General features: G+C 39.1%; 4 protein-coding genes across 4 annotated transcripts in view; 1 reads left to right on the top strand and 3 right to left on the bottom strand.

The window, feature by feature from the left end:
- Positions 1-19,627: 19,627 nt before the first annotated feature.
- On the bottom strand, positions 19,628-30,115 carry LOC149303347 (MAL-like protein). The gene is made up of 4 exons (XM_089481534.1): positions 30,008-30,115; positions 20,939-21,109; positions 20,378-20,518; positions 19,628-19,690 (listed from the first exon to the last, which is right to left on the bottom strand). The coding sequence occupies exons 1-4, from the start codon at positions 30,113-30,115 to the stop codon at positions 19,628-19,630; spliced, it is 483 nt and encodes a 160-aa protein (XP_089337660.1).
- Positions 30,116-35,787: 5,672 nt separating this feature from the next.
- Positions 35,788-61,463, bottom strand: LOC149303346 (nephrocystin-1-like). Its single transcript, XM_089481538.1, has 20 exons — positions 61,395-61,463; positions 57,762-57,835; positions 56,882-56,942; positions 55,827-55,954; positions 55,371-55,578; positions 54,624-54,725; positions 54,299-54,387; positions 53,145-53,196; positions 52,775-52,859; positions 52,283-52,377; positions 51,363-51,491; positions 50,744-50,818; positions 49,657-49,767; positions 48,604-48,686; positions 43,494-43,570; positions 42,896-42,995; positions 42,589-42,701; positions 39,611-39,684; positions 38,615-38,659; positions 35,788-36,066 (listed from the first exon to the last, which is right to left on the bottom strand). The coding sequence occupies exons 1-20, from the start codon at positions 61,461-61,463 to the stop codon at positions 35,788-35,790; spliced, it is 2,049 nt and encodes a 682-aa protein (XP_089337664.1).
- A 3,405-nt stretch (positions 61,464-64,868) lies between these two features.
- MTLN (mitoregulin) lies at positions 64,869-65,039 on the bottom strand. Its single transcript, XM_089481462.1, has one exon. The coding sequence runs from the start codon at positions 65,037-65,039 to the stop codon at positions 64,869-64,871; it is 171 nt and encodes a 56-aa protein (XP_089337588.1).
- Positions 65,040-71,413: 6,374 nt separating this feature from the next.
- Positions 71,414-72,089, top strand: part of LOC149303344 (two pore channel protein 1-like) — an 18,866-nt gene continuing 18,190 nt past the window's right edge. The window contains exon 1 of the mRNA XM_089481533.1: positions 71,414-71,509. Coding sequence (XP_089337659.1) covers positions 71,414-71,509 — 96 coding nt within the window. The remainder of the gene's footprint in view (positions 71,510-72,089) is intronic.

The raw sequence follows: 72,089 nt of genomic DNA, 5'->3' as shown, positions 1-72,089 counted from the left end.
GTGGCTGTAAGTGATGTGCAGACCCCATACTGCTGGCAGCATCAATACACAAGGGGGGCAGCTAGCTAGGTTTCAGCATGTACTGGCTGACTTGGCATGGTAGGAGTGTGATTGCTAACAGCAATCAAAGTCCCATCATGCCTAGGTTCCAGCACTTACACATCCAACCAGTAAATGCTGGAACCTAGGCATGATGGGACTGTGATTGCTGTTAGCAATCACACTCCTATCATGCCAAGTCATCCAGTACATGCTGGTACAGGGTGGCTGTAAGTGATGTGCAGACCCCATACTGCTGGCAGCATCAATACACAAGGGGGGCAGCTAGCTAGGTTTCAGCATGTACTGGCTGACTCGGTTACATGGGCTGTACCTCGAGGTCTCATGTTGGACGCTCCTGCCTTATTACTTTCTAACCCCCTCTCCCTCCCTTATCACTTTCTAACACCCTCTCCCTCCCTTATCACTTTCTAACCCCTCTCCCTACTCACTATCTACCCTCCCCCTTTGTAGTTCTCTCACCTTTAGGTCCAGCGACGGGAGCACGAGGCTTCTGTCTTCGTTCTCTGCTGCGGTGGCCGCTGCTTCACTGCTGAGCGCCGAACTATGACGTCATATTTCGGCGCTCAGGATGAAATGCCGGCACCGCGACGGAGGTAGAGGCCTCGTGGAGGAGATTGGGGGTGCCGAGCGGTTGCTAGGCACCCCTCTCTCTCCTCCGCATTAAAAAAAAAAAAAAAGACGGGATTTAAAGTCGCATTGCGACTTTTTTCCGAATTCGGCAGGGGGGCAAGGATTAACCTAGGGGGGGCAATTGCCCCCCCTTGCCCCCCTGTAGCGACGCCACTGATCTGATGTATCTGAGTGGAGGTGAAATGCTCATCTGCCTAGGTTTCTATATTTTCTTTTGGGTAACCCATTGATTTTACATTAAGATTCAATTAATTTTCCATTAGTACTGCATGGTGTGTCAATTACTCTTTTTTTTAGCCTTGGATGACAGGGGAGGGAAAGGTCATTCAGCAGGAGTTTAATTTGAGTTTCAATAATGGAAGGATTTAGGTACACAGCTCTTCCCACCCAACTGCCCATTCCAATATGGTAGATGTGGCACGTCACAGCTTTCAGGTCGGTGTTTGTTAAGCTGTGGTGATCTCTGGTTGGGGTTGATTGTGTGAGTTGTGGGGAGAGGTTTGTAGTGGAATTCATTAAATGAGCCCGCAGCTACTGGCTCAGGAAAGTTTCGTGGTTACAGAGACTTCCATCAGGTGATTATGTGCTATATGGCCGTACATGCAGATGATACACTTTATATCTTTGTAAATACGGCTAAACCAACGGTTTGATGTGTCTACTTTAGGTGGTGGTGTTCTACATGGCCAATTAGATTGAAGTACAGCGCTACGGAATTTGATGGCACTATATAAAACAATAAATAATAATAATAAGTAGATGTATTTCTGTGCCCTTCAAGTAACTTTCACATTTTGTCAAGCAAGCAATAAATCATGCTTATAACTACAACCAGATTCCAAAGAAATCCCTCGTACCGTCAGTTTTAACTAGTAAACTAGTGGTAGATGTATTTTATTGCTTTATTGCTTAATTTATATGCTTCTAGGTAAGCCATAGGTTCAAACAGAGGCATGTCATTTTCCTGGTTTGAGCAGTTAGAGAGAAATTGACTATGGCTTTTGTCCCCAAATAACTTTCAAGATGGAAATCTGTGCCCACATGTCTGTGCTAAATGTCACATAGCTTAAAACACATTTTTTTAAGATTTTTGTTTTTCTAACTTTATACGTGTCACATAGAACTGTCACTAAAACTATGCTACTGACTGTGGCGTTATGGAATCTGAATTCTTGTGCTAAAATAACATTACAACAAACAACGAATTGTTACCCAGTCCTCCATGAAAGTACAGAGAAGAAAACCTGGTACTATAACATAACCTCCATTCCAAATACAAACACGCGGGAATGCCCACACACAAAAGACTCCAAAATTCTTTATGGCAGAAGAACGTAAGGGTTTAAATATATTCTACTCCATGAACAATAGTCCTAACCACTTAATTACATAAATGATCATAATTCATTGCGACAATACCATTCTACTCACATCTGTAGTGGGGAAATTAATGGAAACTATGTTAAAGGATTGGATTGTTAAACATCTAAAGTCACATGGGTTTCCAGATCAAAAACATGTTGTTTCATATCCAGAAGGATACAGATACTTTGGGGAAAGTTCAAAGAAAGGCTACTAAAAACGGTTCATGGGTTAAAGGATCTTAACATATACAGCCTTAAAGAAAGACGGATACGGTAAAAACATTTAAATACTTAAAGGGAGTCAACATGATAAAGGAAGAATAACGTTTATTTAAAAGAAGAAATACTATCACAAGTAAAGGAGTCTTTAGCCAGAGGGGGCAAAGGTTTAAAAGTAAAATTACTTTACTGAAAGGGTAGTTGATGCATGGAATAGCCTTCCAGTAGAAGTGGTAGATGTTTATGCAGTGAAGGCACTTAACCATACATGTGATAGGCATAAGGCTAAGCCAGATACAGCACTACGGAATTTGATGGCACTATATAAAATGATAAATAATAATAATAATATAAGATAAGTCCAAGGACTAAGGAAAATATTCTGAGGTTGGGCAGACCAGATGGGTTGAATCTGCCCTCACCTTCTATGTTTCTTTGTGTCTATGATTAGTCTCCTCAGGAGACGAGAACCTATGTTACTTAGTCTGGTACAAATAATATTTGTTGTAATGATTATAATGATTCTTTGCGTGTATTGACAAGCAAAGCTGTGTTCTTGGCTGCAATTTATTTTAATGATTGCTGGTTCAACAGTTTAAATCCATGGCACTAGGAGCATTGAAAGCGGATATCTAGTACATGGGCCGGCTCCCATAGGTATTTAGTATGGGTTCTGACATTTATATTTATTCCAGCAAATGTACAGTAAATTTGCCACAAGCAATATGGCGGCCATATTGACAAGATAATGCTGTGTGTAAGTCAACTTTTAAAATCATACAATCCTTACTGTATGCTACATGTAAGATGTAATGGCATAGAGCACCTCAGCGCTTTAGGGAATCTAATATTGTGAATTATTTTTTACACATTTTATGACGCTATAGTATTTTGTAAGATAGTGTAAGTATGAATGAATAAGATACTTTGTATAGTTTTTATAATTAATATGGATTGTTATAAAAGGGAAACAGGCAGATTATGCTTTGTTTTGATTTATTAGATAAAATAATTAGGGCTGAGTCTAGGCTACGTTATGCCAAAATTATTTCTTAATCATTCAATTTGAGTTGAAGGTGGAGATAAGGGTGGGAGTACTATTAGGTAGTTTAACCTTTTTAGTATGTTTTAGATACACAACATTTCTCAACCAGCTGCCATTTCTGATATGGTAGATGTGACATGCCACAACTTTTTGGGGGGTGGGATATTTTTTGAACGTAGTAATCTGTGGACTTCTGTTGGGGTTGATTTAACAGAATTAAATTAACGATCCCGCAGCTTCTGCCTTGGGGAAGGTTGATGATGATGCTATATAATGACACACGTGTTTTTGTTACTGTTGTTGAATGTTACTTTAAGTACAAATACAGTTTAAACAATTTTTTCCATTGGGAATAAAGTTGTGGTTGCTTTCATCTAAACCAATGCTGTGGTGTATCTAGCTTGGATGGTGGGTTTGGAGTAAACGTGGCAAATAAACAAAATAAGTAGTTATTTAGGAAGAGGGGAGCATTTACTGTATAATTTCATTTCCAGAGCATGTTAATTACATTTTTGCATAGTCAATGCAAAACAGGGAGCATACATGGAGCAATTAATCAATGCAACATTTACCTTTATCTTCAGACTGTTCCTCTTAACGGTTGTGCTCTTCCTAATTATACAGAGCCATATCTGCCCAGTACACACTGGAAGTAGGTAGACGCTAGCATATACCCATACAGGACACTGAATTTCCCCCCAAATTAGAAATTGAACTCTAGAAGCAAAAGGCATTGCAGGGCACAGGGGAGACACTGGCAGACAGATTGACCCCCCCCCATATTAGAAACAAGAGCAATAACTGATCTACCAAAGTAAGGAAGGGGATTGAGGCACAGTTCATGGCACAGAGCAGGACAGGCCAAGCACTGACATCCAGCCATAAGACTGATCCACCCATACTAAAAAAATAAGAATTGACTCCCCAGTGTAAGGAAGGCCATTGAGGTGCAGTGGCAGGGAAAATGACAGGATAGTTAGATATATACATGCAGGCACACGACTGGCCCTCCCCCATATTAGAAAATATAAGAATTAATTTCACAAAGTAAGAAAGAGTATTGAGGCACAGGGCCAGGCCAGGCACTCACATCCAGCTGCAAGACTGACCCATCCCCAATTCGTATGAATCCGAATCAGGGCCGGCCTAAGACAAAATGCTGCCTGGGGCGAAGTTTAAAATGCCGCCCTCCCATTATCTACCCTTCCTCTCCCTCCGTCCCTGCCGCGGCGAGTCTCCCTGTTCGGTCTCGGTGCCGGCTTGTAATGCTGAGCACCGGAAATCTTCCTGCACTCAGCATTACAGGCCGGCACCGAGACCGAACAGGGAGACTCGCCGCAGAGGAGAGAGAGAGGGGCGCCGAGCGGGTACTGACAACTTGGTAAGCGAAAACTCGGCGCCCCTCTCTCTCTTCCGCTTTAAAAAAAAAAAAGGGAGCAGTTGCCCCACTCGGCTCCATTGTCGGGCCGGCCCTTATCCGAATGCTCGAGTCTAGTAGGTATGATGTGGTATAAGCTTTGAGATATTGGGAAGTCACGTATGAACAGCCGTACTGATACAATATGTGAAATGATGTCTGTGATAGAAGACCCAGGTGGAGATCCATGCAATTCTGACTATAACACAAAAAATCCAGGTAATTACAACATCAGTGTCCCACTGATTTTGTTTGTGGATTAATTACAACTGCAAAATCCACAGCTTTAAGCATACATGCAGCCATGTGCCATTTAATGAATTCAGACACACCTGAATTTGAAGTAAAACAAGTTTCTTTTGAAAACGGGAAGATAACTGTGAACTTGATATTCTGGTTTAGTTAACAGATGAGTTCAACAGAGTTATTTGTTTTCTTCAGTGCCCATCCCTGTCCCTCGTAAGAATAAGAGGCAGAAAATCAAACAAATCAAGTTCTTAATATTTATTTGTTTTTATTATTTTAGTATTTATATAATAGGATGGGATGACAAACCATATTGGAAATGCACACTCGATGAATCTTTTGACATTGCTGAGGCAAGTTGATTGAGTACAATGTTCTCCAAAAGAAATGTCAGATAATCAAATTCTGTCGTTCATATTTCATTATTTCATTTCCTGAGCAGTAAATTGGATTGGCATATTAATGGTAGTTGTTAAGCTACAATCTTTATTTTTTTTGTTGTAGAAGATGTGCTGTTTTGGCCAAACTGCAGAAAAAAGGGCCCTCACTTAATTGAAAGTTTTGCAAATCTGTAAAATAATCTAGAACCATTTGGTAAGTAAAAAAAAGTAACTTGTAAAGTAACTTAATGAACTGAGAAGGGTACTGGTAGAATACTTTTACTATGCACATTGAGCCACAAGGTGAGCCCTCCAGCGAATTTAAGCATCCCCAGCAACAATGGCCCTTTCTACCTCCAAGAGTGAATGTGACATCAGTGTAGGACAAGGCATCCAATCCTCTCCCAATCACCAAGAGCCATAGCTATGGGTCTGTTACAGCGAATACTAATGTAAGTTTTATATTAAGAAAACACACACACATACAATTCTCTGACACTTATTTTCCTAATGCTGATAGATTTTGTTTCCGTGAATCCCCTGCAAAACTTTCACAGAAGGGTTGTGCATGTCTGTGGTTGTGTTTGAAATTTGATACAGAGATTTATAGATTTACACATTTTGTGATTTGAATTCAACATGTCACAACTCAGAATATCTTATGAAGTGAAATGTTATAGTGGGTGGGGAGAGGATTTGGCTAAAAACCGTTTGCCCTGCCTTGAGAAAGAAAAAGGTTACCTGAAATGTTCCCAAATAGTTGGTTAGGTTATCTAAATATCATTGGGTGTGTGTTTCTGAAACCAAGACCAACACTTAAACCCTTTTGTTCTAGAATAGAATATACTGTAGGTATACAACATATATTTATAACCTGGCATATACAATGTAATTATTTCAAATATTGGTTATATGTTTTAAATTTCACAATAGATAACATTCATTTTATCTCGAGTTTACCTTGGCCCATTTGTACTTCTTGATAATATTGTTTTGCCAATACCAAGCACTTCACAGAAATCTATAGTTTTTCTTGTGTTATATTCTTTTTTATTGGGTTTTTACAAGAATACATTCAGGAATAGAATTCATCCCGATACATAATTCCATATGAATGACTGTATTTGCTCGATTATAAGACGACCCCCCCCAAAAAAAATTGAATATTAATTTAGGAAAAAAAGAAAAAGCCTGAATATAAGACTACCCTATAAGAAAATAGTTTTACTAGTAAATATTAATTCACATGTAAACTATTTTTTCAATTTTGGTTTTTATTTCCTTTTATTTGCCAACCTGCCCCCAGTTATGCCTTATACCCCCTATATGCCACTCTGCCCCCAGAAATGCCTTATACCCCCTATATGCCACCCCTCCTCCCAGATATGCCTCTTGACTCCCTATTTGCCACTCTGCCCCCCTGATATTTCTTTTAACCTGCTATATGGCACTCTGCCTCCCTGATATTCCTTTTAACCCACTCTATGCCACGCTGCCTCCCTGATATTCCTTTTAACCCCCTAAATGCCACTCCACCTCCCTGATATTCTTTTTAACCCCTATATGACACTCTACCTCCAGAAAGTCCTTATACTCCCCATATGCCACTCTTACCCTCCCCTGACTTACCCGTGCTTCCCTAAACTTCTCCTGGTACTTCAGATTCCTTGGTGTGTAGTGGTGGCAGTCGCTGGAGGTCTGCACGATGCAAGGAAACAACCTCTGCTGCTACTGCCGGCTTCCATAAATAAGCACCGGAAGGTCATGTGACGCCGGCGCTCCGTCATACAAGGATCCAGGTCCCCTGCAGCGCTGCGAGGGAACTGGATCTTAGTCTTCTATTCTATTCTACTCTATTTGAGGTCTGATTAGAAGACAAACTCGAGCATTTGCTCGGAAAAAAACTTGTCTTATAATCGAGCAAATGCAGTAATTTTGCTGATTATGTGGCGTTGAAAAAAACATGCGTATTTCACCAGCTCTTAGCAATGTAACTCACATTTGTACTAGATCATTTGCTTATTCCCAAATGTAAAGAAGATATATACAGCAAGAATGATAAAGAGGAAGTATGAAGAAGAAGGGAGAGGAGAAGAAGGGAAGAGAAAAAAAAGGGGTTGGATAAAAATAAATAAAAACTATTAATAGATACCTTTAAGGTCTTGTCTTATGCGACTACCAACATTCTTACACATTCAAGCGCACAAGTCTATGTGTCTCCGTATTAAAGGCAAGCAAGTTGAGGTTCCCCTACAAAAGGGACAGGCCTACCTGGGAGAGTAGGGACTCCTCTCAACATTCATTTTCAGACGGGGATAGCATTCGAAATTCAGTCCCCTGCACTAGTAAAGCCAGTAAAACCACATTCTATGTTTCTCCATTTGGTCCACAGCACTGGGGAAAAAATCCCTTAAAGCAGCGAATCTCCTCCACCTTAGTCACCCAGTCTCGATAGGTCGGGGGGGACTTTGACTTCCAGCAAGAAGGTATGACCAGTAACTTGTATATGGTGGAGTTACCCCTAACTGGAATAGCCTCTTTTTGGCAAAAGGAGTAGGGTTCCTTGCCAAGTTATGTTTCTGGGTAATGGAGTGAAAATAGTGCCTAAGCTTTACATACAGAAAGGGCATGAAAATGTCAGCCTTTGGGGCAGTGGTCAGCGTGCACAGCCAACTATATATGTATATTTTTATTAAGCAGTAACTGATATTCTTCGAGTATACAGTATTATAAAGGCTAAGTACATTTAGTGTACTTGTAGAGAGTATTGGAGTCCATAAAAGCCTTCTTAACACTTGAGTACTATAACAATTCCAGGTAGGATGACCACGTTTCATTTCTGCCATTCAGGGACACACTATCAAGCAGATAAGATTTTACACACATACACACTAATATATATATATATATATATATTGTCCCGGATTGAGGTTTAAAGTCACATTGCTGGTCACCCTACTTCCAGGACTAGCCAAATACTCTTTGAGCTGTAGACTTCCTAATACTCTCCATTCTGTATTGTATTTGGAATGACAGAACTTGAAAACATTTCTGTTCAGCAGATGCTTCCCTTAGGCACCTGCATTATGGACTGGTCTCCTCCAGATTTTAAAATATACATTCTTAAACAACTATGTAAAGATTATTATCATACCATGTTACATCACTCATCTTACCTCAACTAGGAGTGTAAAGTCATAATCATTTAGAAACATCTTAAGAATGTCACTAATTAACTTACATGCAACTTCCTACTAGAAACACCCAAAATAAATATTAAGCGAGGAAAATAACATATTAAATCTACAAGCCATAGATTTTTTATCATAAAAGCATTATGATGTTAATAAAATGACATATTATGTAGTACATTCTAAAAGCGCAAACAGTAGAATACACAGGGGGATTTAAGAATAGAAAGCCTCTGTCGATTAAAGCTAAAATGATTTCCATTGAAACCACACTGGCAGATGGAAGGCATTATAACCTATTATTGAAAATATAATAAAATAATGCGAGTATAATACATAGACAGAAGTACTAAACATTTCATGCCATATTTAGATAAGCAATATGGTCTTCAGATCATCTACTGTTAAAATCAATCTAGAATTAATGCACTAGGGTTATGGAAAATAATGTATAATGCTGCACTGTCATCTAGTGGAGATTAGGAAACATGCAAGAAGAACCTGGCAACATTATATTCTTCATAGAAAGAAATTCCACTTCCCCTGTTTCGGGATAAGGCTAAGGCTCTCCTTCAATTAAAGCAACCTCTTCAATATAACATTTGATTGAGTAATGATACATGAGTTATAATACTCTGCAGTGGCAAATTCTGCAGCATTGCTGATCCTTTGACAGTTTTTTGCTTTGGACAATATTCTACAGCTGTTTGGTTCCACATTAAAACAAATATTAAACCAGACTTGTGCATTTAAATTCATACTAATTGCCATTTTAGAAAATGAAGCAAAGAACTCTTTCTTTTGAATTCTGGCTTTTTTCACTCATGCTCTCTCAAACTCTGTCTTACTCTCTCACACTATCATTTACATTCTCTCACACTTTCATTCATTCTCTCACAATCTCTTTAAATTTCTCCCTACCTTCATTGCTGACCTTTTCCGTGTCCCTGTTTCTACCACGCAGCTCTGCTTCTTCTCTTGCATCTTCTTGTTCTTCTTTCTTCGTCCTCTCCTCCGTGGACAACAGGAAATTGCCTTCTGACCAACTTCCACAAAAAGGAGAAGCCTGGTTGGACTGGCTCCCCGTGGTTTTGAAAAGGCCACAGAAAAATAATGTCTGGTTGGCCTGGCTCCGTGTTTGTTTTTGCAAAATTCCACAGAATAATAATGTCTGTTGGATTGCCTTAATTACCCATTGTTATGCTGAGAAAGGCTGGTTCTGGTTTAGACCACCAATGGAGAAGTCGCTGTACTAAAAGCACGGAACCTATGTAGCGTAATTAATTTTGAAAAGGCTTGACAGTCGCACATTTAACAGTTTATTAGCACAAATTCAAACAGAAAACCAGCCCACTGGAATTTAACAAGCGACATCTTCTGGTGAAGGTATGGAGTGGTGAATGGCTACATTGAATCACTCTGACATTATTCTGCATCTTGTAATGTTGGCATGTAACAAAACGTCTGAGGCTTATATGTCTCTATATATGTCTATATGGTTGTAATGAACCTTTCTCCAGGAAGGTAATTGGTTATAGCACCAGTCCCATTAGGGACTGTAAGCTCATCCTCACTGGTGCATGAGCAGAGATAATTATGTTCTCTATATGTGTGTGCTGCCGACCCAGTGCAGAAGATGGTTTTAGGTAAGAACCTGGAGCAGGAGCATTGTGGGAAATTTCTAGTCTCTAGGTAGCGCACATGCCACATAAGCATGTGTTTGCCCCTGACCTGCTGGTTGGCAGACTGGGCCCAAGGTGTATGACTATTTTTATATACCCACCTAAAATCTAATTAGTGAAAGGGTACCCAGGCAAAACTTAATAAAAAATGAGGAGCTTGGGTAGCATAAATGTAAGACCCTACATCTTTGAAGGGTAACATCCAAAATTATACCATATCCCCCATCTAGGTCTAAAACCAATAGTTTACTGATGATAGGTGTGGCCTACGACTGGATGTGCGTGGCCGCACATTATGTTTTTATGCTCATGTATCGTGTGGCGGGGCATATTTAGTCTGTGGCCACATACTGGATATGAGGCGTTGTCTGCCAGATGGCCAGTCCGGGCCTGTTGCCTTTTGTCCCTTTTTTGGTTTGTGGTATAAGCATTTGTGTCCTTTTTTATTCTGTTTTTGCTTACTGGTAGGGAAAGACTTCTGATTTTCTGTTGTCTAGTGAAGTTTTTACTAAATAAAGTTTCTTCAGTTTTCTTCGGTAACAGATTCTTTTTTGGGACTGCTGTTTTGCTTTAACTGTCAGACTAGACAGATATATCTAATAGCATCCACTATAGTGGCCTTGTGTGCTAGGGGTAATCGTTTTGATTTAATGATTTATTAATTGCCAACAATTGATTGAGCCACTTGTGCACAAATTAGATATCCAGGTATGTGTGCAACCTGGAGGTTTATGGCCCCTGGAATAATGATTATATAGTCCTCTGCAAACATTGACTCTATTTAGAAAAATACCAATACGTCTATGAACTGTAATTTCAGTTATCTACCATGGGAGGGCAGCACTGAACAGCTATTGCCAAGGTCACCACCTTGTGTAAACTATTATGATTGAGACCAAAAAAGAACTGTATATCTGCCATATGATGTAATACAGAAATCTATAGGTGATTCTGGTCATATTTCTGTATTTACAGGGACAGTAACAAAATGTTGTTGGGTTCCGAAGAATTCTGGGACTAAAATCCACTAGTTAACATGACACTGATCAATGCTACATGATACCCTTCCAATTGTGTAACCTCCTAGATCTCCTCTAGTACATACGAGTTGCAAGCAGTCGCCAACAAATCAAGAAAAAAGAGACTTCGGTGAGGACATATGCTGCCCAAGAGGAGCATGCGAGTAGGAGAAAGATATGAAAATATTTATTACTGTGCTTTGGCAACACTATATCAGAATCAGGATATGAACAAAACGAGAAAAGTTAAGCCTAGATGAATCTATTGCATCTATATACCATATTCCAATTGGAGGGATGCTATGTTAATGCACTTAGACCATGTGTCATGTGAGTTGGATGTGCACTCCTTACCAAACTAAATGATGAGTATAGCTGAATTTATTGATTAATTTGAAACAAACCAAAGCCATGCAACTTAACTTCATAATAATCAAAATGTTATTTCATGATGCACTTGTTTCTCATCAGGGTCTCCATAAGATACAGTGATACAGTTTAGCACATGTTGATAATCTGGTACTAAACACCTTTTTTTTACATAAATGTTGTACCCTTCATAATTACGGCTGATTTAACATTTCTGCATTGTTTGCGTTTATTCCATACAAAAAAGAGTAAGAGATGCTCACTAAGAACTGACAGCCACTTCATAGCCTGTCCTACGGTGCACCCTTGCTTGGGAGCATCTCAAATTGTATCTCTCGTGTGCCATTACAGAGGAAAAATCCCTCCAGAGGCCAGACCAGAAACAAAAATGTCCACTGCACAAGGGAACCAACAACCTCAGATGTATGTTTTGGACTTGTCAGTGGGATAAGGTTGTTATCCCTCTAGGAACAAGAGAGCAAGGAATTCCACATCTGGACTCAGCTTTACACTTAGGGTTAACCCTAAGAGATCCCTGAAGGGTGAAATGCTATACAAAAAGAGTATGAGATGCTTACCAAGCACAGACAGCCGCCTCATGGCCTGTCGTACAATGCATCCTCCCTTGAGAGCAATTCATATTTTAGCTCTTGTGCTATTACAAATGAAAAATCTACATATAAGTCTGATCTAACACATTTGTTTTGTACAACTTTGACTCCTTATCTGACCGGCTCATGGATTTACTCTTCTTGACACTGATTGGACAAACACTTAATGCTAATTCCCACAAAACTGCCTTCTCTACTGCATTAATGTCTCATTTGTTTAAACGTCCACACTCCTCAGCTTTCCATAAGCTTGAAAGTTTATGCAACTCACAGACTTCCTTGGACAGATGCTAAAATACAACAAGCTTTAAACTGCATTCAGGGGTAAAATAATGGGTACTAAAAGTCTGGGATTAGGCAGTTGGAGAAAATATGGTCTATATTACCATGATATTTATTGTCTGTGATGATGGAGGTTTTTGTCTATAAAGTCTGCAGTAGCAGAAAGTTACAATTTATCATTAGTCAATAAATAGGTTTCATAATTCAACCCACTTAATTTTAAAACAAACAAACATGAGTTTCACAAATGAATACTAAGCATGTTGGTCTTCTTGGCTCTACTTGTGGTTCTATTACTCACTTCCTGTAATAATTATGGGATGCATCTCTATGAGCCACTCCTTCAGAGAGTTCAATAAAAATGTGTACAAGTACATAAGATGCATCTTAACACACTATTGTGTAAGATAGCTTTGTCACATGGGCTAGGTGCTGAATTCTATGTATATTCAAACTAGAGGATTACTTGCAAAACAGAACAGTCACATCTTTCCTCCATTACCTTTAGCTAAGACTTTACATTTTATTGAGCTGATTGTAAATATGTAATACCCTGGAAATTTTGCAATGATACCCATATCTACATTTAAACCCCTGTTTTTAACCATTTCCAATAACTGGAATTTTCTGTAAACATTTATTGAGGATCTCACGCTTTCCCAAACTTTAATTTTTGATATTACAAATGCAAAACATGTGGTTTATACTAGTGGGAGCAGCGTTCTTAACATTCTGTTTTCTGTATCTCAGTAATTATTCCCTGCCATCCATTTTAGCCCCCTGGTGATCAATGACATGCCAGGGACATGATGAAAATATGTCCCAGGAGGACCAATGACGTACCAATCACTTTAAAAAAAACTGATCCTGGTGTCACCTCTTTAGCTGACTGCTCCATGGGATCACTGCTTCAGCCAATCACATGCATGGATGCAGTGCTTATAAAGTCCTAAAAAGAAATAGGAGTATAGTCCGTTTTTTTAAATCAGGACAAGTTAATAAATTAATTTTTAGTAGTTTTGTAACATTTGTTCTTGCTGTGAAGAATTTATATACCTGTAAAATTGTGTTCTTATTTTTATAAAAATAATGTCTTACATGCATACCTACCTGGGAACTCCTTACGGGACGCGGCAGGACTGCCCACTGATGTCGGTGAGCAAAAACAAGGAAGCTGCTCTGGTCCTTAAGTGGTTAAGTTAATCCTTTTATTACTGGGCCTGTTGATGAAATCTTTGAAAAATGAATCGAGGCGAAGAAAGCTTAGTAAAAAAAGTAATTAGCTAGGTCTGTCACTAGCTTCCTCTAAAAAGGTAAAATACCTCTTGCGTTATATATTACACCATTATAATTATTATTATTTATATAGCGCCATCATACTTCACAACGTCGTATAAACTTCATATCAACAAACTAATTAAATAATGCTAAAAGGTGTGAGATGCAGATTCGCCTTAATTTCTGTAAATGATGCCAATACATTTTCCCTTTCGTAAGTACTCCTCTCAAGAACAGAATGTTGGACTATAATTTCAGCAGTTCCTTCCTAAATAAGATATTACGTGCGTGCACTCCATGGTTCCTACCCTGGGCTGGGTGTGTGAAATGTACTGAATGTCATTAGAAACATTGGGAGGGGAGTGAAGTTTCTCACTGAGCATACTATGCATGTGGCCTCACCCAAAACACAGCTAGTGCAGCAAAAAATGTCAAGTGCTTTATTTTCTAATTATGTGTGACACCTAATGGAACCTTTTTGATGTGAAGTGTGAATCACTTTGTAATAGATTGGCGGGATTGGCACAGTGTTTATTTTTTTTATTTGCATACCTCTTATACGGAATTGCAACAAGTTTTTGTGATTTACAACCAACCTGTTAAGCTGTTACATAAAATACATGAATAGTCATTGTGTGAACAATGAAATGAATGAAGCAGATTTGGAGGTTGACTGGTGGTGTTAAACAAGTACTGGATGTAAAGGGATACGTCCCAGGCAAGACCACGCTCCCATGACCCGGTGAACCGGATAAGCAGTGCGTCACCCAGCAATCTCCGGGTCAAACCCGGAGAGTTCCCAGGTATGGTGATACCCCACTTACCAAGATGAACATGTGTTAATCAAATTGGAAACATGTTACATCCCTAGGCCTGAAACTGTGTAGTAGTAGTCACTACCTGATTCCTATAGCTTTGCAACCCCAAAAAATGAAATAAAAGAAAATATTTGATGAGACACACTGTAGCATACCTAAGGGGGGGTGGTCCACCCTTGGTGCCACTCACCAGGGGATCGACCAAGCAGATGTCTTTGTGACCCAAACCGGGCCTACAGCGATGTGGCGTTCGCACACTGTGCAAGGAAACTCTCTTTTCCTGCCCAGTTTCCTGCAGGACTGCATTAGGCGGCCTTTAGGCTGCATAGACATCTGCACTACCCCAGTGTTCTCTGCCAGTCCCCAGACAAGTGAAATGTGCATGTGAGGTAAGGGTGTGTGTGAGCCTGAATAGATTAATTAATGAATGAGTGTTTGGGGGGCAGCCTGTCTGTGTTTTGGCACAGGCAGGCTTTTTGGGGGGGGCAGAGGTGGCACAGACAGGTTGCTAAGGTGGCACAGGCAGGCTGTTTAGGGGCAGAGGTGGTACAGGCAGGCTGTTAAGGGGGTCAGAGGAGGCACATGCAGGCTGTTTAGAGGGGGAGAGGTGGCACAGGCAGGCTGTTTAGAGGGGGAGAGGTGGCACAGGCAGGCTGTTTAGAGGGGGAGAGGTGGCACAGGCAGGCTTTGTAGGGGCAGAGGTGGTACAGGCAGGCTGTTAAGGGGCAGAGGTGGCACAGGCAGGCTGTTTAGGGGCAGAGGTGGTACAGGCAGGCTGTGTAAAGGCAGAGGTCTACCACGTCACTGTCTTGGTTAGTATATAGAGACAGGGGTTATGCTGCACTACGATGTCTGGCTCAGTGTATAGTAAGGGGAGTTATGCTGTACCACCATCAATGTCTGGCTCAGTACAATATAAATGTTATATAATGAGACTTAAATTATTAACTTAGAAATAAATGAAATATTTTTTCAGATTTCTTTTTTTTTCCAGTTGAAATGCAGTTTACAAATTTGTGAAATAGAAATAGGATTAGCCAATTTGTTAATTGATTATGACTTCAATAGTGAGTACTACTAGACAAGGGTTGTCCAAGTTTTTTCTGCAGTGGGCCACTTCATCAGAATTGTATACGTGCGAGGGCCACACTCTTTTCTCACTGTGAGAAAATATGGCCTTTAATAAAATATGCAGATTAAAATAAAGTAAATGACACAAAACCTTTACTTTTCCTCTCACTGATTTCTGGGCCTAGAAAGTTTTGTGACTAAAAATGCAGGATTCTGTATAAGTTAAAATGAAATAGTTCATTTATTTTAGGGATACACCGAAATGAAAATTCTGGACCAAAACTGAAAATTCAGGGTTCACTTAGCCAAAACTGAAAATTACCCCCCAACACACACACTTTTAATAAAAGTAAGTCACACACCAAAATTGTACCAAAAAATTATATATTATGATTGTTAACAGCAATCTCAGGCATACCCAGATTCCAGCATGTACTGGTTGGCTGTACCAGTTAACCACACTTTTATTAAAAGTAACACACAACAATTGGATAAAAAAATCAACAATATGACTTGGCATGATAGGAGTGTGATTGCTAACAGCAAACACACTCGTTTTATACCCAGGCAACCAGTAAATGCTGGAACCTAGACATGATGGGACTGTGATTGCTGCTAGCAGATTGCTGTTAGCAATCACACTCCTTTCATCCCAAGTCAGCCAGTACATGCTGGTACAGGGTGGCTGTAAGTGCAGACCCCATACTGCTGGCAGCATCAATACACAAGGAGGGCAGCTAGCCAGGTTTCAGCATATACTGGCTGACTTGGCATGATAGGAGTGTGATTGCTAACAGCAAACACACTCTTTTTATACCCAGACAACCAGTAAATGCTGGAACCTAGACATGATGGGACTGTGATTGCTGTTAGCAATCACAGTCGTATCATGCCAAGTCAGCCAGTACAGGGTGGCTGTAAGTGCAGACCCCATACTGCTGGCAGCATCAATACACAAGGGGACAGCTAGCCCGGTTTCAGCATGTACTGGCTGACTTGGCATGATAGGAGTGTGATTGCTAACAGCAATCACAGTCCCATCATGCCTAGGTTCCAGCACTTACACATCCATGCTATCACACACACAAATTCATTCATTCACAGAAACATTCCCTCACAGGTGTACTCATTCAAACAACCTCCCCCACTCCCTTACCTTCACTACAGCTCTCGATGCCGCTCACAGACTTCAGCGGCCTCCCTCGTTCTCCCCACAGAGGAAGCAGAACTGGAGCAGAGAATAGACCCTCCCACAAGTAAGCAGCAGGGCTTGTGATCTTGGGCCGCATGTTGGACGCCCCTGTACTAGACTATGCCAATTTCGTCAATTCGTATGAATGTCTAAAAATAATATGGGATCCCCAACAAAACAAAAGAAACTGAAGCAGAGATCTCAGAATGTTTGTTTGCATTTTGTTGTTTTCTTTTACTTCCACATTCTCTCACAGGCTCATGCTCTTATTTACTCTCTTACGCTCACACTCTCTCATGCTCTAATGTCTCCCTACCTTCTCTACCGCTTCCTTATCAATGTCTCCTTGCCCTACGGTTCTGCTTCTTCTCTTGCCTCTACTTGTTCTTCTGTCTTTGCACACAAGGCCTCCCAGGGCACTTCTTCAAAAGCTCAAAGCCCCTGGGCACACCCTCTCCCCTGATTGGAGGAATGGGTAGAGGTTGCCCCCGTGGCTTTGCACTTTTGCTCCGAGAGGCCAGAATAATAAAGATGGATTTATGGAGAAAGAGTGGTGCAGAAACACTTCGTTTTCTCTGCAAATCCGTCTTCATTTTCTGGCCTCTAAGAGCCCCATGGCTAATTAACCTGAAATTGGTGAGTCTACACAGCTTTGCAGATTAAAGATGCACTTATGCAAACGTAATAACTTACACTATCTCTACTTCCTCTACAGACTTTTTTTGAGAAACCCACCTTATGTATTTACCATGGAAGCAGCTATCCTAACTTTTTATTGCTCCAGTTTGTTAAGTAGTTTGTTATGCTTGAGAGTCTGCCTCTTTTGCAGAGGTGCTCCGAAAGGCCTAGTTCACAGAGAAACAGATAAAGAAAGAAGACACAGTGAGAAATTCATGAAGAAAGAACAACACCAAGAAGAGGCAAAAGAAGAACCGGAGCTGCAGGTAAGGAGACAGGGACATGGAAATGGTCAGTGGAGAAGTTATGGAGGCATTGATTGTGAGGGGTCGTGAATGAGAGTGTGAGAGAATGTGAATGAGGGGATGAGAGAGTGTGTGAGAGAGTGTGTGAGAGTGTGAGACTGGGGAAAAAAAGAAATGCAGATGAAAATTCAAAACTATTTGCTTCGCTTACGTTTGTTTTTGGACTTTCTTACGAATTGAGGAAACTGGCAAATTTCTGTAAAATGAAAACTCGTGAAAACTCGTACGAATCCAAATGCACAAGTCTATTAGATATACCTGTTATAACTAAAACCTATGCACAGACCAACATGCAAACTTGCTCCAACATACACTACAGTTCAAAAGTTTGGGGGTCACTTAGACATATTTTTGATATTGAAAAGCAAGACAAGCAAGAAGAGAAAGTTTTTTCTATTAAAATAACATCACATGGATCATTAATACAGCGTAGACATTGTTAATGTTATATATGACTGTTGCACACAGAGTATAGTGAAGGGTGGTGGTGGAATTTCCAAGGTACCCCCAATAACCTTCCTTCTTTTGTGAACCACTTTGCACCTGTACAGATACTTTCATAATGATTGTATATAATACAGTGATACGGTTGAACTGATGTAAGCATTTCAGCTTCATCTATGTAAATCGATGACAACTGATTTTCCAATTATGTAATGAGTTAAGTTGTGGTTAGGGGAAAGCACTTTAGTCGTTTTTTTTATAAAGAATTAAAAGCAAATAACAAACATAATACTGTAATGAAAATAGATTTTAATGTAATTTCTTAATATGCACTGTGTAATATAAAATAAGATCATGCTGTTATCACAAGTCAAGTTTTCAATCTTATACCTCCCAAATGCCCATGCTATATTCGTGGCAAGTATCAGGCAAACATTGGAAATCATGCAACAGTGGGTTAACAATTGAAAAATGTGTCAATCTGCATATTTCCACCTAGACTTGGTTAAATGTGCGTATTCACAGTAAGATCGTTTCTTGACATGGCCATGAGTATAGCGTGAGCGATCATTCCCAGCATTGTGAAACCACCCTAGATTGACCTAGAGTCCATTGCAATGATCACCCCCAAATAACATATGCTTTGACTTACAAGACCAAAAACATCACAATTCATTACATACAAATCAAGGACTGTTTGCAGTTTGTATAGCAGAGTCCCCTGTCTCATTAACAAAGTAACACAGCACACCCTGAGCAATAAGGGTTTATTTTTAACAAGCCAAAGAAGGTACAGCAGAATTGATTTAATTATGAAAAAATAAATATAATTTCTGACAGAGAATAAAATAGTGAAAAGTGCTCAAAGAAAATAATGTATTTTTTATTTTAATAATACTTCTCTTTAATATTATAACTGAATAGTTTCTACGGTTGAATTCCATTTTACCTGGCTTTATCTCCGATTCTCCATCTGACATTAACCAAAACCATGGACTGAAAAAAAAAGTTAATGAATTCATTATTATTAGCGATCTGTCACTCTTCTGCTGATTTCACAAAAGCGCATGCCCCCCCAAATGGGATTGGTTTCCATTGATGTCATGCTAAATGTTCGAGAGGTGCTCTTTTCCCTTAAGTCACGTATACATTTTATATTTTGCAAAATAATGGTAATAACTACATTTACATCAGTTTATACATTAATGGTAGTGCGAGCAGCTTTCAAGTTAGTCACATAAAAATAGTTCATTTTGTTTCTGGATATTTCCCATCCAATACGCTCTGTATCCTCCGTCATCTCCTCTTCGCTATACGTTCTGCTCACTGAACGTAGCTTTGAAAGCTGTGCAGCACATATAGCAGCGTTGTTACGAAAGCAAACACCTGGAACAAAATAGATTTTATCAGATTTAATGTGAAAAGGTGACTTACAAAACAGTGCAACTGCAGAAATATCCTACTTTTTTTTTTAAGAAAATCAACGTTAGCCTGGAACACTGTTTATCATAGAATTTCCAGTGTATTCCGAATTAATAAAAATCCAACAATTATATTTAAATTGGTCAAATCTGACAAAGAATTGATGACCTGCTAAATTTATAGATCTGCATTCATCAGAATCAAACCAGCAAATGCTCTGTAATCGCTCAACGTATAGCCGTGTGGACTAGATAGTACCAAGTCCATTTATTTTATAAAATGTAAAATAATTGCAATACAATCATTCTATTATTAAAATACATTCATTCTACACTGATGTATATCCTAAGCGAGGTCACCTCAATAGGAAAAACTGACCATATTCTGCTTGAATAAAATATTTGTATTTATGGCAACAGTGGCAAAAAATATAGTGCTTTCTTTTGTTGAAAATCTAACTTTAGCACATAAAGAATTGTGATTTACATACAGTATTGTGTTTATTTATACATTTTCAGTTGTACACTAAACCTCCACTTCATACCCTGTAAAAATTTGATTTAATGAATTATTCTACCCAGTATACTAGATATAACATTTACCAAAAAAATGTCAAAGTTAAAAAATAGAAAGTGATTGTGAAGAACTTACAGAAGCGGCAGCATCCAAATGGTAGATGATGACTGTACATCCACCAATGGCTATTGCATTATTACACACTATTGTTGCATTAGCTTGCAGGACTGCAGCACTTAGGTAAAAAATGGCAGTAATTCCATGGTATATAACATCCTAATGGAAAAAAATGAAAAAGAAAACCGCAATAAACAAGCAAACCTTTTATATTCCATTGCATTGTATTGTGATTAAAATATTTCATCTGTAACATCTTTAAAAATGATGCAAAGAAACTTAACACAAATGGCAGGTGGCAATGTGTCTTATGATCGGATCTTTATTTATGGCATGAATTGCCTTTTAGTTAGTGTGTTCAAAAGAAGTACATATATATACTAAAGTATTTATTCAGTCAAGAGTTGGCAAGAGAGTTTTATGGTACTACCAACTACTTTCACTAACCGAGCCTTTTGATTTTTTGGGGGGGGGGCTTTGAGGATGTATATGTGTAATGATAGATGGATAGATAGATAGATAGATAGATAGATAGGTAGATGTGCATATGATGGGCTTCCAATTCAGTATAATTCTTACCACTATCCTCCAGCTTCCACTGCTGTTCCTGTGGAATCCGAACACATAGACCATAAGCAGTATCAAGGAAAAGAGGAACGAAGACACCGCAACATACATGACCCATCCTTGTGTCAAGGAATAAAATACTCTGGTTGCAGCCACCAAAATCCAAACCCATGCTCCAAATATCTGCAAAAGCAAAAGGTTAACATCATTATAAATATAACTTAAGGTACATTATTTAGAAATCCTGAAAATAAATGGTTTTAGATATTTAATCCAGTCTCGCATAATGAAACCATTCCATTATACAATCTCTAAGTACATTGGTTTAGAATACTGTAAATGTTAGCACAATTATGCCGTTAATTTAATAATGTGTAAATTAGCGAATGTGTGCTTAAAGGTAGTTCTTCACTAAGGGTGCACTGATACCCATACGCATCATTGCTTTTAAAACCATTAATGAAATTAAATTACCTCAGAAAATGTCTAAGGTCGTAGTCTTAGGCTTAGGCTAAGATGTAATGTAAGGACGTCACTGTAAGGGGATTAGTCTTTAACAGGATAGTCAATGACATTTGAGGGTCCTCATTTCCACTGAATACACCATGCACCTGTATTAAAAACATTGGCAGGACACTTGAATTTGAGAATTAACTTGGTATCTGATTGCCTGTAGTCCTAGGATCTCACCTTAGTTTTGGTGCTCACCGGTTATATGGTCCAGAGGTCAGGACGGTAAAGAAGTATAACGAACCGAACAATAATGGGGCGCAGATACATATAAGGAAAAAAGCAGATAAAACCAATAGTGTAGAGTGTAAAACCAATAGTGTGTGTGAATTTAATGTTGCACTCACAAAAGAAATGGATGATTCAGACCCATCTATGTTGAATGCAAAGTGTCTTTAATATTCTTTAATATTCTTGTAGATTATTTAGTTCGTGCACCAAAGTGCTTGGAGAGTGTCAGTAAAGAGTCCACTGGTTTATAGATGTAGAGTAGTCCAAGAAAAGTACTTCTAAACGCGTTTCGCCGACCTGGCTTCTTCAGTAGAAGTATAATCCATAAAATAAGTAATCAAAATACTGAAGAAGCCAGGTCGGCGAAACGCGTTTAGAAGTACTTTTCTTGGACTACTCTACATCTATAAACCAGTGGACTCTTTACTGACACTCTCCAAGCACTCTACACTATTGGTTTTATCTGCTTTTTTCCTTATATGTATCTGCGCCCCATTATTGTTCGGTTCGTTGGAATTTCCACACCCTGAGGAGGAGTGTCTGTTTTTTTGGGTTGCTGCAGTCTTGTCAGGGAAGTATTATATCACTTGTTTATTATATACACCATACGTGATTTGAGGTTTATTTCACGCTTTTCGGTAAAGAAGTATACTCAGGTGTGTGGCTTCATGGAAAGCTCACTGGATCTATGTCTATGTTATTCTATGTTACACTAGTGTCACCAAAAATGTATTAGGATATCATACTGTTGTGCTAATTATAATGCGTGTTGGCTTCTCTCTCCTTTCTAACTATATAGGCCAGTGGCACCATCTGCACTTAAAGCTACAGCCTAACAAATAAGTTCTGTCCCAGGGACCCTCTTGAACAATAATTTTAACTTAGTACTTTCATATGTATTTATTTAACTTTAGGAAGAAGTGGCAGAGCTGTGGCTTTCCTCCTCCTATGTGTCCCAATGTTTTGTGCCCATGATTGGCTGCTTCAAGCAGCCAATAGGTGGCAGGGAAGAGCTCCCATTGAAATCACCACATATATTTAAAGCAACCTTTTTAGCTATAATTCTTATTAAAATCAATGGTAGTAGCCTCAGTCAATTGCAACATTCATCTAGCATAATACTGTATTAACATTCTTTGTAATATAGATTACACCATCACATACTCATCACACACAACTCATACTGTAATTAAATAAATTCCCCCCTTACTACGATTTTAATAATGGAATTCAAGTAATATGGTATTTCACAAAATGGGTTGCTGCAAAAATTACTGAACGCACTTTAATATCTCAAAGAGTTTTAAGCACCAATTCCTTTTAATTGAATATACATTTCAAAAATAACCTAATCCAGGGGCGTCCAACATGCGGCCCGCGAGACCTCAAGGTGCAGCCCGCGTGAGATCGGCAGCCAGGATCACAAGCTCTGCTGCTTACTTGTGGGAGGGTCTATTCTCTGCTCCAGTCCTGCTTCCTCTGTGGGAAGAACGAGGGAGGCCGCGCCCCCTGCTGAAGTCTGTGAGCGGCATCGAGAGCTGTAGAGCAGGTAAGGGGGTGGGGGAGGTTGTGTGAATGAGTATGTCTGATTGAGGGAATGAATGTGTGAATGAATGAGTATATGAATGAATGTGTGTGTGATAGCATGGATGTGTAAGTGCTGGAACCTAGGCATGATGGGACTGTGATAGCATGATAGGAGTGTGATTGCTAACAGCAAAGTCAGCCAGTACATGCTGAAACCGGGCTAGCTGCCCCCCTTGTGTATTGATGCTGCCAGCAGTATGGGGTCTGCACTTACAGCCACCCTGTACCAGCATGTACTGGCTGACTTGGCATGATAGGAGTGTGATTGCTAACAGCTAACAGCAATCTGCTAACAGCAATCACAGTCCCATCATGCCTAGGTTCCAGCATTTACTGATTGTCTGGGTATAAAAAGAGCGTGTTTGCTGTTAGCAATCACACTCCTATCATGCCAAGTCCGCCAGTACATGCTGAAACCTGGCTAGCTGCTCCCCTTGTGTATTGATGCTGCCAGCAGTATGGGGTCTGCACTTACAGCCCCCCTGTACCAGCATGTACTGGCTGACTTGGCATGATAGGCGTGTGATTGCTAACAGCAATCTGCTAACAGCAATCACAGTCCCATCATGCCTAGGTTCCAGCCTTTACTGGTTGCCTGGGTATGAAAAGAGTGTGTTTGCTGTTAGCAATCACACTCCTATCATGCCAAGTCATATTGTTGATTTTATTGTCCAATTGTGGTGTGTTACTTTTAATAAAAGTGTGGTTACACACTAAAATTGGACAAAAATTACTGGTACAATGCCCAGCCAACCAGTACATACTGGAATCTGGGTATGCCTGAGATTGCTGTTAACAATCATAATATATCATTTTTTTTTTGTACAATTTTGGTGTGCAACTTACTTTTATTAAAAGTATCTGGGGGGTCGTTTTCAGTTTTGGCTAAGTGAACCCTGAATTTTCGGTTTTGGTCCAGAATTTTCATTTTAGTGCATCGCTAAAATAAATAGAACTATTTCATTTTAACTTATCCAGAATCCTGAATTTGTAGTCACAAAACTTTCTAGGCCCCTAGGCCCAGAAATCAGTGAGAGGAAAAGTAAAGGTTTTGTGTTATTTACTTTATTTTAATCTGCATATTTTATTAAAGGCCATATTTTCACACAGTGAAAAATGAGTGCGGCCTGCACACGTATACAATTCTGATGAAGTGGCCCACTACAGAAAAAACTTGGACACCCCGGACCTAATCTATTTACTAGGATTAATCCCAAATGTATTTCATTACATTATGTTTCTGTTTCATTTCAAAGAAGGGCATATTCATATTTCAATCAATTTAATCAGTTTCTATTTTATAAATATAGAAAGGCCTCCTTGTGCCCTAAGTAAGATTTCACTATATATTTTTTATTATTATTTGATTAATATTTCTTGATAATTTGTATATTGTTACAGGCAGATTTAGTTTGTCTAAATACAAAAAAAATTCTACAACCCACTGAACATTTTTTTTTAAAGGGGATTTTCAATAGGTTTGAACCCATGAGTTATAGAGTTAAATTCATGTTACAAGTCTAGTATGTAGCAATATTATTTTTAAATTCCTCTTTTAAACACCTAAAGGTGTGTCCAGAATTTCTGAGTTAATGGATCATCCACAAAAAAAACAAGATAAGTGCATTAAGGAGTGTTGCATTTAAGAATTGCAACACATTCAACCAGTTCTTTTGTTCTATATATATTTTTTTTTATTTCTTCATTTTTCTGGTGACCTTACCATTGCCCGATTATTGTATATTCTTTCATTTCATTTTAGATCATTAAATGAAATTAAAGAACCACTTGGCACAGAAATTTGTGTTCGAACATGAAAGGAATTTATATGCTGAGAGGAGGACTGATATTCATTGCCTGCAATTAATGCCATACATTAAAAACAGCCTGTAGTAGTCAACCTATACATGTTAACTAAAGAATTATGATAATTTTCCACTATTTTTAAGAATTTAACTCTTTAAGCCCTCAATCTTGTTTCAGATTATATGTATTGTAATTCTTGACCTTGGGGTATGTTCTGCAAAGATTCTGTTTTTAACAAAACTATCTAAAAACAACAAAAAGTTGCTACAAGGGTTTTTGGGGTCTGCTCGAACATTACATTTATTTGATAAAGTAATTGTTATTTTGAAAATCATGTGAATTTTACTCTAGTATGAATTACTACCAGTATTTCAAATTTAATTTTTGTCAAGATGTATGTAAAAACAAAAAATTTCATGGATTCAATGTTACGTACATTAAAACTGGACTTTGAATGGGTGGCGAGGAAGGCTGGACGGACTTAAGAGATCATTAGTGAAAGTTCCATGTAATAGAAACCAGACTGTACATTACATTCCGCATTTTGTGTGGATGGTGCATGTGACTGATTTGGTCAAAGTTTATGAGGTGTTTATAGGGTGTAAGCATTCAAGAGTCATTAACGTTCTGTAAGAGCTTTCGAAATGCAAAAAACATCTTTTTTAGCCCAGTAACAACCCCGGCTTTATAGTAAGAGGTAAACATTACCTTGGAGCTCTCTGGGTGAGGCCTTGCCTTCCCAGGTCTCCGTTTCACTTTCCTCTTTCTCTGAACAGGGTAGTGGCATTTGACCCCCTACTTCCCCTACTACTCCCAGACCACTTAAGGCTGACTGGGGCTAGTTTTCATGTATGGCCATAAACCTGATTATTGGGTTGTGGTAAATAGCTGAATTCTTGCATGTTATTCCCCACAAGAAAAACTAAAAGGCAAATACTCCAAAAACAATAAACATGTCCTAAATCATGATCTTAGTACACACAAAAAAACTGGAATTTTTTATATCATAGGTAACACAACCGACAATAACAAACAAAACACTTTTTTACACTGTATAATACACTGTGAACTACAGGACATTGTGTTTCATGTAACTAGAAAGAAAATTATGGTCACTTTCTTTTTCAGGTAAAAATATTAGCGTATAATTCTACGACACAAAGTGCTTGGAGACATGTTTCAATCACCAAACTCCTTCACCTTTCTATTTTCTTCCCTTCCCCCACACACATCCATTTCCTACCCTTTAAGTTATGTTCCCCTGCAGCATAGACACTTTGGCCCATTGGCTATATACTTATTTGAACAGCTGTTCTCTTTAAAAAAAAAAAGTTGCAAATCACTGGAGTTCCCACCAGAAATTCTAACGCAAGTTTCTAATAAATGCTTAAGTTAAACAAAGCCTTTACATTTATGATGCATTTACAGATCATGACAAATGATGTCTTGAAGGGGTTCCCCCGCCACCTCTCCCAAAGTTGTCTTTATTTTAAAACCGCATTAGGTATGTAAGTAATACATACGTGATTTTTAAGTTCTTCTAAATCTGTAGTTTTACTTCCCATTTTGTTTGGCACAAATTCCCACCTACCCAACTGTCCTCTGGCACTGTTCTACCTTGTGACCTGGAAGCCTCTTGAATCTCAGAACATGTATGGAGGCTGAAAATTACTTTCCACATCCCTTATTTCTGGCAATACATATTTTATGGAAAGGACAGCTAAAATCATTGACGTATGTCAGCACTCCATTTTGTCTCTAGGCTGGCTGGTAACTAGCACAGAAGAGAACCTAAAACTAATAAAGCACACAACACTAGGCACCCTACAGACTACACAACTATACCACCAACAAAAAAACCTGTGGGACTCCCCTTTAAGGATTGAATAAATATTATCTCAATGCTTAAGTAGCTGTGAGATAGCAGGCAGAGGCAACATGGTATATGTCAGTAGATACAACACATTTTTAGAAATACCTACCTGATAATGATGTCAAAAGCTTCATATCTACCCGACGTTTACATTATGTTAAACTTTAGCACCATTTAATGAATTACAACAACAAAAAATGCATAATTCTTGTGCTGTTGTGATTTTGGGTGCGTTAAGTAAGGTGTGTCATAGAATAGCTCAGATAAGGCGTGCACACATTCTGGCAGATTCCGTCAAGAAAGGATTTAAAGTGACACATAGAACTTAAATATTGAGTTATTTCACTGAATAAGATATGCACGTATTGTAAGATCACAAAGGTATCTCGTTGTGAGATGAATATAACCTTACGTCTTTCACTAACCTGTTTGAGTAAATTAGTTCAGGTCCAAAGGACCATCACTAGCAAACCTAAATTAAGTATACATGCAAGGGCATCTATATATTTTATAATTAAATAAGTGCCATTGCAGTTTATTTTCAGTACATCTATGTTATTTCTTGTCCTAATACGGTTTCAATTGATTATAAAATATTTATGATGATAGCTTTCCAAAGGGACTACATGGGAGTAAAGAAATCTCTAGTGCTGGAGTTACATAAATAGTTTGTTAAAACAATGAAGTCCAAGGAACATGGTACATCTTCGTACTTGGACCAACGGTGGGGTTCCAATAAAATCTCCTCTGAAGGATTGTGAGAAATTAAGTCTATGTTTCTAAATACCATAAATGAAATAATAATAAAGTGACAGATAGCTTTGGCCAATAGACCTTGACCATGCCTTTACCTTGAATGTGGAAACTCAGAAAGTATATGATTTTCTTGATAAAAGAAATGTTAAAGAAAATGTAATAAAAAATATGTGATCCATTTAGTAAGTGAATAAATGAGCAGACCTGGTGTTAGTTTTGTTATTTGTACAGTTATGACTCTTCCAAAAACTTCCCTGCCACCTTCCATGACCCAGTTAATAACATTAGCTTTGCATATGTAAAAGATTAATGTTTTCACATGTACAAAACATAATTTTCAATATATATATATATATATATTATAACTGGTGGTTAGCATTTAATCACAAAAGTTGACCATAGTATCAAGAGGCAAGGTCAATGTTAAACCTTGGAAGGTTATCTTGTAACCTCATCTGTCGTCTGTAGAACCTACTTGCACCTCCAGTACCCAAGTGAGGTAGCATGTCCCAGTGCAGATGTGTTTCAACCAGTCCCATTGACAGAAATAAAGAAATTGACAGCTATCAACAGAAAGCTCTTTTCACTAATGTGTGCCGTGCCGAAAAGTTGCGCTAACTTTTCTTGCTTTCGTTTTCTGTTAGATAATATTTAACGCAAATAAACAGGCTAGCAAGAAAATCAATATCAACTTAAAACACGATTAGTTAAGTAAGGCTAAAATGTTCCAGAAATTGTGCTAGCAAAATGTGAACATGTTCTAACACATGCCATATACTAAGAAACCTTCAGTCATGTGTCGGGTGGAACTGAAGGCTATTTTGGTAAGTTGAAGGTTTGTTTCTTTGATAAAGTAGACATGGCCTCAAATAGCAACTGCTGACACACTGATAAGATAAAGAGGAGCAACGGAATTCAGCAAAGATTCTCTCTGATTTCACACAAAAATATATTGGAATAGATTAGTTAGATGTAGAAAACACCTAATTTTTCACCAGAGAAGCCTCGCTTTTACACTGATGCACAAGTGCATCTCAACTAAGCTACTTATTACCAATCGATGTTATCTAGGTGGTAGAATGGAACCATAGATAAAGTCAATGTTCCAGGCATAATAGTGTCTATACCAATGCCATACCAATTGGTTGTGGGACCGAGCATTATGGCTCATCATTCCGAGAACGTGAATCATAATAATAAATATAACATTCATGCAGGATTTAGTAGACCACATCATATCAAAGACCTCCTTTAGCACCCAGTTAGCCATTATCACTACCCAGTATAGACACTAGGTCTAAACAATTTCATACTGTCATCAGATAAGGGTTTTCTAACTTCTAAGATTTCTTCAAATTAAATAGAATAGCTATAACTTTGCATTGCAAATCAATCTATAGCTATTTGTAAAATTATTATAATTTTAATTATATTTTATTTATAAAGTGCCAACAATTTATGCAACACTTCTTACAATACATACATTCAAAAGGTATGTCAAAGCTAGAATAGACAGACTAGGATAAACTGATGCATTAGGTAAAGAAAGCCCTCCTGGCCAGCTTACAGTCTAGAGGACACACATGTACTACTTATCCATAAAAAATTATCAGTATCATTTTTTATGACACATTCATGTTTTCTGATTTTTTTTAAACGTATGTAAGTATCAACATATGTATTTCATATTGTAGTGGAAGGTGGTTCTGTGAGGTAACCAAATCTTTTTAAAAAAACTTATTAGTAGGGGGTATAGGTATGAAACACAAGCTGAAAGAATAACATCCATCAACATACTCTAGTAACAGAGCACAATATATCTCATCACTATATAACTACATCAACCAGAAATGTAGTGTATTTAGGGACATGTCATTTTTGTATCTCCTTATAGATTGTATGGACCAGAAATACTATAGTCTTTTATGGCTTTAATCAATGTATTTGATGTGGCATGCATCTCCTTATGTACTTTACTGAGAGGATGGTAGCTAAGTGGATCAGGCTTCCAGCAACGGCTAATACTGTACCTGAAATTAAACATGCATGGGATGGGCGTATGACTATTCCAAATCTCAGCAGGGCTGAATAAGACTAACCAGATCGAAAGGTTCTTATCTGCCATCAAATTCTATGCTTCTATGCATCCTTTATGTATCGTGATATCTGGGGTATCTATTAGTTCAGTGTTTGCAGAATAAATACATTTAAAAGCATTTCGGAATCTAGCCGACATGTTCAAACGGTAGCACAAGAAGTGCTATCACCTATAATCCTTTCTTCACGAAGAAGCATTACTTGTAATGAGGTCAGCTTACCAGTTCTGGCAGTATAAAAGCATACGGTAATGTTCGGAAAACAGCCAGTCCATAGGGAATGTCTGGTACTTCGGTGCCGGCAGGCATCTGTATCCCCTGCGATGCCATTGTGTTCCTTGGAGCAAATCTCTTTCGCTCAGTACAAGAAGTCTTTCTGTAACGCCGGGCTATCTATGCACAAGTTGTAGCACTCAGTAAAGTTTAAAATCTTATTCTGCACACAGACACACCTACAGATACGTCGACTGAAAAACCTGTTTCTTCTTTGGCAAGCCTTCCAGATATGCAACGCAGTGTGATCTATGGGCAATGTGTCAGACTAATGATGATTGTGAAATGCACGCACAATGAAACGATACTAGCCACTGAATGACTATTCCAATGCACAACTATTCAAGGCGTTACTATACAAGTAGTGAATATTGCATCTTACAAATATTTGGATTCGTGTTTGCGTTTTAATTAAAAACCTTACAATCCTTGCTAATGTATACAAATCCCAATGAATCTGCTGTTCTGAGTACAGTATAGATCAGACACTGGCATCGGGGAGGCATTAGGTCTATACACTTTGTCCTCAGCACTTTATCTGTTTGCGTAGGTGTGAAAAGGTGTCTGGGGGCTCACGGTTCCAGTTGTCTAGTAGGGTTGTTAAGAGATGTGTAGCAGCCTCATGTGATATGTGTGCGTTAAAATGCTATATGGTGGGTGATGACACAGTAGCCCAGTTCCCAGAATCCTCTGCAAAAAGGGAAATGAGGAAATAAGGAACACAGATCAGAGATGACATGGTGACGGATCTCCCTGCTCCCCAGATAGACAACTTGGTAAAAGGGTTGCAAGGAAGACGAAAACCTTTGTTTTTGTCAGAGCCTGTCTTCTTATCTGTTTGCACATTGTGGAAGCTGCCGCAGTATTACTGGAGGGTCACGTAACACTGCACTCCCGTCTCTTTGGGTGCAGTGGGCCAGTACAAAAAGTACCATATATCAGGATGTTTCTTGGCTTATTGGCTAAGACCAAGTGAGTACCTGTGAAAGAGGGAAGCTTGATCCTCTGGCCTTAAGGCTGGGGATGCAGGGATACCAGAGGTATTCTTATAGAGCACCCACATTAGGTTAACATGGGCTCTAAGCACTAGGGTTGTTTTTGGGTAAGGGGTACACCTTTGTAAGCACAGTGATGAGACTGGTAAGAGCACCATGGACACACAGACTTTTTCCTTTCACTGTTTTTTTATTTTTCGCCTTGGACTGGCCTATAGCTGGTAGGTGATACCTTAATGGCGTCTTTTGGGGCAGATTGTATATTCATACCTGGGAACTCTCTGGGTCAAGCGCCCCTTCTCCGGGTCACTCTGGATCGTGGGAGCCAAATGTATCCCTAGTTAACAAATATCAGGAGATCAATCATAGGAAAAAGAATTACAGTGGGTATATCCAAAGTACATAGTATTTTAAGAACATATAAAAGAAGGTTTGGAGTTTAATCACTAGAGAAGAGTATTTGTGAATAGTTCTGGAGTGATATTCCACTATATATATATTATGTTTAATAAACATTAAATCCAGCAGAATTGAAGAAGGGACTAGGGGGTCTTTTGCTTGTATTTGTTATATAACAAGCAATAAAAAGTATTGTAACAGCAAGCAGATTTGCAGTAATTAGTGATTGCAGTAGTCTATAAAGTTAAGTGTCTCAGTAGTGATTCTTTCACAAAGCCAAATGGCTTGCTATTTAAAGAACCATACTCTGATGGAATTAACCAGTAACTTTAATTGCAGTTAACACAGCTAATTATGAAATGAAGGTTAATGAAATTAAATTAATGAGTTATTGCTCTTCAGGACATACTAGATGAATGAATATAACCAATGTATTCTTCCCGGAAAATCATTTTATGAATATAAGGTTAAATTTTACACCTACATACCATGCATACAAAGGTTTGCTGTCTAACCAAACAGTTCCAAATTTTTCTCAACATTAGGAGACCGGTGAAGAAGATATATGCCCTACCCAAGCACGGTATAAAATCTTTGACAGCCAAGTATGTCCCTCTACTTGTTGGAGAGATTCACTACGATGAATGTATTTTGTGGAAGTGAAACGTCCAAGTTGATGAACAGGTTGAAGAATATAACACAAGGAAATATAATAAAGCATTGCAATGCTTTTAAATGATATGATTACATACCAGACATAATTAAACAGTTGGCCTGTGGTACTACACTTTTCGTATGTACTTCCAGAAGGCATAGGATATTTTCAGTTCATTCAGTCCTCATACCCCAAGATATAGTTGATTTTAGGATTTAAGAATCATTGGAAAGCATAAAAAATGATTCACCATTGGGTCGTCGAACACCAGTTGAACAAAATGGAATATCAAAATTTCTTACAGCATAGCATTTCTTATTGGGATTCCCACTAAAGAATAAATGGCAAAGGGCAGCTGCTCTTCATTGTTTGGCGCCAGACGAGAACCCTGCAGGGAACCAATAGTCACTCTTTCGGACCTTTAAATCCAAATCCTACGGATTCTGGTATTAACCCCTACTATACTACTTAAGATAGGCTAGAAGCAGTGACTTGTATGGGGGGAAGGGACCAGGGAGATTAGCTAGGAGATATTTAGGGATTTTGTCTTAACTAATAGTATCTAATAATAAAAATTGTGGCCTGGTTGCAGCTTTTGAGGGACATGGCTAGGTGGTGAGATTGAGCTTTATGTAACTTCATGGCTGTAGAACACTGTGATATAGCCACACCGAGCTAATATTATGAGCTCCTTAAAAAGGGGGGCACTCTTGTAAACTATACCAGTCCAGAAAGGACAAAATGATGAGGTTGCAAGGGACCAATACACTTGTGGTACACAATTAAAAAATGACTTCATGAGTAGCAAATAACTGTAAATCTACCTTAAAGTTATCACTTTGTCTTTACAATGAAGATGCCAAATGCAGAGCTTCTCTTTAACAGTTATGTATGACCAAAAGTTTTCATATTTCAAATACCAAGCGAATGAGTCGGGTTCTATTTATTCATTCCATCTACTGTAGGCTCTGAGCCGGGACATGTCCATATATTTTGGCAGCGTTATGGAGTCCCTCCCAAGCCTCCAAGGAATGTCCTTGCATTTTAAAGGTAACACCCAGAAACTTGAGTTCAACCCAGATAGAAAACCTGAAGATCAGGCAGCGACACACGTCCACTTACAACCTATTTCTAGTTTACTTAAAACATTCTTTTAAACTGACTTACCTGCTCTCTTCCATTCTATATTACCTAATGTAATAGAACATTCATAGAACAACATTCTCATCTTGCTCTAACCCCTTCATCAATGTCCTGCGTACCCCTCTGGCACTGAAATGATTGCGTTATATAGTGGCATCATAGAGTAGCATTTGACCAAGCTGAGCATCAGCCTTCGACAGGCTCAGACCAGACAGTGCTTTTTCCTTACCGAGGTCCAGGTGGTTCTGGCAGACTACAAACTGTCCATAACCCAGCAAATTAGGTGCCAAACACTCCTTTGCCACACAAAGGGTTTGTGTACAGTTTATTTTGTTCTGGTGATGACTCGACTGACTGTGGCCAACGGGGGCCAGACATTGCTGCAAAGGGAGAATTTTTTATTTCACAGAACCAGAAATCTCCCCTCGATGGTAAGGTCTGTGAGGACCCATAGTCCAAAAGACATTATATTTTTAAAAGTCATTATTAGATGCCCATCTTATGCATATAAATAATATAACTGTGGACCACAGTACTGCCCTGGTGTCTGTTGGAAGGGAGCAGGTAATATTTGGTTTTATGGCAGATTTTCAGGTTTCAGCACCTGTGGACTACCTATAAGGTTTATGATTCTGTCATATAGAGATACACATGGACATAACTGGATCAGGATTATGACATATATAGTTTACGTCTTACCAGATGTCATGGGAGAAAACGGGTTTAACCCTTAGAGTGCCAATTATGCATGTGCTTGTGTAGTTGTTAAGATGGGCCCAGATGGCCAAACACACGCCATATGCATTGGGTCAGGGTACGATAACTACAATACTCGGGGTCTTAAGGAGCATCTTATAAATGCTGAAACTTGTAAGCAAAGATCACGCTTGGAAAGTTTTACCTGTGCATTATTTTATTATTGTAATCATGCTGATCCCAGCAAACACTGGAGTCCTCATTTTATTTGTAATAATCAAGTTACCTCCCTGGCCAGTATTGGGTAACTGTAAAGTTCTGCAATAGGTTTAATCCATTTTGCTAACCTACCTGCGACCCAATTTAGGGGACTCTCTTGACGTGACAGTGCTGATTATCTTTGAAATATAACAATTATCTGCTTCATACACCACCTGCATATCTCCAGCTATCACCATTAGAATTAAGATGAATGAACCTTATTAAGATTAAAACCGCCTCACTTGACATTAGCAAAAACAGAAATCATTTCAAGTGTAACGCTACCAATGTCCAATCATTTGCAAATCCAAGAACCTGCAGGTAATAATAACTAAAAAAAAATATTTCAAGCAACATTCAATAATCCACAAAACAATGAACTGAAAATAACTACTGTAGAGAAATGAAGTCACCATATGATAAGCTTATTTAAAGAAAGGGAAGTGTCCTTTAGATTATTTGTATTACACATTTATACACAGCTGGTTTTTAAATACAAAAAAAAAACATGCTTTATTGTTAGTTTTTAGTAAATATTAAATTGAATTTACTCTTGACATTTATTGGTTATTGTGTTTGCAGCTTATCAAGAAAATGGATTGTTACTTAGAAGTACTTCCCTGCTGCAATCAATGACAAAAACCTTTGCTATCCTATGTTAATGTAAATAAAATTCAGTTATACTTGGAAAATTCATTTAAATCTTTATCTTTTACTAAATGTAGAGTAAGGATTCCTAGTGAATTCCAAATGTGTAATTGTTATAATTTTAGCAGTTAAATTGTTGGGGGTTTTTTAGTATTATTAAAGGGTTTTCTCATAAATGGAAATCATGCAAAATCACGACTCCTGTTTAAATTGAATATTTTCTGCAGATTACGCATGACACACTCATTAACCGAAACAGGAAACTATGATGGCAGGAGATTACATTAAAGAGTCAAGATATAGCTTTTTTTAAATTTGGTATTTTTTATTTAAGGAGAAGCTGTGATAACCAAGGTGTGGTTTAGATATGATGTATGGGATGGAGGAATGTGGAAACACAAGTTCTCTTTTGAATGTTTAACCCGAGAATCATGCATTTTGGTGATTCATGGAAAAATGATGTTCATCTTTGAAAGGTATCTTACATGTGTTAATTCTGTTCAAAGAAAAGGAAGGAACAGACAGTTTCCAATAATCTGCTCAGCAAAAGGAACGTATGCCATGAATAAATCTGCTGGCTTTTTTGTAAGCCTGGAAATTGGCATGTTTAAAAAGTCAAGTCATGAGTCCAACAGTATTTCATTGTTTATTATATTGTGACTAAAGATATTTTATTTTTTTCCTATTGTGTTCCTAAAGGGAACACACACACACATATATACGGTATATATATATATATATTCATTATTATTATTTATTTTATTACAACGTGAAAACAAAGTAGCTCAGGATAAAAAAAAAAAAAGTATAAACATTCACATAGGCAAAATCTGCCTATTAACACAAATATATTGATTGGTGCAAAACAAGGCAAATAACACTGCACGAGGGAATTACTGAAAATATCTATATTGTATTGTGTTTTGCCGCTTTCACAAAGACACTGCAGTCTGTTTTGGGACACTGAGGAAGTCATACGTTATTTGGGATATATCAAAGGGCTTGTGAATGTTGTCTGGAGACAAGAGGTAGTGGAGAGATCCTTCTTTCTCACGGTTTTGCTTCAGAAAGTCCGCAATCACCTTCCAACGGGAAGCTTCTGTTTCATCATCAGCCCACTTTGATGGCAACAGAAAAGTTGATTGCAGAAGAGGGTATACGGTGTCATGGTACACATGAATAAAGGCACTTTTCAGAAACTCTTTGTCTCTCTAAATAAGAAATACAAGATTAGAAAGCCGCCTTGATGGGCTGGTTTGAATTCAGCATTGGGGAACTTTGACGTAGTGGCAGGCTAAGCAATATATGGTCATATAGTGTGACGGAATACCCAATATTTATGCCCTAGATGGGTGTTGTTTCAATTGTATTCGCTGGGCATGCACTTAATCCTTGCTTTGTTTTGTTTTGTGTATGTATATATAATAACGTTTCCCTCAACCCTATCCTTACAATCCCTTCTTCGCATACTCCTCAAAACAATGCACAGTGACTCCTGCAAATCATCCAGCATGATTAGTTTTGTACCCAGATGATTATTAAATTATAAAATATGTAATGAAAATATATTATGTTGTGTTAATTAAAATATCATTCCATGATAAACACTGGGAAATATGTATTATATTTTCAAGGTGACTCTCAGTTGCCTGTCTGAACAGACAAAATGGCCTGTGCCTAGTTTTATATATATAGTATATCATATAGGTTATCTGCACTGGTTTACTTTGGGAAGTAGGTTAAGCAGGAGTCAGCTTAATAATTTAACACCCACATTATCATATTCCCTTTTTTTTTTATCTAGCCCTGCATTTTCCTTGACACGCTATAACTCTTATTAATGCACCATTACATTTGTAGGTTTCTTACAGTTAAGTTAGTGGAGATATAAGTAAGGATACTGAAAGTTAGGTAAAAACTAAAAGGAAAAAGAACAAAGTAAACAGAGTGTAAATACCAGATCTTGGGAGGGGCAATTCTATGTCAAGTATATACATAGCAACAAAGAGGAGCTATATACGGAAAGATGTGTTAAGTCGCATTATAGGCTATGAGGCTACAGCAAGGATTTAACATTAATATTCAGAGTGGACAAGCACAAAAAGTGTTTTGCTTCTCCTCATGTTTACATTTTGACTAGAAGGTAAAAGATATGTGGCTGGGTTTACACTAACTTATTGGGAAATCACTATTCGGATTGGTAGACATTGACATGGGTAGGTTAACGTTGAAAAGCATTGTAGATTTTACCAGCTTTGCAAAAACATCCCCTTTTGGGTAGATTTGGTTGTCCGCAGTAAGGTTCACCAGCTTATTCAGCCAGTGAAATCAAGTGCTAAGAACCACAAATTGCAAGGTGCGTTCCTGCCAAATTATACTCTGTTAACGGCTAATTTAAAAGTGCAAATCACTGGTTATCTCACCATTAAGAATGGCAACAAATAAAATTTAGTGATGAAATGGATGGGCAGTTGGCAGTCGAGTCTTATTATGCCTAAATATGATATACAGCAACACAAAAAGGCAAGGTAGTTTTCTCCCCATGTACTATTATCGCTTCCTAAATATACCGTATTTGCTCGATTATAAGACAACCCTGATTATAAGACGACCCCCCCAATCTGAATATTAATTTAGGAAAAAAGAAAAAGCCTGAATATAAGACAACCCTATAGGAAAAAAGTTTTACCAGTAAATGTTAATTCATCTAAAACTATTTTTTTTAATAAAAGCTATGATTGAGAAAAATATTTTGGTTTTATTTCCTTCTATTTTCCAACCTGCCCCCCAGTTATGCACATCTGCCCCAGAAATGCCTTATACCCCCTATATGCCACTGTGCCCCATGATATGCCTTTTAACCCTCTAAATGCCACTGTGCCCCATGATATGCCTTTTAACCCTATATGCCACTGTGCCCCATGATATGCCTTTTGACCCCCTATGTGCCACTCTGCCTCCAGAAATGCCTTATACCCCTATATGCCACTCTGGCATTTAGAGGGTTAAAAGGCATATTATGGGGAAGAGTGGCATATAGGGAGGTTTAAGGCATTCAGGAGGCAGAGTGGCGTATAGAGGGTTAAAAAGGCATTTCTGGAGGCAGAGTGGCATTAAGGGGGTTAAAAGGCATTTCACAGAGCACTCTGCCTCCAGAAATGCCTTATGCCCCCATTTAACACTCCCCCGCCCCCCCCCCCAAACTTACCGGTGCTTTTGACTCCCCTTTCATGTAGCCGGGGCAGCGTGTAGATCCCACGCACTGACGCTGCAGCCGGATGGAAGTGTGGCTAGCAGCGGGGGTTGTCTGCGTCCATCGCGCAGACCTTCCCTGACTGTCAGAGATCCCCGCACTGGTGACATCTACACGCTGCCCCAGCTACACACCGGGGACTCAGAAGTGGGGAGACAGGAGGATCCAGGTCCCCTGCAGCTGCGGGGGATCTGGATCTTAGTCGCCTCATAGTCTGACCTATTTGAGGTCTGATTATAAGACGACCCCGAATATAAGACGAGGGGTATTTTTCTGAAAAAAACCTCGTCTTATAATCGAGCAAATACGGTATATTTTTAAAAAACATTACTTTTGAAAATGACTTAACTTCTACTATTACTCAAAATAAATGGTATCTCCATATGAAAATATATATGTAAATGTAACAAGTGTACTAAATACACCATTCTCAAGAGGTACGCTTTAAATCATTCAAATAAAATCAGACATTTGAGTCTCTTAGAAGCAAGTAGCAGCTAATATACCTTTTCCGATCTCTTCATAGAATTCTGCTTTTCAGCCCATCCGCTCTATAATGTTAGAAAAATAATCAAACACGCAATAAATCTCTCACAACATTTATACGTATCCTGTGGATATAATGTGCAGACATGAAATTAATCAGTGAATTCATAGTGTATAGCAAGCTTTTCTGTTAACCATAAATGTAATTCAAGCTCCTGTCTGATTGGCTAAGCAAACCAAGACACTAAAAAAATCTACTTTAATTCATATAGTTTTATTTTAACTATTTTCAACTTCTTTTAGTTAAATCTTGGATGAAATAAGCTCAATTTATCTCTCATTGTGCAGAGTTAACCCCACCATCATCAGTTTACCAGAAATTGCATTCCATCTGCCATAGACAGTGTCAAGCATGCCACAGGTATCCCATCACTCCGGATGTAACAGAGGCAGTTGCCTACCCCAGGGGCATGGTCTTGATGCCCCAGCAATGCAGTGGTGTACAGCAGGAATTTTATTACTTTGGTCCTACATGCAGGTAATCCTCTTCTCCTGACCGCTGCCAGGGTATATTTCTGAGTGGCGCACTTGCACCCCTACTCAGCTAAAATGTTAGGGCAACGCTTGGCCTATATTTTACATTGGAACACACAACCAGTATTAATTCCCGTTATACCTACACATACCCTCACTTATCCTGTAGCACTTGCCCATATAAGAACTATCTTTATTCTCTGCAACTTGCCATGTCCTGAGTCCTGCGTCGGTTTCGCTGCCTTGCCATGGAACCGGTTTGTCTTATGCTGTCGCAACCCGTCATTGAATCCTAAAGCATGCACCAGACTCCCTCCTTGCCTTGCCTTGGCTTTAGTTTCTGGCGTATACCTTTGTACTGACATCTCAAGCCCTGCTCCGGTATAACGTACTATCGCCTGCCTTGACTAAGATTCAGTTGAGCGTTAAGTTATACCTGCGTATTATACCCAGGATTTTACTGTAGCATTTTGCTAACATACCCTAAGAGCATCCATGATATCAGGCTGCTCCATTGCTCCTGGAAATGTAGCTAGAAACGGGTTGCTGATCAGATCTAGAACGAAAAGAAAATGGAACAAAGATATGTATGACATGTTTACTTAGTGAATCACCCAATGGCATATCAGAAAAACATTCTAGGGATTATTTCTCAGTACCCATGATACAAGTGAAAAGTATGTGTTTTTTAATCCACAACTATGAAACCTTCTTTCTGCCGGAATTCACACACTGTTATGTACAAAACAAGCATGCGTGGATTTTAATCACAAATGTCAGAGCAAAGATCACTACTACAAAAGTACTGGGTGTGGAAGTCATACTACTACAGTTATAAACCAACACCAAGACGTAATGTTGATACAGATAAGAAAAAGTACACAATTAAAAAAAAAAAAAAAATGCGGTTTAAAGGTTAATCTGAAAATAACCATAAACACTGTATTACCTTAGTGACATAACAACCTTATACATGGCAATAAGAGTCCCTTAAGGACAAAATGTTTAGCCCAAAGTATACTAACGGGTTTGTAAGTTTGTAAACTAGAAGTCAATAGAGAGATGAAGACCAGAGAAAGAAAACACAAGTAAGAGATGAAATGCAAGTGGACTGGAATGAAAACCATTCCACTGCTCAACTAGTTAATGACGAGCGGCAGGACCGATATCACAGCATCAGATCAATAGCTAATGTGGGCTCTTCAGATAGGATAGATACAGTAGATTGTAAACACTAGGGGTTAAACCAGCAAGTCTATGGCATCCCTTGGCCTCTGTCGGAGCAGGAATGAGGACAGAACAACTTCTTTATCCATGAGAGTGACGTAAGTAACGTTAAATTTTTTGGGTAAAACAGCACTATTAAAGCTGAAGTCCCAAAAGGACTGCAACTAATTAATAAGCAACTGTCCATAGATATCGCAGAGACCCTATGATTTCCTACATTTAAAACTAATACTTATTCTGGTTAAAAACTGTTCCCAATATCTACTTTACACACAAGCAAAACATTGTTTCCACTGTTGGTGTTATTGTAAAGATCACCCCAAAGCTCCTGGAGACCACTGGTGGTCCACAGTCTAATATACTGCTTGTAATATGTACCAGAGTACACAGTAGAGTATACTGACCTAGGCCAAGGGCAAGATTCTCGGGGGTAGCCCCTCTTCCGCAAAACTGTTCAGGAATAAATCTCCCTGGTGCACTGATGCTCAATGGGCCATTCGAGGAGATCAGAAGTCTCCCTTGTACATGCCCCCATAATAAATATAATTTACCCAGAACGGAGCATCCTTCTGAGATGGAGTGCCAGCTCTAAGATCACATCCCAGCATACAGCAGAGGGGATGGCAGCCGCAGAGATAAGCCACAAGGGGCACCTAACTTAGGACAGTGCCCATGCTATATACATATTTGCCTACATAGTAATGAGGTAGCACTGTTTGAATGACCGTATTTGCTCGATTATAAGACAAGGTTTTTTTTTTTAGAGCAAATGCTCTGCAAAATACCCCTGCCAACTCCACCTCCTTCCGGCTGCAGCGGAAGGAGACGTCAACCCGCTGCCCCGGCAATACAGCAGGAAATTGGAAGCACCGGTAAGTGTGTGTGTGTGCGTGTGCAATGGGGGCATGGGGCATTTCTGGAATGCCTTATACCCCTATATGCCACTCTGGCACTTAGGGGGTTAAAAGGTATATTATGGGGCAGTGGGAGGTATAAGGCATTTCAGGAGACAGAGTGGCGTTAAGGGGGCATTTAATAGAGCACTCTGCCTCCTGAAATGCCTCATACCTCCCTATATGCCACTCTGCCCCATAATATGCCTTTTAACCCCCTAAATGCCAGTGTGGCATATAGGGGTATAAGGCATTTCTGGAGGCAGAGTGGCACATAGGGGGTCAAAAGGCATACCATGGGGCACAGTGCCATATTGGTGTGGCAAGCCTGGGGGCAGATGTGCGTAACTGGGGGACAGGTTGGAAAATACAAGGAAATAAAAACAAAAAAAATATTTTTCTCAATCATAGCTTTTATTAAAAAAAATAGTTTACATGAATTAACATTTACTGGTAAAACTTTTTTCCTTTAGGGTCGTCTTATATTCAGGCTTTCTTTTTTTCCTAAGTTAATATTCAGATTTTGGGGGGTTGTCTTATAATCAGGGTCATCTTCTAATCGAGCAAATACGGTATATTTCACACCATTGAACAATAAAGGTTGATGTGCACTTTAAACAGAACGGTGCCCGTCACTGAGAGCCAATGACATAACTAATGTTAAACTTTGTTTCGAGGGGAAATGACAAAACGACTGTTTATAAGGTGTAACACAAATTAATACATAAAGTCAGATGTTAATCCAAAAGCTGCCTGTATCAATGAGAAGATACCAACCCTGGTGTATAACCGGTTTAACCGGGCTAATTAGTGTAATTATATGCCTTGGGTTCGATCGTATTGCTAATTATAGATTGTGCTGATGTATCTGGAACTCATTTGCAATGTTCCGATGTGTGCACTTATCCCTGGAAATAGGTACAAAACCTCTGAGACTTAAGTTAGGTGAAATGGGTTTGTTCTCGACGTTGTGTACAATGACTTCAACCAAAGGAATTTGGCATTCATGGACCTGATAGTTGTCTGTTAGGGCAGCATACATTAATATGACCTCATACGCCTACATGTATGCGATAAACTATAAATCTGATGAAAGCCTCTAAATCAAAACAAAGCCTTCTGTTCTCTTAGTGGCACAATGATGTGCAGTTCTTACAAGAATCATATCAAATGGGAGTGTATTTTTATTGTATGTATGATATTAAAGAAATAGAAAGAGAAAGCATTATTTCAGTTTGTAATTTCAAGTTTACAGATGACATCCGACGGAACACTGTGTGAAAAGCCACCGTTAAGCTCTTCAAAGCATATCAATGAACCGTACGAGTGTAAATCCATACCTGCGTTCTGCATGCTTACTCGTTCTTTCAAAAGGACATCGGCGAGGATTTGCCGATAGAACACCAGCAAAGGAATATAGCAAGTGCTGCCAAGTATTGTCTCTGGCAGCGAGCTGTGAAGCAGAAAAACCACAAAGTACTGAGTTTGTAAATAACTGAAACGAAGCCACGAGTCCAAATAAACCTATAATCCTTTACAACGGAGGGGAAGTGTCTGGAGAAAAAGACGCTACCTACTATCAGGTAAGCTTCCCAGATCCAATTAAATTGCCAGGTAAGACGATGATCAGTTATTTTTGGTACTCACTTCAACATTTCCCTCCATCTCACATTTAGAGACCGAAGTTTTACTAGAAGTCGTGGTTGTCTTCTTTGCATCATCATCTGGTGAAATACTCCACTGTTTGCTTAAAAATAAGAAAGGTCTTGGTGAGTTTCTTCTTAAAATACTACAGTATGGGTTTTAACACAAATTGTAACTAAACTACGCTGTATTCTGCCACTAAAATTAAAAGTTATCCCTCATGTGTCAAGAATATCCACGTTGTTTCTTTAAATAAAATGATCAAAGCAAACATTTATTATAGATTAAAAGTTATTTTGAACATTTGAGCCAGTGAGTTTCAACTGAGGACAGATGGATTTTACAACCGTAAGGTATTCAAACCACTTTGTTCCTGTTAGGAAACTGGAATGTAACCTCTTTACAGCTGATCCCAATAAAAATCCACTAACTTTGAAACCTTGAGCAGATGGAGACTTGATTCTCTCATACATGGCAACAAAGCTTTTCAGCCTATTTATGTAATCACAGATTTATTTTGTAGGTTCAGTAGCAGGGACATTTTATCAACAAAAGCTTTTACATACCCAAGTAAAACATAAAAAAATCAGCTCATCAGTACCTCGCCTTGCAATTGATGGATCCACTTCTACTCCTCTTTCATAAGGAGTACCGCCATTTAGAGTGAGCTCATATGTCCTACAATTAAACAAAAAGTGTGTTACTGTTGAAACGTATAGAGATAACACAAACACAACTCATAACATGCATGATGTAGAACAAATGGTTCCTCTAATCAGTCCCAGACCAAAAAGGACAATCTTGTTGTCTCCTGTCAGTTTATCCAACACTTAATACCACCCACATCTAGAAGCATTTCTTTTTCATTCATAGAGTTGTACAAGGATTTTGCTAAGCATGTCTACAACACGTGTCTAAATCTCTTGACTGGCATGGTCTATCATACTTGGAACACTTCAGCATCCCATTCCTAACTTAATAATGAAATTCTAATAAAGATGTTCCAAAGTGGTCCAAAATATTTTAGGCGAACCGTGGAATAATTTCCAACTAATTATTTATGTCCCCTTTCAACCGAGTATCTTTCTCTTTTTGCATCCTTTGCAGCACTCTTAACTGGAAAATAAGTCCTGAGGTAGACATGCTCTTTTGTAACGATGGGCTTGTCACTCACTCACACTCTCTCAAACACTCACTCTTTCATGCCCTCTCAAGCCCTGTTCTTCTCTCTTTGTCCGCTTCTCCATGAACCAGGCCTCCTGGAGCACTTCTGCAAAAGAGCCGAGTCTCTGGCCATACCCTGCCCCCCGTGGATCTGCCCTTTTGCAGAAGTACTCTGATTGGCCAGAATATTGCAGACAGATTCGCGAAGAAAGAGGTGAAGAAACGCTTATATCCATCTGCAATATTCTGGCCTCTTGGAGATACTTCCCGCAAAAGGACGGAGCCACAGCGAACACCAAGGGGACAGCCTCTCCCTCAGATAGGAAAGTACCTGGATAACAGAGCTGATACCGGGGAGAAGCAGTTGGCGGAGAAGGTAGGGAGATATCAACAGAGAGTACAAGAGAGTGTAGGTGAGTGAATGAGAGTGTGAGAAAGAGACTAATAGAGAGAATGAGAGAGAGTGAGTCACAGTGTGAGCGTAAGGAAAGCAAAAAAAAAAAAACTGTGGTTTTGATCCCCCCCCAATAGGGTCTTCTTATATTCAGGCCTTTTGTTTTTCTTTCATTAAGAGCCACAGTTTGTCGATCATCTAATAACTGATCAAATACAGTAACATGAACCAACAGCTTCCGATAGTTCAAACTACATGAATAATGCTAGCTATTAAAGTTCAGGAACCTGCCACGATTTCCAGCTGGGGTAGACGTTGACTGTAAAGTTATATTCTTCAGTGAAAAGCACACTGTGAGGAAGAAATGTACGTAGAAATACAGGCCAAGATATTATATGGGATACAGCTTCTCAAATTCAGAATTATATTAGTAGTTAATAAATTAATTTTAAACATTAAATCTATCTCTACTTTTTTGCAATTAGTCTGAGCTTAAGTATTTCACAATGATTGGAAGTATAAGGTGGAACATGAAGTCACCTTTTTACGACCAGTTACTGCTAATTTGACAATTTTCTGTTTCTTTTGTAATGCATAACAGTAATGAGTCTCTCTTTTTATTGTTCTCATAAAACACCACGCTATGGTACATTTAATTCAGCAAAGCTAGAAAGCTTTAGTAAAAATTCCCGGGAACTAGAAAACCGTAGAAATTTTCTTATTGAGTGCTAAAAAAATATTATTAAGCTTAAAATCTGTGAAGCACTGGTGACAATAACTATCTAGAATATGGTTATCCATTAATAAAAGATCTAGAGTTTCTGTACACCGCCCAATAGGACTGAAACCTCAAATATTCTATATACATATTTAATTTAATAAGGTGTGGTTTCAGAAGGCTGTGGTATTGAATGACACATGCACATTCTCATAAAAAACTGAATACTTATGTATAAAACCAAACTGCATAGTATTATGGTAACATAACAGCTCTGCATTTCAAAGTAAAGAAGAAAACATTTCATGTAAATCCAACAGGAAATTCACATGAAGGAGGCTCGACCTGCACAGCCAGTCAATACTAAACACATCTCTGGATATGTGGCCATGTCGGGCTACTGAATTAGGTGCCGGTCTTCAGATCAGCTTGTTACATGTACCCAGGGCCGGCCCTATAATGGGGCAGACTGGGGCAATTGCCCCAGGCGGCACTTCTCAAGGGGCGGCACTTTGCCGTCCCAAGTGCCGCTGTTTTGTCAGCTGATGCGGCTACCGGCGCCGGTTTTAACATAAATGTAAAACCGCCGCCGTTTAATTACTTGCCTGCGTGCAGCGTGCCGATCGGTTCGGCTCTTCGTTCCACCCCCTTGATGCGCATTGACGCTCAAAGGGGCGGGCTCACGCAGAGCAGGTTCCCGTCACCGCGTGACAAGGAGAAGATCTCGAGCGAGAAGAGGCTGAAGAGCACGTTGGTGGAAGAAGAAAAAGTAAGTATTTAAAAAAAAATAAAAAATTGAGGTGATAAGCGGACCGATGGAGTCGCGGACAGACATTCATGCCCCTAGAGGGTTGCTGTGGAGAGGGGAGTCAGGCGACATTAACAATTGAATATCATTGAAACGTATTTGCGGGCCTACTCTATTTCAATCTGAATATTTTATGAAAAAGGAAACTGAAATTGGTTCTTTGGAGCAGTTGCTGTTTGCTTTGTACCACCAATTTTGGTTCCCATTTCATATTAAATAGAATATCGCCAATATGGAAGAAGGGGAGTGAACACCACCTGCACACATTTCAGACATGGTGCCACCATGTCTGAAATGTGTGCAGGTGGTGTTCACTCCCCTTCTTCCATATTGGCGATATTCTATTTAATATGAAATGGGAACCAAAATTGGTGGTACAAAGCAAACAGCAACTGCTCAAAACAGCACAAATGTATGACCTCAATACCTCAGCACATGAGAGGTGAGCTGTCAGCTCAAGTGTTAAGCCTGTTAAAATGGCTGTTTATGGAGGTTATCATGAACCTCTGAAATCACTGTTTTTTCCTCCAAATATGTATAGGATTTTTTGTAATAAACCTTCTTGGCCTTGGAGCAGGTTTAATGTTAACATACACTGGCTGTGCCTTCTGTTTTTGAGGTAACTACAGCTAATAGCGCTTGTGGTTATCTGTCCTATCTGGTTATCTAAAGAAAGGCCTAATTTTAAAGGGTGGGAAGGACATAATTTTAAAGGAAATATTCATGCCCCTAGAGGGTGGCTGGGGAGTGAGGACACAACAGGGTGGTTAGGACGATCTATACACAAAGGGGGGGGTGATACACATGGGTATAGGGGGCATTATAATTAACCAGTACAAAAGGAGGGGCACAAAGGGGCCTGGCAGGGGGCACAGTCAGATACACACAATAAGCAGCAATGTGGAAAGCATTTTTTATGCTCTTGACAGGTGTCAAAGCCTGTCCTGGTGTGTATTTGTTTATCTGTTTCCTGGCACTTTACTTACTGTAGGGATAAATAGAACTTTGTAATTTTTATTTATCCAGAGACAAAACGCCTTCCTGAATTTCTAGTCACGTCAAAGGACAAAACTCCAGACATCAGTGTGAGGGAAAGTGAAGGTATTGTGTTATTTACTCTATTTCAATCTGAATATTTTATGAAAAAAGAAACTTAAATTGGTTCTTTGGAGTTTGTGAAACACAATTGCTGATTTCATTATAGAGGGGACTATACACCACATATTGCTCCTTACTATACTTACTATATCTTTGTTTTTCTCATTATGTATTTGCGCCCCATGTGGAGGAGTATGCCTTTTAACCCCCTATATGCCACTCTGCCTTCAGAAATGCTCTGCGGGGATCTGGATCTTAGTCTAATAGTCAGACCTCATTTGAGGCAACATAGATTATAAGACGAGGGGTATTTTTTAATAAATCTATTTAAACTATTTATATAAATAAAGCTATGTAAAAATATGGAGTTTGCAGTTGCATGTAAATTATCACTTCCTAATTTTAGTTTTAACTATCATGATATGACATAATGGATGTAGGACAGTTTTTGCAGAATTTTTTTCCCCGAAGCGGGGGGGGGGGGCAGCATTTCACACTTCGCCCCAGGCAGCACAATGTCTTGGGCCGGCCCTGCATGTACCTTATCTTGACTGCTCGCAATCTTTCGGCGATAACAAGTAGGAAGTGGAAACAAGCTTGCTGGACTCTACCTGCTTTTGTTGGTATTTTAATACTTAAGTGAAGATGAAGAGAAACCATGAATAATATATTCTATATAGGTGCCAGATTTGGGATCAAAGTTAATATAAATGTGACACCTCCTCTTTAAAGGAGACTAATATATGCTCTGGCCAGACATAGTTATTATGGCTAAATATGTAAAGAATGTTAATCCAACAAACACTTTCTAGCATAATAATTTCCTCTCCCTGGAAAAAAGGAAGTAGGCAAATCGCTTTTCTAGATTTTTTGAAAAGGTGCACTATAATAAATCGAATATATGTAAAAATTACCTTGAACTGGAATCTGTTTTCCACCAATAAAATTCTCATAAAATAATTATTGACAGCGTAATTTGGCAAAGACTCCATGAGTCCCATAAAATATATTCCATATAAACAACTGACAACAGAGAAGCACTTAACATTAACCACTTCAGGACCGGGTTGTTTTTCTTTTCTTTTCCAGGTTTGCACTAAATGAGCAGAGCAGTTTTTGTGCTTTTGCTATGACTTTCTTCAACTCTGATCGCCCACTAAGTCATTTAGTGCACCCACACTCATTATATACACAAATACAGCTGTCCTAAGAGTCCGGGTCGATTTACTTATCTTGTGCTATAAGGAGAGTACTACGCGGCTTGTAAGCAAGATCTGGTTCTCATGGTAAAGTTAGTTGGTTCTCAAAGACAAAAGGATGGTCCTGTTTACCATTACGCTCCTTATATATATTGTGACAGACCCTTGGTTGGGTATAGTAGTGGATATATACCGGTATATATATATATATGATAAGCATGTTGAATAAAATAATATTGTGAAACTTGCCAATACTAATCTGTTAAGGTAATGTTAAAAACAATATTACTTAATGTTTTCATTAATAGTCACAGACTACTATATCCTTACTTTGGAAGTATTGGGACGCCATTGACATTAAAAAGTTTTAAAAATGTCCAACCACAGCTCAGCTCCCCTCTCTCACCCGTTGACTGTAAAAGAGCAAAAGAAAAGAATCGTAAGCTGAACAAAGGATTTAGTTTAGTAAATGAACTTTATGCAACAGACCTCTGCCACTGTTGGGTCAGCTACCAAGTATCACGTCTGAACTTGGTTTTCTGAGAAATACATTGTTTAGACAAATACTACCCACTAATGTAGGTAAACATTTAAAGGGACAGAAAGTACTAGAGAGACTGCAAGAGAGACACCACAAATATTTAAAGGGACCACATCCCTTCCAATTTTCTGTGTCTCTTTCACTACTTATACTCTGGATCCCAACCTGTTATAACATTTCCGCAGGGTTTCTAACCTACAGCAATGATATATTGTGGGCTCATTGCTTGCAGTCTGTTTGTGATGCTGTAACACAATGTTCTTTTACTTTTTGACTTGCCAGTAAATATTTCCAAAATGAATTAGCCAGTAAGACATAGAGCTGGACGGCACAAACGCCCCACGCATCCCAGATCTGATTATTATCATTGCTGCATAGCATTTTAACACAGCAAGTAGCTGCATACAATGACACAATATTAAGTATCAATTTGAAACAAAATATCTCTACATGCTCAGTTCCAATCTAACTACTTTCTCCACTGGTTGGGAAAAGACAAAGTATAGGAAATCTTTTTCAATTTATTTGATAAAAGTTTTAGCTAAGAACACTTGACTTGATCATTGTAGAAGCACCCTTGGCTGAATAAGCCAGGCATTGTGGATACATGGAAGTTGTAGCGTACTTCATCTTAGTGAACACTCCATCAATGACTCTGGGTCATAGCCTTTTTTCCTTCCCCACCAGCTATTTTTAGATTAAATCTGGAGTAATACACTACTAAATTGATTATCTTTATCTCAGAATAATTCGGTCAAAAAAATACATGTTAAGGCTTTTCTCCTGACATCTCATCAGTTACTCTAGGGAAAAACTTTGCATGACTGTGTGACTTTACTTACGTTGCGGATATAGGTGACCCCCAGTTCAAACAGGATTCCAAGATCTGGAGACTGACTGCCAGACCTGACAAAACAATCACCATCCAGTAAACTGGGAAGAATTCCAGTGACCTAAAGACAGAAATACATACAAGATTACAATAGTGACAGTAAGCATTTACATTTACTAACTACATACACTCTTTCTAACACTTGCTTCTTCTTTTAAAGAGACCAACACTAATATGTGATAAGCAAAAACCATACACAAAACCATACTGTATTGTTTGACATTCATGATTTCTTTCATGGCTTTGCACGGATCTCACTTTCCTATTCCATATCAGTGACATTACATTACGATTTGTATTATGGTCCGTTTTCTTTTTTATTGCAAGTTTGCAACACTAGAAACCACCTTGTCTGCGGGTACTCAATACCTGCTAAGAAATAATTGCCATTAAATTGAGGGGGAGACACAGAAAGAGAAGAGATGACAGAGGAATAGAACTATGGTCACGAGGGAAAACTGGACACGAAGAGTGATTATCATAAAGGAGAGAAGTGCTGCGGGATGGACAGGAGATATATTGTATTTCTTACAGCACAGGACATACTGACATGAAAAAGCAACAGACCCAAATTCTGTTTGGCAAGACTACTAACGCCAGTAGCGACTGTTACATGGTCTGAAAAGCCTTGGAAGTCACAGAGTCATCTGTAAGTGTGTAGGACAGACAGCTTGATGGGAAATTTTTCAACATTTTCAAGACAGTTGCTGAAAACCTAAAGTAGCATTAAATGTATGGAAAACTTTTTTTTTTGCCGTTCAGAAAAGGAAATCAAACATTCGGCTTTGGAAACCAACAAGCAATGTTACTATCCACCAGCCACTTGGCGTTTACCCACTGGGCAAAAACATATCCTTCTTCTACCGAACAATAAGATGAAAGTCATGCTATGCACTGAGGCTACAGTGTTTCCCCTGTAACCAGAACAAGTTCAGAGAACATCTTGTCCACTTTTTCTATATCTAAAAGCCCTGACACGCCACACCGATGGGAGGTCTCAGCACCACTGCTCTAAAAAAATCAGTGGCTTCACTTACCCTTGGAGAAAAGGTCCATGTTTTGGAATTTTTGGGCAGCCATGTCGCTCTGACTGTGTGAATGTTGCTTAGGACCTTAAAAGAAATGTTTGACAGGCTAAATTGATTATCAGTGAATGAATACAGTCAACCCTCCATACTATTGTTTGTGCTGGACATTACTAACAACTTCACAAACTGATTTTTTTTCTTAGAGCAAGTAGACCAGGCAACTTAATATGGTATGCATTTAAATCACAGAATGCAAAGACAACCAGTAAACTATTATTAACTCTAATATTATATATTTCTAACTCAAAACTGATCAATCTGATGTTTAATGGAGATGCTGTTTCTTAGAGAAGCCTTTCATTCCACACTTTCATTCATTTTACTGGTGTTGGCATCCAAGCTTGTAATACGTAGCAAACCCCAGGTATCCGGGGAACGTATTGGGCATTCAGGAACATGTGATGTTAGGGGTGGACACCTTTAAATCTGTGCTAACAAACTGAACTCTTCTTATTATAGTATTTATTACTATTATTATTCTCAAAATAAAAGAAGCAACCATGTCCATCACAACAGAAAGACAATGAGCATTTTTTATATACAATACAGGAAGAATAAACACGCATACCTTGGTGCCATCAAACAGGCAGAGTCTCACATGTCGGCTAAGTATCTGGATGCTAGCCGCAGGCAGGGGTATCATTTTACAGCTCCATAATGTCAAAATCAAGGAGACGCGGGTGGGCAGAGCTTGAATCTAAAATATAATTACCCAGAAACTAAATTATTTTCTATTTTGGCAAAAAAAACATAATTTATAGTTTAAAAACTTAACAGAAACAAGAATAATGACAAGTAACTGGTATGACAAATGAAACATTGCCACCTAGGCAGGGAACTCTACAAATGTATACAAACACAACACAAGGATATACAGGTATTTAGATCATAGTATCAGTGTTAATATTCCAGCCATGAAATATTTTTGTTTCCTTATGCGTGTCTCTCGTTCTCTCTCTCTCTCTATATATATATATATATATATATAATATCCCCCCCTCCCCCAAAAGTAACTTCAGTCTCGTCAGTGTTATAATCAATTGCACTTGGGTCTTTATGAGGAAACATTGTACATATGTCATATGTTAACATGGCAGTTTTTATTCTACTGACCAATGCCTTTTAGGTGACAGTTGTACAATGTGATGTCCTTTAAAGCACGTACCTTTGAACAGATGTTAATAAGAACATGATTAACTCTAAAGTCCAATTAAGTAATTGTGTTGATTGCTCTACTTTTAAGTGTACCGACTTGTGTTGAACTGTTTCGTTGCTGTGTCCAGAAGGAAGATAATACAGAGTGCACAAAAGGAATACAAAGAAGTTTGCTCCCATACGCATTCCGGAAAAGAAAATTGATATTGAAAATTATATAAAATTCTAAGTCCCTGGCCCACTGTTCTGTTGTCCCCAAATAAGTGAAAGTAGAAGCATCATTGAAATTTTATATGAATATAAAGTTCATAATTTAAAAAAAAAAGGTCTTACGGCATCACTCTCCTGGTCCCATAACAGATCCTTAAAAGCTAGCTGTGAAGGGGTAAGTTCTGGCTGGAGGTATGTACTTGATCTATATTGTTTGCCTATAGAAAATAGGTACACTTGATATTTTGACAAAGGGCAAAATGATTTAATTAATAAAGACATTTAATACTATTCTGACATATAAAGCAACAAGCTACACAGTCTTGTCCTATTTTAGTAGTTCCAATAAGTGTTTAGGTTCAGTTACTCATAATTAACGCATGCTTTACTAATATGAATCAAAGCATTTTAATTAACTTGTTTGTTCTCAGACTGATAAAAGGGTAGTAAATTGAGTCTCTTCATCCTCCATTCTTAACTGTTCTATACCCTATTTACACAAAGTACATTGCTAAACGTCCTACCTTCTCCTGATATCACAGGTTATACAGATGAAGAAGAATGTTAGAGCAATGGAAACCAGTGGTATGATACAAAATTCCAGGTCAGTCCTACCTTGCTCTAGCAGTTGTGTCAAGGTTGATGAACGAAACCCAGCAGGTATTGTGCCCATTGCAACTAATGCATCTGTTGAACTCATCTAGAAGAGTAATTTCATAAACATATTATCACTTATAATATTGTAAACTAAATACACAGATAAACATGACATGATCTACATAGACCTAGCATTTAACTCTGCCGTGTATTCACTCCAAAGATCAAGTTAATTCCCCTGTAAAATTCCACCACATTGCTAGGCTAGTTGCTCTTAGTGAATAGTCCAGTGGTAATTACTGGCTTTGCAGAAAAGTGTTTCTCATCTTATCATACCAGTCAAGCCGTTCTACACTTAAACCTGAGGCTACAATGTGGATTTGTTTACCTCTTGCGTCCTCTTTGAAGAGCTCATTTGAGATACTGAATCTTCAACAGACCTAATGAAACAAGAGAACGAGGAGCACATGTCAGCTGCTATGGTTTACTAAATGCCATGGTGACATCCCTGGGCTTCAATATTTTTTTTTATTAGTTAAGTAATATTTTATTTTTCCCTTAATTTATTATTATTATTTCCATTTTGTGGAAGAGGAGAAAAAAATGTCTCACTCTCCTACTCCTCATCTGCATTGCCGATTGCAATAATTGCAATCAGCAAGTAGGGGGTGCAATGAGACCCTGCTGAGGCTCTCCTGTCCTCAAGTGAACTTCCGTTGTGTGCCAGTAGTGTGATGTGATCAGGCATTCCATGAATGTCTATGTACCGGCGCTTGTGGCGATACAAGCTTCTGCTGAAAGGCAAGGCAATGCTGTGAATTGATACCCCTGCCGTTGCAACAAAATCAGGATGTATCTGTGCATCCTAATGGGCTTCTTGCCACAGGTTTTAAGGATGTACAGGAACGTCCTAAGGGGAATGAAGGGGTTAAACAGTCTCGAGGGTCTGATATACTCTGCAGGAAGCCGTGAGGCTGTCCCGCTGCTGGGACCGGCTACCGGCAGCCTGATGGCTAGCCAGGGCGAGGTCTCTGTGCAGCTGTCCTCCTCGCGGCTCCATCAGGAAGCAGGCAGGCCTGTGGAGCATTTATGATGCAGGGCTAGGGGTGGGAAAGGCTAGCCACCAAATTTAACAATCCATCCATCGGACATTTCGTATGTAATGGCTTACTGGCAATGCTGACCGCGATGTTGACTTCTGCTGACAGAGGGGAGTCCAGGCAGTCAAACGACAGCATGATCTCTTATGCAGCGGCAGAACCCGCTTTACCTTCTGTACCAGAATGGGGTTTCTTTGTGTTGTTTAAAAAAAAATTATTAACCCTAGGTCTAAGGATTTGAAAACACATGTCAGAGGTTCAATGTTTGCTGTAAGGTCTGTCAGGTTATGGTTACAGATGCTTATTAGAAGCATCCCAAAATTGGTAAGCAGCTACAAAGTATATTTCTGAATGGCTCTTAACTACACAATTAACATTATGAAGTATTTTTTATCTCCATAGGATTGGATTTTGGTGAACTGGGGGGTCGAACAATACTCACTTTTTCATAGCGGCATCGGCCGTGTCCTCTGCCTCTTCTTCACTTTCCTCCTCACTGGGATCAGGACTTTGCTCACCTTTCTTGTATACCTACAAGTAATAATATTTATAGAATTATTATTAAGAATTATTTCAATTAAGAGTGTTGAATTACATAACAAACCCAAATTATAATTTCCTTAAAATGCTGAATTTTCTAATCTCTATCACCTCTATTTTATTCTGTTACTGCTTAAAATGTATAAGGTCTGATAGCTGTCCATTTTTTGCTAAGGTAATAATACCGGTATATATGGTTCTTTCCATGACTAGATGAATGATCTCACCTGCAAGTATGTCTTTGGTACAAGTCCTTTATTTCCCTTAGAGTTTTCAGCTACCCACCAGCCATCAGGTTTTTTATCCACAATATGCAGCATTTCACCTTTCTGCACAAAAGGAAAGAACATAAGAAACCATTACTGAACACGTTCACAGCCCAAGTGCAAATGACTGGGACCCAGCCAAAATATTTCATATAAATCTAAACAGACGAGCCTGGGTATTTTTATTGATTTATATCGCTCCATCATAGCCCACAGGACTTAGTTCAATTTTCAGTGAAACATTCAGTAGGCATCAGTATATTTTAGTTTATGCTGGAATGACCGTTTACATTTTTCTCTAAATGAAATGAGGCTTGGGTTTACTTTTTTGAAGCTGTTGCATCTGTAGCATAAAAGAATATTGCCCCCTCCAGTGGTAAAATGAAAAATGGATACAGCAACATCATCCCAAGAGAAAATCGAGTCTTTAGTCAAAGTTGATTCCTTTTATCGGACCAACATAGATCAGATTGAATCAACTTTTTAATCCAAAGAGTCTTTGACCACTTTAACAGAAGGGCAATGAGAGGCTTTTTCGCTGCTTTGTTATCTAATATGTTTTAGTAAATATTACCACACCTCAAAGATAATATTCTCTTCTATGTAACACCTTCCTTTACAAACGGACATGTCACAGAAAATAGTAATGCTTATTAACCCAATAATATACCAAATGTATTACTAAAAACTTTGATTAATTCAGTTTACTAGGAATGATAGATCATCTTTCTGCTGAGCTTGGAAATCTCCCAGAGTAATATATTCTCTTATGGTCAAATTAAATTCATCTTCTTCCTCATCATCTTCTTCTTCTTCACTCTCCTCTTCATCATCGTCATTCTCCTCTTCTTCTTCATCTTCTTCCGTTTCACCTCCGCTGGCTCCTTCTGATTGTTGACTAGTGTCAGTCTGTTTTCTGGTTACAAGAAAAACAACAATGAGTTTGTTAAAAATAAAGAGTCGACTACAAACATAGAAACAGACTTAAATGTATCCATGCTTCATGGTTGAATGCCTGTTAGACAAGTTAGGAGCCAGGGATTGTATAGCATCCTAAAAATTCAATAGAAATGTAATATAGAGAACATTATGTTTTTACTCTTTTTGTACTAAATAATAATTATGTGACATATTTACTGTCACAGAGACCATTCAGCCATTTACCCAGGATGATCGTCTCCATGTACCAGGGCTTGTGCCATCTCCTGCAGGCTGCGTGAGAGCTTTAACAAGCGTTGGCCTTCCTCTTCTTTCCGCCGTTCATAGTTCCCAACAGGTGCAGGTTCATCATCCTGAAAGGTATCACACAGAGCGGTACAATGATCCATATAGAACATACTAAAGGTACTGCACATCAAACCACTATCCTTTTGAAGATATCATTCATAGAAGATATTAACAGCAGCTTAGCCAGTTTTAGCCTGTCTTGAACAGTGACTCCAACACCACCATCACCACACTCATACAGCACAATGAAGATGATCCTGGTCCATACACAAAGTACCAAATTACACCTAACTCACAATATGGGAGCAATAACGAGTCTATACATTCTTAGCATATTTCGCCAGCATTTGGTCATGTTTAATATATTTTAAGAATATCATTCAGGTTAAATTGCAGTGTATTCCGAGTACAGAATTTTTTATGTATATATATATATATAGTACACTAACTTTTTTAATTTGAAATACTTGTCATATTATACTTATCCCAGACCTTCTCCAGTAATAAAGTATATACCAAGGATTTCACAACATACAAAACTACTATCCCCTTAATTTTCCATCACCTTTACCCACCACAACGTTTGTTGTTGGTTATACATACACACACACATATATATATATATATATATATATATACACACACACACACACTCCCATTCAAAATGTTGAGGAACACAGCAGTAATGGTTGCTAATAAAGTGTCTATGTACACCCAACACAAGATATTCCATTAAAAATCAGCTGTTTCGAGCTGTTTTATATAGCCATCAAATTCTGTAGCGCTGTACAATGGGTGGACAGGACATAACAAGTAGTATATAACATAACAAATTGACTTACAGAGACGACAGGTGAGGAGGGCCCTGCTCATACAATAGTCTTTTAAAGCATTAGCAACGTCTACAACTGTATTTCTAATCCATTTGATGTTGTTTTAATTTTTGAAGCTCTTTATTCTACAGTCATCCTTTTTGGCCTGGAGTCACTTACCTTTTTTAACTTTTGAAGAGCTTCTCTGTTGTTATCAATCAAGCTCTTTAACTGTATACACCTACATCAAACAAGACAGTTTAAAAAGAAAAAGTGAGAGAACGGTTCCCGACACTACAAATGCTTAGAGTATCAGTAGCAACGCTTTATCAACCATTAATATCTACTACTCATCAATCATACCAAAAGTAATTAAACTTAAATCAAATATGAGCTCAGATGAACCTCTGGGCATATAAATCAATAAATACCCCTGTGTAATTAGTATTATTACATTTTATTTGCAGAGGACCATCATGACTATGACAATGAAGGAGAGGACAAATTAGCATTTACTTTAATACTGCTTGCCTACAGTCTTACATAGTTACATAATTAAGTAGGTTGAAAAAGACAAAGCCTTTATGTTTTAAGTACACATATCCATTGATCCGGAAGAAGACAAAAGAAAGAAGGCAAATTTGACTTTTTTCCAATAGTGTCCTAAAAATGGAAAATGAAATACTTGTTGACGCCAAGGCAATCTGATTTTCCGTGGACCAACACTACAAAGATGATGCAGGCAAGCTGTTTCGGGGCACTGACCAGATTTTTGGGACAAAGATGGCACAGACAGGCTGTTTGGGGACAAAGAAGGAACAGATAGGCTGTTTGGGGCACTGACAAGCTGGTTGGTGGCAAAGATTGCACAGACAAGGTGTTTGTGGACAAATAAGGCACTCACAAGATTTTTGGGGTCAAAGCTGACACTGTGGCACATGTTGCTTGGTGAAGTCAGGGGGGTCTCAGGGCAATTTTCACACAGGGGCCCCCTGGTTTCTAGTTACGCCCCTGTGCTGCTAGATATAGTAACTATCATCACAACCTACATGTGCCTTACCTCTGGTAAAAGTCATTCTTTATAGAGGGCTCCAAAACATCCTTACGCAATGTTTCTTGCAACAGGGCATTAAACTGAAAACAAAGCATTGTGTTATATGAATTTGGTGTCATTTCATCTGTTAAATGATTAAAATAGTTTTCAAATAATACATAACCAAAAATAACTCGCTCTTTCATTTTTCAAACTAACACGATGTGTAATTATGAGATATTACTATTTTTTCTATTGATTAGGAAGTAGGAAGAGGCCCCCGGATGCTGCTGGGTGACTTACAGTAAATCTTTACAGTAAATATCAAATGTGACATAACAACCTAAATAAAATAAAAAAAAAAATAAAAAAAAAGATAACCTGTAAGAAAGCTCAGCAGCTTAGTAGTTAATAACAAAAGCATGACTTGATAAGAAACATGCAACAGATTCTAAAAACAGTTACAATGACTTTACAAAAGCACCTTATCAGTTTGGTGTTTAATAATAACCCTATTAATATTCCTTTTCTTTTTTACTTAGAACGAACACATAAAGGAATTGCGTACTAGCATGCGCAGCTAGTGTAGGAAAACAACGAGTGCCCTATTACGTAGACCAGGACCATGCACATAAAATAAAGTGTGGGTATTTCAGATCAAGGGTTCTACTCTATCGTAACTGGCTCTGTTTGGTAGGTTTGTAACTAATTCACTAATCCATTATGTAATAATGATGGCATGCTGGGTTTAAGACTTTTCCCTATATCCAAAGGTGGGATTAAATTTTTTTTTGTAACCACTTCCGAGATTTCGTACTAAAAAATAAAAACCTCACACACACTCAGTCTCTCACACACACACAGACTAAGGCAGTTTCTCACACACACTCAGGCAGTCTCTCTCTCACACACACACACACACACACACACACACACACACACACACACAGACTCAGGCAGTCTCTCTCTCTCACACACACACACACAGAGACTCAGGCAGTCTCACACACACAGACTCAGGCAGTCTCTCTCTCTATCTCCCACAGAGAGACTCAGGCAGTCTCTCTATCTCCCACAGAGAGACTCAGGCAGTCTCTCTCTCTATCTCCCACAGAGAGACTCAGGCAGTCTCTCTCTCTATCTCCCACAGAGAGACTCAGGCAGTCTCTCTCTCTATCTCCCACAGAGAGACTCAAGCAGTCTCTCTATCTCCCACAGAGAGACTCAGGCAGTCTCTCTCTCTATCTCCCACAGAGAGACTCAGGGAGTCTCTCTCTCTATCTCCCACAGAGAGACTCACAGAGAGACGTAACTCTCTTGCACACAGAGACGTTGTGTTAATTTTTGAAGCTCTTTGGCGCGGGCCGCATGTTGGACGCCCCTGGTATATGTCGTTTTCACCTTTTTTCAAAAAGTATTTTTTTTACAAATCTATGATGCCTCCTTTGATGTTTTATCAATTGCATTTGTCACATAAAAAAAATCTCAAGCAATCATCTAAAAAGCACCAGTGCATAACTCTGTCCCCAGTTTCCCATAGGCATCTTTGTCACTAACTAGCTTCCCATAGTAGCATGTTTAGTGACAAAGATGCCTATGGGAAACTGGGGACAGAATTTGCCTTTGCCCCCACTTTCCCATAGGCATCTTTGTCACTAAACATGGGACTATGGGAAGGTATTTAGTGACAAAGATGCCTATAGGAAATTGGGGACAGAGTTTGCCTTTGCCCCCAGTCTCCCATAGCCATCTTTGTCCCAGCCTCCCACTGCCAAGTATGCCCCCAGTTACTTCAACTTACCTGACCGAAGACCCCCGATGTGCAGACAACCCCGCTGCTTCTATTTCGAATCGACAGGGGTGGCATTTTAAGAAGCCGTCCCTGTTGATCCGAAATAGAATTGAGTCAGCTGGCCAGCACGACTTAGTGACCTTCGTGGGCGGTGATAGCCCCGTTCAGTGAGGAGGGTGGGTGGAGCCGCCGGCAGCAGCGGGGTTGTCTGCATCGCACAGACGTCCGCTGCTGCCGGAAAGGGGGATCCAAATCCCCTGCAGCGCCGCGGGGGATCTGGATCCTAAATCCAATTATAGGCTGCACAACCACTTTAAGTGGGGGGGGGGGGTAGTGCGGCCTATAATAGGGTAATTAATAAACGGTTCACCCGAACCGGCTGAATCCCACCACTGCCTATATCCATACATTCTCCAGAAATAATTATTTGACTATGTAAATTTTTGCATCCTTCATAGGTTTTGCCAGAACAGCTAACCATATTTAAATGTAATATTCCTAAAATCACTGTAAATGTGTGGCTGATAAACCGAAGGCTTATTCTCCAACTGTTGGAGAAGCTTTATTTCCAAAAATATTTTACCTTAACCTGATGTGTAATTATCAAGGAGTTGTGGTGGTTTTATTAATGTTATCTTAATACACCCTACACTCCCAGTATCATATAACTGGAAATGAATCACTAGGCTGTAACTTTCTTTACAACACTACACCCTGGCGACTAATATCTGCAGTCTATGGACATCGAAATCCGGCATCCAGTGCTCTTAATAAAATTAGACTTCTTGTGTAATGATGTTTTGAAGCACTGCTTGCTTACTAAAGGCAAGTCATCGCTTGTTAAACACGACATGGTTTTGTATAGTTATGTCAATAATACGTAACATGTTCCCAAAATAACTTTTAGTCATTTGGACAAAATGTAGGTATTTAAAAAGATTCTTCAATGATATACAAAGCAGCGACTTATGACGTTCCTTGTTCCTGTCTCCTTGTAAGGGGATACAGGAGAGTATCGGGGTCACGTGACCCCAAAGGTGAAACAGAGACATGGATGTGTAGGTGTGTGTGTGAGCACGGATGTGTAAGTGGGTGAAATGGAGTGTGTGTGTTAGAATGAATGTGGATGTGCATGTTAGTGAGTACGAGTAAGTGTGTGTAATTTGTGTGGGTTTATATGTGTGTGCCAAAGTGTATGTTGGAAGGGGGCAAGGGGCAAAGAAGTCACAGACAAGTTGTGAAGTTGGGGAGCCAGAGGGGAATTTTCACACCAGCACCCTGTGGTTTTTAGTTAAGCCCCTGAATCAGACTTATGTTCTGAATAAAATGGTCATTCATCTAGGCAAGGGAAAACAGTGCCTGCATGGAGGAGCCCTATATAGATGCACCTTTCTAAAGTTTTCAAGCTTAATCTTTGCTTTTATTTATTTATTAATAATTTTATTTTTAAATGCCTCTTTGTTATTTAATACACCCGTAACAATGTTATAATATTAGTTCCAGAACAGAAAGGGCTCTCTTTAGGTACCATATTTATATAAATATGAACTTAGTAACAAAGAGATTTACGTGAACAGATGCAATTACACTTAATGTAGGTATGGTGTGGGGTAGTTTTCTTTTATTAATCTTAATTATTAATATTTATTTAAATACCCCCCACCCCACTCTAAACCTTGAAAAGGGAAAAAACCTCTAATTCTCTCCCTGACTCGCAATCAGGGTAAGGCAGTGAGACTGAATACTAAGATTGTTGGGATTTCGCACGTGACCAGTGAACACAGAAAAAAGAATAATCAGCAACATCATATACTTGTTCTTTTTATCCAAAATGTACCAATATATCACAGTAATATCAATTTATGTACCTTTCTTTCCAGATCATCAGTCACTTTAATGGTATTTTGCAAGGGACCTCTTCCCTTTTTGATAGACATTGCCTTTTCAGTACAGGAGGAGAAACGCAATGTCCTCAACCTAAACAGTGATGACAGACTGATAAAAACAATGGAAGAAGAAGGCAAATAATCAGATACTTAAAGTCAGCATGCAGGTCAAAAATCCAGGAACTGAGCTGTAATGAGAACCATGGAGATCCTAGAGGTGTGATTCACTTAATGGTAAAACAAGCATTTTAATAGCTATGTACCGTGAATGGTCTTCCCCGAAATGATTATTGGCGCTATATAGCACCATCATATTCCACGGCGCCGTACAATGGGCAAACAGGGTTTAGCAAGTAACATAACAATCTGGATTTACAGCAATAGAAAGTAAAGAGGCTCCTGCTCAAAGGAGTTTACAATCTAGAATTATTAATCCTTTATAATAATGGAAAGGCCATAAAAATCACTGCTAATTTGCCCCTTTCTGCTTACTTTATTTTTAAAATAAAGAAATCGCGATTAGCTAGACATGTGTGTAACACGAAACGTTACTCTGGGTAAACGTCATTTTGAGAGCTATAGAGATTTAATATTCACCGGATTAAAAAATAACGCATAGAACAACGAGATGGAAGTGGAAAGTTTAATGAATTTACGACAGGACGAAGACATAATGATTTTAAAAGCACAGCAGTCAACCGCTTACTGTTTTAACAAGCCGCCGGAGTATATACGCAGACGGTCGCTAGGAGCCAAACGCTGCGACAACCTGTAGGTACGTCATCACAAGTCGCTGATGCCGATTCTCCGCATGCGTTCATTGGGCCTTGGGAAGCAGAGCGGCCATACTGCGTGTGGCAATAAAAGGGAACCGCTGGTTGAGTGCAGTGCAGTTTCAAGCCACTAGGCGGACAGACGTTCCCGCTGATAATAATTATAGGACTATTTTTAGGGAGGTATCCCGAGCCTTGTTAAGATCCAGGATAAGCCACAGCTCTGTGTCAAAATAACTATTTATTACCTAATATCTAAATATTTATCTCACTTCAGCCAGAATTATTTAATAAATTCACAATTGCCTAATGGTTTTCTGGACATCTGGCATGTATAATCTACACCAGCACTGGATTGGGTTCCACATCACATGGATACAACATTGTAGATTGTCAATTTTAACACTATTGTAATCGCTACAGAATCCGATGGCGTTCTACCAATAAAAGTAATGCAATGTCCCTGCAAATCAACAAAGGCGATGCTACTAGTCATTTTCCAGTCTGGTTTTCCCCCAAATGCTAGAAAAATTGTGTTTTTAATGTAGACATATATCAAACTTAATGTATATATTCCACAGATATTTTAAAAGAATAACTAGTGAGCAATTAAAGAACGGCGAGAGAACAAATACAGCAGTTACAGGCCCTGTGCAAAATACCATACAAGCTAGTAATAAATATACATCCTACAGGAATGTTTTTAATATATTTTCCTTTGTACTATGGCCTTGTTGCACATATATGAAGACAAAATATATAAAGTTGTCAAGTTTTCGACGTCTTTCAAAACAAAATAAATAAATAGTAATAAAAAAACCTAGGAGCAATGCCATTTTTTTTTTAAAATGTAAAATATAAAAGTTTGCCCTTATACCTTGTGCCCCTGCCACTAGACATATATCATTAAAAAGATCTGCTTCCACCAAACCAAGTAAAATAGGGCACTATGTTAAGGAGCGATTCAGCACTCCAAGATATAATAAACTTTGTTTGTTACAACTACGATACTGCTAAAGAAAATGTATTTTCACGTATCAGTACCAACGGAATACACTGAAGTGGTTAAACTCCCCAATGCATTATCAAGACCTGCCATAGGAATGAATTCTTAGCGCCTTCAAACTTGAGGGGGGGGATAGATTGCAAGCTCAAAAGAGCAGAGCCCTCATCTCCTTCTTACCATCAAATAGTATATTGTCAGTTTTTATGTTACTGTTTACATCCCCTCACTGTAATATGGAATTTAATGGAACATTCCAAGACACTTCTGGCAATTATACAATTTCAGAACAAATAACATCATAACGTTTGTTTCAAGAGAATTTGTACCGAGAGAACATACACATATGCATCAAAATAAAATGTCCTTTATTATAGACACGTGTAAACAATCTTCTATACAAAATTGATCACGTTCCTCTTCACTGCATGTCCAGTTCACTGCTTGGTCTTCCAACTTTAGCCTGCAAAGACAATAAACATAAATTAAAAAGTCTCTGTATTCAAAAAGCAAAATGGTTTTATATCTATTACCAGTATATTTCCATTACAGTTATAAAATAGGTAGTTTTTTCAGAAAACCTACAGGTGTGAAAAAAAGTCAGAGGGTCAGTCCCTCACATGCCTACTATAGAAGAATGCATATTAAAGTACTCTGTGAGAAACCCGAACGCTCTTTGCGTACTTTAGTATGCATTCTTCCGAAAGAAGTGCAGAACCTGACACATAATTTGCAGCCGTGGTGAAAATATTCATTCTTCCTCCATGATCTGACATTTCTTCCCCCGATTAGCTGCTTGAAGCTGTCAATCAGTGGCGAGGAAGTACTTACATTGAAATCAGAACTATCGTGTCACTGATTGACAGCTTAAGCAACTGTAGTTTGGGGTAGCCGTATTAGTCCAGTGTATAAGAATGCAAAAAAACAGAATGTTGCAGAATCTTGTAATACCTTTTTTATTGGACTAACAGTATTTAAAATAATAGACGAGCTTTCAGGAGTCCTCCCTTTATCAAGTCAAAAGCATTTCTCAGCTTAAGCAACCAATCAATGGCAGCATTCCCATTGAAATAGGTACTCTTTACTCATGCATACTGTGGTCCAAACAGATCCCCTGCGCGCGGCATTCACCAAATCAAGTACATCACGTGCAGGGAGATGCATTCATCCAAATGCTGGGGAGAGGGCAAAGGTATTTGGGGAGCTTCTGCAGAACCCCCTCCACTGCCATGCATTTGCAAAACAGACCACCACCCATCACATGCATTTGACAGGAGTGTCCCTTTAACATAAGGCCAATAATCACCTTAAAATGGCACGGACAGAACTTTTTGTCTTTGTAGGCTAGAATCTATCTGGATCGGATAAAATAGTAAATGGGCTAGATGTGATTAAGGCAATGTGTAGGACATGATATCTGTGATGTATGTTAGAGCCGTGTGTTATATTATATTATTGGAACCACTGACACTAGTTTAATTGGGTGTCAAATGAGACAACTATTTCAAACATATTTCCAGGGCAAGGGGATGTTGATCATAAAGGGTAAGTACTGCCTATAACAGCAATGATCCCCACAACATTACAGACGTCATTCTTTATGAGTGATGTCATACTGACCAAGTGTTACTTTTCAGTAGTGGCACAGCAGCTGGTCGGGGTCTCCACTGAGAAACGACCTCATGACAGGTCCAGCTTCTTCTGGGTCTCCACCAGCTTATCCTGCAGTCTTTTCTTCTTCCAGTCCAGGTACTTCCTCCTGATCCTGTTTGCCTGCCAGCCGACCAGCACTCCCGAGGCAAAAGCTATCACCACAGCCACTTGCAGGCTGCGTTCCGAAACTTCACCCATAACTACCAGGTTACCACCGTAACCGTATCACCTCTCCTGCTACTTTACCACTTGCGGACCATCAAGGTCGCGGTCGACGTGATTACGTCACTCGATGTAAACACTAAAGACAGAATCGTCAACTGTCTCCAGCTCAGTCGGCAGCCATTTTTCTGGAGACCAGAATGCATTGTGGTCTCCCAACCAAACTACGTATAACTAGAGAGGACATTACAGTAACGTTTAGCGCAATTCAACTTCGCATTCCTAGTTCACGGTGTTACCAAGTCTGTGAAATGCTCTTTGGAACGTTTCACTCATATATAATGAACACTTTTACATACTTGCAAGCTGTTTTTATTGATCTACTAGTTATTTAGGGAATAAAGATCAAGTGAGACAGTCCGCAGAGTAAAGAAATACCGTATTTGCTCGATTATAAGCAGGGGCGTAACTAGACGCCTCAGGGCCCGGGTGTGAGAATCTGTTAAGGGCCCCCCACCCCCACCCCCTTATCCCCCCCCCAAAAAAACATGATTTTTACCCAACAATTTTTTTTCAACTACCGTATTTTTCGCTCCATAAGACGCAGTTTTTTTCCTCCCAAAGTAGGATGAAAAATCAGCCGCGTCTTATGGAGCGAAGATGCAGGCAGGGAGGGGGGGGGGGCAACGATATACCGTATTTATCGGCGTATAACACGCACTTTTTTAACTAAAATCCGGAGCTTAAACCCTACCTGCGTGTTATACGCCGATAAATCCGGGGTCGCAACTGAGGCAGGCGGCGGCGGCCGCCAGCAGAGGAGTCCTGGATTTCTGCCAGTCAGGGGGGCCCAAGGGGTGCCGAGCGGTTGCTGAAGACAACCGCTCGGCAACTCTCGGGCCCCCCTGCCTGACAGATATACAGGAATCCTTTGCTGGCGGCGGCCGCCGCCACTGCCGCCTGCCTCAGCGCTTCAACTCCTGTGTTGGAAGCGTTTGTCTCGGGTGCCGGCGCTTTACGCTGGGCGCCGGCATATGACGTCAGACGCCGGCGCTCAGCAGTGAAGCGCCGGCACCCGAGACAAACGCCTCACGCTTCCAACACAGGAGTTTAAGGTAAGTGACCGGGGCGGGGGGGGGAGATCCTGAGAAGGGGGGGTTAGGGAGTTAGAGGGGAGATCCTGAGAAGGGGGGGTTAGGGAGTTAGAGGGGAGATACTGAGAAGGGGGGTTAGGGAGGGAGGTCTTACTGTGTGTGTCTTACTGTGTTTGTGTGTGTGTCTTACTGTGTGTGTGTGTGTCTTACTGTGTGTGTGTGTGTGTGTCTCACTGTGTCTGTGTGTGTCTTACTGTGTCTGTGTGTGTCTTACTGTGTGTGTCTTACTGTGTTCATAGCTTATTCAGTTATTGTAATAAATATTTTAGCCCATTTTTTAGCTCAAAATATTTTTTCCTTTTTTTTCTCCTCTAAAATCTAGGTGCGTCTTATCAGCAGGTGCGTCTTATAGAGCGAAAAATACGGTAATTCAACAAATTCAATTTACATATTGAATCATATCTGTAAAAAAATCTAAGAAAAAGGGGCGCATGTACAAAGGGCATAATCCAGGGGTGTCCAAGTTTTTTCTGCAGTGGGCCACTTCATCAGAATTGTATACGTGCGCGGGCCGCACTCATTTTTCACTGTGACAAAAAATATGGCCTTTAATAAAATATGCAGATTAAAATAAAGTAAAATGACACAAAACCTTTACTCTTCCTCTCACTGATTTCTGGGCCTTGAAAGTTTTGCGACTACAAATTCAGGATTCCCTAGATTTATTCTAGGGATGAACTAAAATGAAAATTCTGGACCAAAACATTCCGGGTTCACTTAGCCAAAACCGAAAATGACCCCCACCTTTAAAAATAATAATACAAACTCACATGTTTAATAAAAGTAGGTAACACACAATTGGACAAAATTAGCAATATGACTTGGCATGATAGGAGTGTGATTGCTAACAGCAATCACACTCCTATCATACCCAGGCAACCAGTAAATGCTGGTACCTAGGCATGATGGGACTGTGCTCGCTGTGATTGCTGCTAGCAATCACACTCCTATCATGCCAAGTCAGCCAGTACATGCTGGTACAGGGTGGCTGTAAGTGATGTGCAGACCCCATACTGCTGGCAGCATCACTACACAAGGGGGGCAGCTAGCTAGGTTTCAGCATGTACTGGCTGACTTGGCATGATAGGAGTGTGATTGCTAACAGTAGTCACAGTCCCATCATGCCTAGGTTCCAGCATTTACACATCCATCCAGTAAATGCTGGAACCTAGGCATGATGGGACTGTGATTGCTGTTAGCTGATTATAAGACGACCCCCCAAAATCTGAATATTAATTTATGAAAAAAAGAAAAAGCCTGAATATAAGACGACCCTATAGGAAAAAAGTTTTACCAGTAAATGTTAATTCATGTAAACTATGTGAACAATTGTTTGTTAATAAAAGCTATGATTGAGAAAAATATTTTGTTTTTATTTCCTTTTTTTCAACCTGCCCCCCCCAGTTATGCACATCTGCCCCCAGGCTTGCCACTCTGCCCCAGAAATGCCTTATACCCTCTAAATGCCACTGTGCCCCATGATACACCTTTTAACCCCCTATGTGCCACTCTGCCTCCAGAATTGCCTTATACCCCTATATGCCACTCTGGCATTTAGGGGGTTAAAAGGCATTATGGGGCAGAGTGGCATATAGGGAGGTATAAGGCATTTCAGGAGGCAGAGTGGCGTATAGAGGGTTAAAAGGCATTTCTGGAGGCAGAGTGGCATTAAGGGGGTTAAAAGGCATTTCACAGAGCACTCTGCCTCAAGAAATGCCTTATGCCCCCACATTTAACACTCCCTCCCCCTCCCTCTTCCAAACTTACCGGTGCTTCTGAGTCCCCGGTGCTTAGTCCGGGCAGCGTGTAGAGCTCTACGCGATTCGCATAGACAACTTCTGCTTAAGCGAAGGTTGTCTACGTGAAGTTGGGGGGGGGGGCATAACACAGGAGGATCCAGGTCCCCTGCATCGCTGCGGGGGATCTGGATCTTAGTCTCATAGTCAGACCTATTTGAAGAAATACAGAAGTGATGGGCATAGATGGGAACTCTCAGTTTTCAGGGTGAAGGAGCAGAGTCTCAGGGTCAGCTTGGAAGGGACTCCTGTGTATTTTGCACAGGTGTGATCATAAGATTCCCATTTGGTGCTTTTGCTACCAATATTTTATGGTCATACCTGGGAACTTTTGGGCTCCCAGCCCCTTGCGGAACTCCTATACGCAGCTTCCTTTCTGAGTACCCATCTTTACTTCACTTCGATTTCACCTTTGAGGACTTTGAAGGATTTTCTCAAGTTTTTCATGTGCATGAAATTATCGAGCATTTATTTTATTTTTCATCTGTGTTTGAAAGAATAGTATTAAAATTTTATTATACAGATTGTCATTTTTATTTCTATTTATGTAGCTTTGACTTTTTTCTGCTTCTTAAAACCCAGTCATTGTGCCGCACAGTTAAACTGCTTACAAGAAGTCACTTCTCTTGCAAACATGTGTTATTACAACCAAAATGAGAGTACCACATTATTACACAACATATACGGGGTATATATATATATATATATATATATATATAAACGTAAGTAATAATACATCAGAGAATGCACATATCATTACATTCAATGAATGAACTCCCCTATGTGTTGGCCCTTAGAAACCACCTCCAAATAGTAAATACAAAATAATAAGTCATGTTAAAAACAATAACACCATGTTTCGATCTACCTAAAATTGTATTCCTATGTGAAGCACTGTTTGTTCAGAGACAGCAGGCTACAAACAAAAATGACCGTAATTATTATTATAAATTATGAAAGCTATGAAGTTGGCAGAACCACTTTGGACATTTTCTGGTAGTCTTGATACTCCTCGTAATGACCCCACACCTCCTGAAAGATCAATATTGTAAAGATACACAATGTTCCAACGTTGTGGTTTTATTTATACCCTAGGCACTCATATTCTAGAATGATGAGATTTCCAAGGGACAGAAACTTCATTAAAGACAGGGTTGCATTAAAATCGCTGCTGCTCTGCATGTATTTTTTTGTGTAGGTGCCTTCAGATTATACTACCTTACTTACTAGCAGAGGCAGGCGCTGGATGGAGTGTGGTCATCAGTGAGTTTATCTATATTATCACTGATACATGTCACCTTTTTTTCTCATCCTTTATGGGGAATTACAATCCTCTAGATTGTAAACTCGTTTGAGCAGGGCCCTCCTCAAATGTTGTTCTGTAAGTCAAATTTTTTTTAGGTACCATTATTTTAATCATGTCATATAATTTATTATTAAAAAATAAATTATGTTGAATTTTATGTGGAAAATATTTTACCTAATTCATTAATTAAAAATAATTAAGTGTTGCGACTTGCATGAGGTAGATTGCCACCTTTTTATACCAGGTTCTTGATTTCCTCAAAATAAGATAGAGCTGATCAGAAAAATCTACACCCTCATGTGCCTCATATGAACTAATACAAACAGGCATAGGTTACGCTGTGCCTCGGACATTGACTGCTGGAAATCTTCGTCATGGATGGTGGATAACACGTGAACATCCTTTTAATCTTTAAATATTAATTCTAGCAGTTCACCTTTGCTCAGAGTCTCAGGACTCGTCTGTGCAAGTTGTCTTAGAAAGTCTTAGCGATTTTGTCTCACTGTACCCCAGGCCAGCGTCTCAAAGCAGTATAACATTTGCAGTAAAAGGACACTTGTGTAAAAATTATCAACATAAAAGTGATACCCTTTATGGAACAGGGGAATCATTTGGTCCCAGACACTTTTACCGCTTTGGCCCAGAAAATCAGGACAACCAGAAGGGCCAAGATGGTGACCTTTCCCCTAATGTACCCTGAAGGCAAGGGTATTGCCGCTCTCGCAACGTTTGTAGAACTTCACACCATACCGAGAGCGCTCTGAGGGGATAAACTGTTTAAAACCTTACTGCCCTTTATATTCATTAGCGACTTGTCTAAACAATGTTTTGTTGGTGGGGGTCTACACTTCAGAAAATGTACCGCAGCATTTTTTGCTCTGGACATGGTTTTGTAGGGTTGGTGCTCCAGTAAGTGCAAATTGACAGTTTCTTCACAAACCCCATTAGCATTGTAAAGGACCAGATTTTTTTTAAGCTCAGGGACATCAGTGGGATGCCAAGTATTCTCCCTGGCTGCAAAGCTACCTTGATTGGGCAGGGAAGGGGTTAACAAAATTTATGAAATACATGATTGTATTAACAATTTACTTCTCTCTGTCACTCTCCCTCGCAAAATGCAAATGAGGAGAGAGGGGCAGAGATCACCATCAAAGCCCTTGTCTGTAAACACTGCTATAACTGCAACCAATGCGATCACTTCTATAGCGATCATGTGATGCAGAAGCATCACAATTTGCTGTTACTAATCTGCCTCTGATGCGAGCCACGCAATTACAGCGAAAAATCTCTGAATGCTTCCGCTGCTCGTTCAAGCTCATGACGTGACAGCACCGTCATCAGTCATCAAGGGAAGGATTGCCATGACGGTCCTGGCATGTCATCGATCGTTAAGGGGTTAAATATATCTTTGAACTCTCTACTCCTATATTATTGTCATTATTACCTGCTACAAATGCTCCTGATTGTCTCTTTGAGGATGATGGAGTTATTTCCCTAGTTTGTTGTTCCACAAAACATTAATTGCACTCTGGTATGTTATACAAATGTTTTTAGCAAATCTGTTATTTAACATTTATTTTTATGAAAGTTAACTAACATGAGACAAGACAATTGAAGGTTCCTGGCAAAATAGGAATAGTACTTAATTAAACTAAACTTTGATGAAGCCCTGTTTCTAATGGTTTATTTTCAAAATCCAACCTTTTCCTACTCTTTAAAAGCAGAACTCCACTGGCTTCCTCTAACTTCATACTTAACTGCAATTGTAGATGTCTCATTTATGTCCAGTTCTAAAAAAATATTCCAGCTGCCTTAAAAATGGTTCATTCTGTAATTTTACAAAAAATGTCTCGGAACAGGAAATCGGAAGCGACCAGTTAAAAATGTTAAGTAGCAAAGGGTTAAAATAGCCTCCTACAGCAGTGGATTTCTTGTGCTGTGGAAGGTGAAACCCGAGCTATTCCCTAATTTTTGTCAAGCTGTTTCCGTTCCGTCACATGACTTCTCCCAAACTTTGTGCTGCAGCTAGAAGACTAACTAACTGCTCGATGATAACTCGCAAGAAAGGGCTGCGCTCGCATGGACTCTGTTCTGGCCCAGATTATACCGTGAATATAGCAAGAATCCATTTTCATCTCATGAGTTAGAGCGAGAATGTCAGAAACCGGAGCAAAAAGCGATGTTACTAGCAGTGCGAATGCCAGATCTGAAGAAGTGTCTTCCTCGAGTGAAGATGAGCATCCTGATGAGGTGGGAGTAGAGCGCTTGCACGCTTGCTGGGATTAGATTGCCTGGATTGCGGGGGATTAGTGGTTAATTCCCAGGAATGATCGATGTGTTACGGCAATGATATAAATGTGTTAAACCATGCAGAAGTGTGGATTGCGATGCTAGATGGCGACAACTAACAGTTTGGTTTTAATTAACGCCTTGATGGATATATCCTGGGGATAGGGTTTTCGGGAGTGAATCTAAAAGCAATTCTTTTGTGTGCTTCCTTTTTCTTAATCCCTTTCCTTTGCTTTATTTTTGTTACTGGGTTATTATGCTTTAATTCCTTGAGTGCTTTGCCTGTCTCTCTGGCGCTGAAAGGGTTAAAGTGACCTGCAGATAGAGACCAAATAAACTTAATATAAAATCTATCGGTTTTTTATATATCTATATATATATATATATAATATATACACACAGAATGAATTCACTTTTTCTTGTAATTGCTTTATGGAATGTTTTTATTAACATTGGAGTTGAATCAAAAATGTAGTTTTCTAGCAAACTAGAAAATGCTAAAATTCAAGTATATTACTGAACGTGTGGCTATACATAATAG

This window comes from Sceloporus occidentalis, unplaced genomic scaffold, assembly GCF_023333645.1.
Source record: "Sceloporus occidentalis isolate IW3139 unplaced genomic scaffold, rSceOcc1.0.p SCAF_15, whole genome shotgun sequence".
NCBI classification, from domain to species: domain Eukaryota; kingdom Metazoa; phylum Chordata; class Lepidosauria; order Squamata; family Phrynosomatidae; genus Sceloporus; species Sceloporus occidentalis.
Note: the sequence above shows the minus strand (reverse complement) of the source record. Positions and strands in the feature narration are given on the sequence as shown.

Coding starts and splice junctions, on each gene's coding strand:
- LOC149303347 (XM_089481534.1), bottom strand. CDS start 30,115: ATGGCATCGCAGGGGATACAGATGCCTGCCGGCACCGAAGTACCAGAC. Junction 21,110..30,007: donor CTTTTATACTGCCAGAACTG/GTAAGCTGACCT, acceptor TTGCTTTTGCAG/ATATTTGGAGCATGGGTTTG. Junction 20,519..20,938: donor GTGGAAGCTGGAGGATAGTG/GTAAGAATTATA, acceptor TTTTTCCATTAG/GATGTTATATACCATGGAAT.
- LOC149303346 (XM_089481538.1), bottom strand. CDS start 61,463: ATGTCTATCAAAAAGGGAAGAGGTCCCTTGCAAAATACCATTAAAGTG. Junction 55,579..55,826: donor CATGGAGACGATCATCCTGG/GTAAATGGCTGA, acceptor TCTTGTAACCAG/AAAACAGACTGACACTAGTC. Junction 48,687..49,656: donor GGGTCACCTATATCCGCAAC/GTAAGTAAAGTC, acceptor GCTCTTTTACAG/TCAACGGGTGAGAGAGGGGA.
- MTLN (XM_089481462.1), bottom strand. CDS start 65,039: ATGGGTGAAGTTTCGGAACGCAGCCTGCAAGTGGCTGTGGTGATAGCT.